Source organism: Oncorhynchus mykiss, chromosome 4, assembly GCF_013265735.2.
Source record: "Oncorhynchus mykiss isolate Arlee chromosome 4, USDA_OmykA_1.1, whole genome shotgun sequence".
Lineage (NCBI taxonomy): Eukaryota > Metazoa > Chordata > Actinopteri > Salmoniformes > Salmonidae > Oncorhynchus > Oncorhynchus mykiss.
The window spans coordinates 33,666,510-33,738,598 of record NC_048568.1 but is presented as its reverse complement, the minus strand read 5'-3'; the positions used below and the strand labels follow the sequence as shown (position 1 = coordinate 33,738,598).

Sequence of the window (72,089 nt, the reverse complement as noted above, 5' to 3'; positions counted from 1 at the left end):
GTGAACTTGCAAGAAGGTTCTCAAATGAGCATAGGGTGTTTAAAGTGTGTGTGTGTGTGTGTGTGTGTGTGTGTGTGTGTGTGTGTGTGTGTGTGTGTGTGTGTGTGTGTGTGTGTGTGTGTGTGTGTGTGTGTGTGTGTGTGTGTGTGTGTGTGTGTGTGTGTGTGTGTGTGTGTGTGTGTGTGTGTGTGTGTGAGCGGACAATTACTCAAACGAACATCTTTATTCAACATCGATTAATTATTGCAAGAATGAAACCGTCGACCGCACCCTCTAGGTTGTGTTTCCGAGAGCTTAACTGATAATGAAAAAACAGTCATCTTATATAGGCCTTAAATGCTCAGTCAGTCATTTCTACCATTCCCATAAGCCACCTTGATCCATCTCCTGGTTATCTGCACATGATGTCGTTTTACTTCCAACCCGGCTTAGTTTCCCAGTTGCCAGGAAGATGAGACAATGAGGCATTGTTCTAAATTCTTCCAGGCTCTCTCTATCTCGGGTCACACACAACACATCTTGTCTATAGAATGACAGCTTTTAGGTTTTTATCACCAAGTCATTGTCAGCTCAAGCAATCCCTAGCAAAAACCCATTTCCTTAACTAGATGACCAGACTAACTGCAGGAAGCTAGAGTGGACGCCATAAAAACTCAGCATTAGCAAGCCAGTCTAACTATTAGTTAAATATATAACTGTTTACTATTAATATCAAACAAATCAGGTAAGTATGTAATTTTTCCCTGACATTCCCCTCTCAAGAAGCTAAGCTTCTTCCACAAAAATGTAAGGGTACAAGCATTACACGATTGTTGGTAAACATACATTTAAACAAACAAAGTTTGTGCCTGATATTTCATCCATTATTAACAACCTTCTTTTGGGTTGCTGAGTTTTAGACCTTTCTTATTCAAACACAGTCAATCTGGAACAGAAAATGAAACACAAAATATTTTTTTTTAATCACACACATGCTTCAACAGCAAATAGGACATGCACAAAGGTAGGGGTCAGCATGGTTAAAAACGTCCATCCTTACCATTCATTGATTTCTAACACCAAGAACATCTACCTTCCTTGGGACATGTCTTACAAATTGAGTGGACCATAAGTTCAATACCCTTAGCCCTAAAATCAGAGTTGGGGTCCTCATCATCAGATATGTAATCAGGAAAGGGAAATAGGTCTGGAAAGTCAGGCATTCTATCATTTATAGATTCCCATCATCATCCTCAGAGTCAGCATGATCAACAAGCAATGGCATGGTAAGGGCAGTATCCAGCACTTTACAACAAAGCTTTTTAGCACAGACAATAAGAAATAGAACAGCAAAAAAGATTACTAGGCCATAAATGAGCCAATGAAATATTGTAGCTCCCATAACACCAAATAATGACTGAACCCATCCAAACGGATCCCAATTGCTATCTGGTAGGTGTTCTCTTGCGAGATCCCCGCTGAGCTCTTTCAGATGTTCCACTAGAATAGTCAAGTTACCCTCACCCTGGGGTATGATTGTACAGCAATGTTCACCTATCATTTGGTACACTCCCCCTTCCCGTGCTAGTAACATGTCATGTACTACTCTATTCTGTATCGCCGTAAGGCGAGCGGCTTGCAATTCCGGTCTCATTATTGAAAATCTTGAAGTGGTTAGTTTTACCAAAGATTCTAAATGATATCCCAATCGGTCTAACTCATGGGCATTTTCCGATGCCCATACCAAGGAATTAACCCACACCAAAACTTCTCAAGTTTTGAGGATCGTTGTGACTCAATTGGAACGCTATTCAATTGTGAAATGCTCCTTCTAAGACGTCCTAATCTACTTGGAATGGAGGAGTTTGTTTTATGCATTACTATAATGGAGATATTCAGTTTAACAAAAACACAGCAACCTGTCCAGTTTGTTGGTAAATAAAGGTATGCCTTATCACCACAGATCCAATAATGATCAGTAAACGTGGCTGAGCCATATTGATGGTGAGAGCACTTGTCTGTTTCCGCCTGAATGTGTGCCCCACATTCATTTTAACGGGCCACTCAGAATCACATGTTCCACTTGTCTGTTTCCGCCTGAATGTGTGCCCCACATTCATTTTAACGGGCCACTCAGAATCACATGTTCCACTTGTCTGTTTCCGCCTGAATGTGTGCCCCACATTCATTTTAACGGGCCAGTCAGAATCACATGTTCCACTTGTCTGTTTCCGCCTGAATGTGTGCCCCACATTCATTTTAACGGGCCACTCAGAATCACATGTTCCACTTGTCTGTTTCTGCCTGAATGTGTGCCCCACATTCATTTTAACGGGCCAGTCAAAATCACATGTTCCACTTGTCTGTTTCCGCCTGAATGTGTGCCTCACATTCATTTTAACGGGCCAGTCAGAATCACATGTTCCACTTGTCTGTTTCCGCCTGAATGTGTGCCCCACATTCATTTTAACGGGCCAGTCAGAATCACATGTTCCACTTGTCCAGCTACATCCTAGTGGGAAGACTGTAATTAACACATGTTGACATTCCCAAATAAGTTTCATTAGATCGTGGAATGGAGACATTGCTTGGGTTGTGACGACGACGGGTTCAGAATGGGGTTCGATTAGAATAGGTTCTGGTACACGATGTCTAGGTTCTAAAATAATTTTTGTACACCAATATTTACAATCAAATCCGCCTCTTATATCTTTTGTCGCTGACAAATCACCATTAATGCATTTTTCCTTCATAGTTTTACCCTGTGAAGGTTTACCCCATGAAGTTTAATTTGATAAGAGCACTTCCAGTGCACATAGAGTGTCATTAACGTCTTGGTGACAGAAGGGCAGTATTGAGTAGCTTGGATGAATAAGGTGCCTAGAGTAAACTGCCTGCTACTCTGTCCCAGATGCTAATATATGCATATTATTAGTAGTATTGGATAGAAAACACTCTGAAGTTTCTAAAACTGTTTGAATGATGTCTGTGAGTATAACATAACTCATATGGCAGGCAAAAAACTGAGACAAATCCAACCAGGAAGTGGGAAATCTGAGGTTTGTAGTTTCAGTTAAGTGATTGCCTATCCAATATTCTGTGTCTATGGGGCCAGATTGCACTTCCCAAGGCTTCCAGCAGATGTCAACAATCTTTAGAACCTTGATGCTTCGACTGTGAAGGAGGGGGTAATGGGAGCTGAATGAGTCAGAGGTCTTCCAGAGTGCCATGAGCTGACCGTTCACGTGAGAGTTAGCTTCCATTGCATTTTTACAGACAAGGGAATTCTCCGGTTGAAACATTATTGAAGATTTATGATAAAAACATCCTAAAGATTGATTCTATACATCGTTTGACATGTTTCTACGGACTGTAACGTAACTTTTTTACTTTTCGTCTGCTCGCGCCTCATGAATTTGGATTACTGGGCTAAACTAAATTTGCTATTGTAAATGTTAGCAACACCTCCACTTTTGCGGGATGCGCGGGGGATATAGTCACTAGTGTAACCAGGAGGTGAGGCCTCATTTAACACAGTAAATTCATCATACTTAAGCCATGTTTCTGTCAGGCAAATCACATCAAGATTATGATCAGTGATTAATTATTTGACTATAACTACCTTGGAAGTGAGGGATCTAACATTAAGTAGCCCTATTTTGAGATGTGAGGTATCACAATATCTTTCAATAATGGCAGGAATGGAGGAGGTCTTTATTCCAATGAGATTGCTAAGGTGAACACTGCCACGTTTAGTTTTGCCCAACCTAGGTTGAGGCTCAGACACGGTCTCAATAGGGATAGCTGAGCTGACTACAGTGACTGCTAGTGGCAGACTCCACTAAGCTGGCAGGCTGGCTAACAACCTGCTGCCTAGCCTGCACCCTATCTCATTGTGGAGCTCGGGGATTTAGAGCCCTTTCTATGTTCGTAGATAAGATGAGAGCACCCCTTCAGCTAGGATGGAGTCCGTCACTCCTCAACAGGCTAGGCTTGGTCCTGTTTGTGGGTGAGTCCCAGAAAGAGGGCCAATTATCTACAAATTATATATTTTGGGAGGGGCAGAAAACAGTTTTCAACCAGTGATTGAGTTGTGAGACTCTGCTGTAGAGCTCATCACTCCTCCTAACTGGGAGGGGCCAGAGACAATAACTCGATGCCGACACATCCTTCTAGCTGATCAACACGCTGAAGCTATGTTGCGTTTGGTGACCTCTGACTGTTTCATCCTAACATCGTTGATGCCGACGTGGATAACAATATCTCTATACTCTCTACACTCACCAGTTTTAGCTTTAGCCAGCACCATCTTCAGATTAGCCTTAACGTCGGTAGCCCTGCCCCCTGGTAAACAGTGTATGATCGCTGGATGATTCGTTTTAAGTCTAATACTGCGGGTAATGGAGTCGCTAATGACTAGGGTTTTCAATTTGTCAGAGCTAATGGTGGGAGGCTTCGGCATCTCAGACCCCGTAATGGGAGAGGTAAAGATCAGAAAAGGCTCGGCCTCTGACTCCGACTCGCTGCTTAATGGGGAGAACCAGTTGAAAGTTGAATGAGTGACACCGGTTGAGCATTTCCTTCCAGAAGCCATGAGAAAATTTCCGGCTGCGGGGACTGTGTGAGGGGATTTATACTACTATCTGTACTTACTGGTGGCACAGATGATATTTCATCCTTTCCTACACTGAAATGACCCTTGCCTAACACTTGCGTCTGAAGCTGGGCTTGCAGCACAGCTATCCTCGCCGTAAGGCGATCATTCTCCTGTACTATGCATAGATAATAAACAGAGAGTAGCAACAGTGTGCAAAACAAATAGTCCGGTGGCCATTTTATGAATTGTTCAGCAGTCTTATGGCTTTGGGGTTAAAGCTGTCTTAAAGAGCCTTGCCGTGCGGTAGCAGAGAAAATAGTCTATGAAATGGGTGACTGGAGTCTCTGACAATTTTATGGGCTTTCCTCTGACTCCACCTATTATATAGGTCTTGGATGGCAGGAAGCTTGCCCCCAGTGATGTACTGGGCCGTACGCACTACACTCTGTAGAGCCTTACGGTCAGATGCCAAGCAGTTGCCATACCAGGCGATGATGCAACCGGTCAGGATGCTCTCGATGGTGCAGTTGCAGAACTTTTTTAGGATCTGGGGACCCGTGCCAAATCTTTTCAGTCCCCTGAGGCAGAATAGGTTTTGTCGTGCCCTCTTCATGACTGTCTTGGTGTATTTAGACCATGACAGTTGTTTGGTGATGTAACGCTTCTCGTTGGTGGAAGGAGAGGAGGACCAAAATGCAGCATGTTAAGGGTTTGTCATGTTTTAATTGAACAAACTGAACACTACACAAAATAATAACGAAGAGAAAACAAAACAGTTCTGCCAGGTGAACAGACACTAAACAGAAATTACACACCCACAACCAAAATGGGGAAAACAGGCTACCTAAGTATGATTCTCATTCAGAGACAACGAACGACACCTGCCTCTGATTGAGAACCATACTAGGCCAAACACGTAGAAATATAACAACCTGGTCACAGGGACAATGCGGGTCTGCTTGAAACATGTAGGTATTACATAATCGGCCAGGGAGAGTTTGAAAATGTTAGTGAAAACAATTGCCAGTTGGTCTGCGCATTCTCTGAGTACACGGCCTGGTAATTCATCTGGCCCCACAGCCTTGTGAATTTGGATCTGTTTAAAGTTCTTGCGCACACCAGGGCCTTCCGAGTGGTGCAGCGTTCTAAGGCAATGCATCTCAGTGCTAGAGGCGTCACTACAGTCCCTGGTTCAATCCTGACCTGTATTACCACCGGTTGTGAGCGGGAGTCCCGTAGGGCGGCGCACAATTGGCCCAGCTTCTTCCGGGTTAGAGGAGTGTTAGGCCGGGGTAGGCCATCATTGTAAATAAGAATTTGTTCTTAACTGACTTGCCTAAAAAAAAAACATTGACTACGGAGAGTGTGATCACACAGTCTGCCTATGTTTGCCTATTTGATGGTTCGTCTGAGGTTATAGCAGGATTTCTTATAAGCATCCGGATTAGTGTCCTGCTCCTTGAATGCGGCCATTCTAGTCTTTAGCTCGGTGCGGATGTTGCCTGTAATCCATGGCTTCTGGTTGGGATATGTACGTATGGTCACGTACAGTTGTGGGGATGATGTCGTTGATGCGTTTATTGATGAAGTCGGTGACTGAGATGATATACTCATCAATACCATTGGATGAATTGCGAAACACATTCCGGTCTGTGCTAGCAAAACAGTCTTGTAGAGTAGCATTCGCGTCATCTGACCCCTTCCGTTTTGATCGAGTCACTGGTACTTCCTGCTTTAGTTTTTGTATGTAAGCAGGATTCAGGAAGATAGAAGCTCTTTTATTTATTTGTATTTTTTATTTCACCTTTATTTAACCAGGCAAGTCAGTTAAGAACACATTTTGGTCATAAGAGACGGTAGCAGCAACATTATAGTATGTACAAAATAATTTATAAACAATTTGAAAAAACTAACAAAATTGCACAGTTGGTTAGGAGCCAATGAAACGGCAGCCATCCCCTTCAGTGCCATTACTCCCAGGAACTGCAGGAACTGTATTCCAGCATCTTCACATTGCCAAGGTCATCGGTATGGAGACTAATTTGTATTCTCCCATTTTATCAGCCCTGCAGCACATTCCATCCTTGAGACAGAGAAAAAGAAGAAAAGATCAAAACGAAGGATAGAGAGTTGGGCCTTTGCACAATGTCAATCAAACAATGCTGCTTCTCTTCATTACAAATCCCCTCACTCCGCCACCGACACACTGCACAACAGAGTCAGCTTTCAGTCCAACTCCCCACTAGATGCTCAAGCTGAAATTACACTCTTTCTGCTCTTTCGGTGGGTTACCGTCAGTGTGTAGAACAGCACTATGTGGTTCCTGTCCGAATCAGACCTCCCTGTTGACCACAACAATATGTGTGTAGGGGGCAGCCACTGTCCAATAGTGCCCACTGAGGGGTTGGTGTGTGTGTGTGTGTGTGTGTGTGTGTGTGTGTGTGTGTGTGTGTGTGTGTGTGTGTGTGTGTGTGTGTGTGTGTGTGTGTGTGTGTGTGTGTGTGTGTGTGTGTGTGTGTGTGTGTGTGTGTGTGTGTGTGTGGACCCTGTGGGAGGAACGTGCATGTCAGGGATATTTAATGGGTGTGAGACACTCTGTGCCGGGTGAGAAAGACGGTGATGGTGGCTGGTGGGTGTCATGGTGGGTAGAGCAGAGGAGAGATAGTGCTGCTCAGTGTGGAGGACGCACAGCTTGCCTGGCAGTCCGCCCATTGCTCAGACCCTCCCTGCCTCATCCATCCATCCATAGGCCTCTACAGCAGCAGAGGATAGGATAGTAGGCTGTCAGTCTCAGCTATCTTCCCCTCCAGGAGCAGCCACACCAAATTACATTTTATTTGTCACATTTGTCACGAATACAACAGGTGAAATACAAGCCCTTAACCAACCATGCAGTTCAAGAAATAGAGTTAAGAACATATTTACTAAATAAACTAAAGTAAAATTTTTTATCAAAAGTAACACAATAAAATAACAATAATGAGGCTATATACAGGGGGTACCGATACTGAGTACATGTGCCATTTGATTGATTGTTCAGCAGTCTTATAGCTTGGGGGTAGAATCTGTTAAGGAGCCTTTTGGACCTAAACTTGGCACTCCAGTACCACTTGCCATGTGGTAGCAGAGTAAACAGTCTATGACTTGGGTGGCTGGAGTCTTTGACAATTTTCTATGACACCACCTAGTATATAGGTCCTGGATAGCAGGAAGCTTGGCCCCAGTGATGTACTGTGTCATATGTACTACACTCTGTAGTGCGTTATGGTCTGATGCCAAGCAGTTGCCATACCAGGCGGTGATGCAACCGGTCAGGATGCTCTCGATGGTGCAGCTGTAGAGCTTTATGAGGATCTGGGGACACGTGCCAAATCTTTTCAGTCTCCTGAGAGGGAAAATGTGCTGTCGTGCACTCTTCACGACTGTCTTGGTGTGTTTGGACCATGATAGTTTGTTAATGTTGTGGACACCAAGGAACTTGAAACTCTTGACTCGCTCCACTATAGCCCCGTCGATGTTAATTGGGGCCTATTCGGCCCTCCTTTTCCTTAGTCCACGATCAGACTGTTGTGTCGTCAGCAAACTTAATGATGGTGTTGGAGTCGTGCTTGGCCACGCAGTCATGGGTGAACAGGGTGTACAGATGGGGACTAAGTACACACCCCTGAGGGACCCCAGTGTTGAGGATCAGCGTGGCAGAAGGGTTGTTGCTCTACCACAAACCATGAACTCACAGCAGCATCCTAACCCGCAGGAGACAACAGTGGAAGAATCAAACAATGGTTTGCATTGAAATGAACACACCATGCAGATGCAGCAGCCACTCATGTTGTCTTTCAAAGCAACGATGCTTCCAGTAAACATACAATGGCTCCTGTTTGATGCTTAATTCACTTAGTGAACAGTTAAAATGAAACACTGCAATGACATGGTCGTTACCGTGTATCTGCATAAGGTAAACGATACTGGAGCCTGTTGTGGACCATCAGCTAACTGACCAATAGGCAATCTGTCTATTAAATCAAAAACAACAGTAATACAGTAATTAAAGGAACATCATTGATTGAATTGCTTTAATGCAATATAAACATTTAATGATTTACTCATTATATGGGTAACACATCAGAGACAAACTGAATTGGTTCACCCACACAGACAGCGCTGTGAAGAAGGTGCAGCAGCGCCTCTTCAACCTCAGGAGGCTGAAGAAATTAGGCTTGTCACCAAAAGCACTCACAAACTTCTACAGATGCACAATCGAGAGCATCCTGTCGGGCTGTATCACCGCCTGGTACGTCAACTTCTCCTCCCACAACCGTAAGGCTCTCCAGAGGATAGTGAGGTCTGCACAACGCATCACCGGGGGCAAACTACCTGCCCTCCAGGACACCTACACCACCCGATGTCACAGGAAGGCCATAAAGATCATCAAGGACAACAACCACCCGAGCCACTGCCTGTTCACCCCGCTATCATCCAGAAGGTGAGGTCAGTACAGGTGCATCAAAGCAGGGACCGAGAGACTGAAAAACAGCTTCTATCTCAAGGCCATCAGACTGTTAAACAGCCACCACTAACATTGAGTGGCTGCTGCCAACACACTGACTCAACTCCAGCCACTTTAATAATGGGGATTGATGGAAATTGATGTAAAATATATCACTAGCCACTTTAAACAATGCTACTTAATATAATGTTTACATACCCTACATTACTCATCTCATATGTATATGTATATACTGTACTCTATATCATCTACTGCATCTTTATTTAATACATGTATCACTAGCCACTGTAACCTATGCCACTTTGTTTACATACCCTACATTACTCATCTCATATGTATATGTATATACTGTACTCGATACCATCTACTGCATCTTGCCTATGCCGTTCTGTACCATCACTCATTCATATATCTTTATGTACATATTCTTTATCCCTTTACACTTGTGTGTATAAGGTAGTAGTTTTGAAATTGTTAGGTTATATTACTCGTTGGTTATTACTGCATTGTCGGAACTAGAAGCACAAGCATTTCGCTACACTCGCATTAACATCTGCTAACCATGTGTATGTGACAAATACATTTGATTTGATTTGATTTGATTTGGCACTGACACATTCCAGGCATTCCCTTGATTGGCAGACAGCAGAGGGACTGGCATGCTGGACCCCGACTAAACCAGAGCTAACTGATAAACATGCCCTAAAAACCACATAACAGAACATCAGAACACAGGCACATAACTGTCCAAGCAGGTCACTACATATTTCTGTCTTAGTCTTCAGGTCCTGGTCACTAAGGTTAAAGTGGGAACCTGGTGTTATTAGACTGATTCCAAGTGCACAAATAATGTTTGATGGGTCGCATGGATACACTTGTGTTGTGCCTATATGACCAGTGTTCTACAAAAACACCATTCTCTTCATCTTTAAAACTTTATGAAATAGAACATAGTCAACAAATATATTTTTATGCAATTGTGAATGCTGCAAAAACTTACCAACAATTTACTACCTCAAAACCAAACAAGTGCATGAGATGTTTGTTCCTGGAACCTTTCAGATGTGTGTCCTTACTGCACCAAAGAAATCAGGGTGTATTTTGGATAATTTACAATTACAATGAACTCAAGGAAAATACTGACGAGGTAAAAGTGAATAGGTGAGCTTTAAAGTACATTCAGTCATGCATAGATAGACCCCAATGTGTGCAAAAATGATCCACATAGTACAGTAGTGCCTCCCTGTGGTTATAAGTTAGCTGTACAGGCTGTTGAAATACAGTAGAATCTGAATCACCTTAAAGTACATTTGCACATACTCAGACTTTGACTTGGTGATAGACAACATTCATAGACAGAATACAGACAGAGGAATTTACATACATTATATACAAATATGTAGAGTGAACATAGAGAAATAAAGCCTTGTTCACACTGCAGGCCTTATTACTCAAATCAGTTTTGTTATTCAAATCCATTTTGGAATACTGACTGTCAAAACAGAAAGTTACAAGTGACCAAATCGGATTTGTGTGTTCAGACAGCAGTAATTTGCTGACATGGCTGGTTGTCATTGTAACGACAGGTTTGTGTGCCGTGGTTTAGGTTGTTTGGTGGTGGTTCTCCTGCTTCCTATCACTCAGAGGTTATGTAGCAAGCTAAGGTGACAACACTGCCTGCCATCAGTAGTGTAATGTACTTAAGAAAAAATACTTTAAAGTTCTACTTAAGTCGTTTTTGGGGGTATCTGTACTTAACTTTACTATTTATATTCTTGACAACTTTTTATTTTACTTTACTACATTCCTAAAGAAAACAATGTACGTTTTACTCAATACATTTTCCCGACACCCAAAAGTACTCGTTAGACTGAATGGCTAGCAGGATAGGAAAATTGTCAAATTTATGTACTTATCAAGAGAACATCCCTGTTTATCCCTATTGCCTCTGATCTGGCAGACTCACTAAACACTAATTATTTGTTTGTAAATGATGTCTGAGTGTTAGCGTGTGCCCCTGGCTATCTGTAAATAAAAAAAATACCTTTTTTCTAGACCTTTACTCAAGTAGTATTTTACTGGCTGACTGTTACGGTTTTCTTCTGTCGAAAGAAAGGAGGACCAAAATGCAGTGTGGTTATTCATAAACATCTTTAATGAAGATGATAAATGAACAGTTTACAAAAACAATAAACGTGAAAAACCGAAACAGCCCTATCTTGTGCAAACAAACACAGAGACAGGAACAATCACCCACGAAACACTCAAAGAATATGGCTGCCTAAATATGGTTCCCAATCAGAGACAATGATAAACACCTGCCTCTGATTGAGAGCCACTCTAGGCAACCATAGACTTTCCTAGACAACTCCACTAAACACAACCCCATTAATCTACAAAAAACCCTAGACAAGACAAACACATAATCACCCATGTCACACCCTGGCCTGACCAAAATAATAAAGAAAACACAAAATACTAAGGCCAGGGCGTGACAGTACCCCCTCCCAAAGGTGCGGACTCCCGGCCGCACACCTAAATCCATAGGGGAGGGCAGCTCCGGACTGAGGGACAGCTCGGGACTGAGGGAGCTCGGGACTGAGGGATAGCTCGGGACTGAGGGGTAGCTCGGGACTGAGGGGTAGCTCGGGACTGAGGGGTAGCTCGGGACTGAGGGGTAGCTTAAGCAGGTTGATGGCTCTGGCAGGTCCTGGCTGACTGGTGGATCCTGGCTGAATGGCGGATCCTGGCTGACTGGCGGATCCTGGCCGACTGGTGGCTCTGGAAGATCCATGCAGGCGGGAGACTCTGGCTGCTCCATGCAGGCGGGAGACTCTGGCTGCTCCATGCAGGCGGGAGACTCTGGCTGCTCCATGCAGGCGGGAGACTCTGGCTGCTCCATGCAGGCGGGAGACTCTGGCTGCTCCATGCAGGCGGGAGACTCTGGCTGCTCCATGCAGGCGGGAGACTCTGGCTGCTCCATGCAGGCGGGAGACTCTGGCGGCTCATGACAGGCGGGAGACTCTGGCGGCTCATGACAGGCGGGAGACTCTGGCGGGTCATGACAGGCGGGAGACTCCGGCGGCGCTGGACAGGCGGGAGACTCGCGGGAGACTCCGGCGGCGCTGGACAGGCGGGAGACTCCGGCGGCGCTGGACAGGCGGGAGACTCCGGCGGCGCTGGACAGGCGGGAGACTCCGGCGGCGCTGGACAGGCGGGAGACTCCGGCAGCGCTGGACAGGCGGGAGACTCCGGTGGCGCTGGACAGGCGAGGCGCACTGTAGGCCTGGTGTGTGGTGCTGGCACTGGTGGTACTAGGCCGAGGACACGCACAGGAAGCCTAGTGTGGGGAGCTGCCACCGGAGGGCTGGTGCGGGGAGGTGGTACTGGATAGACCGGACCGTGCAGGCACACTGGAGCTCTTGAGCACCGAGCCTGCCCAACCTTACCTGGTTGAATGCTCCCGGTCTCCCTGCCAGTGCGGCGAGGTGGAATAACCCGCACTGGGCTATGAAGGCGAACCGGGGACACCGTGCGCAAGGCTGGTGCCATGTAAGCCGGCCCAAGGAGACGCACTGGAGACCAGATGCGTAGAGCCAGCTTCATGACACTTGGCTCGATGCCTACTCTAGCCCGGCCGATACGAGGAGCTGGTATGTACCGCACCGGGCTATGCCCCCGCACTGGAGACACCGTGCGCTCCACAGCATAATACAGTGCCTGCCCGGTCTCTCTAGCCCCCCGGTAAGCACAGGAAGTTGGCGCAGGTCTCCTACCTGGCTTCGCCATACTCCCTGTGTGCCTCCCCCCAATACATTTTTGGGGCTGACTCTCGGGCTTCCATCCACACCACCGTGCTGCCTCCTCATACCAGCGCCTCTCCGCCTTCGCCGCCTCCAGCTCTTCTTTGGGGCGGCGATATTCTCCTGGCTGTGCCCAGGGTCCTTAACCGTCTAAGATTTCCTCCCATGTCCAGAAATCTGGATTTCGCTGCTCCTGCTGCCGCTGCCTGTCACCATGCCACTTCCTGTTGTGGTGGGTGATTCTGTTACGGTTTTCTTCTGTCGAAAGAGAGGAGGACCAAAATGCAGCGTGGTTATTCATAAACATCTTTAATGAAGATGATAAATGAACAGTTTACAAAAACAATAAACGTGAAAAACCGAAACAGCCCTATCTTTTTTTTTTTTTTATAAAAATAATTTATTATCATTAATACCATTCATTCTTTACAACTCATAATTTCCATACAAACTCAAATAGTGGTATTTTAATTTAAACAAAACAAAAACCCCAAACAAAACCTCAGGGGAGCATCTTCCCTCCCCGTCATCCTACAAACTACCTTTCCCTATCTCCCCGTCCCTAATCTAAATGACACCCAGCCCTAAACCCCCCTTCCACCTCTCCCGGGCAGCATGCTGCCCCCACTTCCTCTCCTCCCTCTTCATCCTCCCCCTCAAATCTCCTTCCACCCTCCTCACTATCCCTTCCACCCCCCAATCTCTCCCTGTCTTCACCATGTTCTGCCTGGCTTCCCACAGCCCCCGTTTAAAGAGACTCATGAGAAGCCAGAGCAGAAACCTGTCCCTATCCGTCCCTCTCGCTCTCCCTACACCTCTCTCTAACCTGGCCCACGTCAATACAAAATCCCCCCTTACCAAACCTAACAACACCCGTGCCCTAGCCCATACTACTCCGGCAAAGGCACAGTCCCAAAAGACATGGCGCACAGTCTCCTCCCTGCCACAAGAAGATCTTGGACAGGTGGGGGATTGCACCAAACTATACCGGTACATGATGGAACGTACCGGCAAGCACTTATGGAGGCTCAACCAATTCAGGTCCTTGAGCCTGTTGTCCAGACCCCGCGCCTGCACTCCCTCCCAGACCACTTCCGAGATGCCCACTACAGGCGCCGGACTCCCTGCCTTTCTGAACTCCTCGTACAGGTGCCTGTGATCTAAACCTACTCGGGCAACTTCAACCTCAGGGTGCTCACGCAGCCACTTGGCCGCATGACCAAAGTGCCACGGCAGCTGTTCCGCCCGAGGACCCGTGTTAGACCACACCATTACGCTTCTCGCCTGATACAAGAAGAACACCCGCAGGAGGTAACCGGACGGGTGTATCACTGGATGAGCAAGCTCCGTTAACAAGAAAGAAACAAAAATTGCGTCCAGCTTGAGGGGGAAATGTGGTACCCCCCTACCTCCCTCCCCGATGGGACAAAGCATGCGTGCCCTGGCGACCCACTCGCACCTGCCACTCCACATGAACTGAAACACAAGCCTCACTAGAGGCCTCCTCAGACTAGCCGGCAATGGGTAGATGTACGCCAAATACAAAAGAGACGGCAACACATCCACCTTTAGAACCAGGACTTTGCCCATAAAAGACAAATACCTAGCCTTCCACATTGCTAGCTTCCTCTGTACCACTGCGATACGCATGTTCCAGTTTAGCGTCGCTGAGCCGGAGGTCTCAAAATGGACCCCGAGAATCCTCAGGGCCCCCTCACAGAGAGATAACCCCCCGGGCACATCCATTCTACCGCGCCATCTTCCGAAAAACTTGACGGAAGACTTTGCATGGTTCAGAACTGCTCCCGACGCTCGGGTGAAATCCCCAAAGATGGCAAGGGACCTTGTCAGGCACGAGTCCTTGCACAGCAGCAAGGAAGTGTCGTCGGCGTACTGCGTCATCTTAACACGCAGCCCACCACTTCCAGGGATCAACAAGCCTTCCACCCCTGTGTCTGCCCTAATGGCAGCCCCCAGAGGCTCCATGTACAGAACGAAGAGGAGAGCCGAGAGTGGGCACCCCTGCCTGACCCCAGACGAGAGGTCAAAAACGTCACCCAAGTGACTATTTACACTAACTCGGCACCCCGCTCCGACATATAATGTACGAATCCATCCTATGAACTTCTCCCCAAATCCTAATCGACCTAACACTCTGAATAAAAATGATCTATTCACGCGATCAAAGGCTTTCGCCTGATCTAGCGCTGCTACCATTAAAGGCAGTCCTCTATCTTCAACCCAAGCGATGGAGTCCCTGATTAACTGTAGGTTCCATCTAATAGAGCGGCCCTCTACCCCGCACGTCTGATCCTCATGGACGACGTAGGGAAGGGCTGTGCGCAACCGGTCTGCTAAAACCTTTGCAAGTAGCTTGTAATCTACACACAGCATGGTCAACGGCCGCCAGTTGCCAAGGTCTGTTACTTCCCCCTTCTTATATAAAAGTGACAGCACACCAACAGCCATTGATCCCCCCGGGACCCCCGTCTCAAGGATGGCCTTCAAGACTTCGAGGACCACTGGTCCAAGTATACCCCAAAACTTGAGATAAAACTCAGCCGGCAGCCCATCTATCCCAGGCACCTTCCCTTTTCCCATCCTCCTAAGAGCGCTCTCAACCTCTTCTAGTGAGATCTGGGCCTCCATCACTTCTCTAATGTCCTCCGGCAACCGCCTGGACAAGTGTTCTAAAAACACATTTCCCTGCTCTACATCTATTTCCCTTTCCTTAAATAAACCTTGGAAATGATCAGTTGTCACCCTGACCATATCCTCTGGTTCTCTAACTATACTACCATTTTCTTCCCTAACGCCATGCATTACCTTCCTACTCTGTCTGGCCCTAACCGACTTAAAGAACATAGCAGAACAAGTCTCATTGTGTTCTAGAAAGCCACTATGCGCACGCTCCAGGAAAGCTCGAGCCTTCCGCTCCTGCAACTCCCTGAGCTGCGCCTTTAGGGTTGCGGATCTCACCCAGTCAAACGACCCGCCGAGGTTGCCTGCCTCATACTCGAGTTCAATTAACCTTTGGATACGATCCACCTCCCTCCTCTCCTCCCTTTTTTTCCTCTTGCAATACCCTATTATAAAAGCCCTAATCCTCACCTTAACTAATTCCCACCACTCTAACACCCCCTCGCACATGGACCGGAGACCCTCAAGCCTCCAAAAGAAACCATAAAACCCATCAACAAAAGCCTGCTCCTCCAGCACATCCCGATCTAGCTTCCAGTACCCCCTACCAAAGAGGCAGACTGGCGACCCCACCTGCAGGAGCACCCCGTCGTGATCCGAAAAGAAAACAGGCAACAGCCGCCCAGACAACTTACCCAAAGACCTGGGTACAAAAATATAGTCGAGCCTCCGCTCAACCCCCCTGGAGTTGCGCCATGTAGGACCGTCCATTTTCGGAGTAGTGTGCAGACCACCATCTACCAGACCATGGCAAGCCATTAGCCTGGCAATGGCGCCTGCACTGCTATCCCCCCCTCTTCCTAAATCTGTATTAAAATCCCCCCCTATCACTAATTTCCTATTTGTGACACACAGGGGCGTCAGACAGTCCACCATCTCCCTCCTGTCTGCCACCACCTGTGGTCCATACACCACCACTAATCTAAAATTACAATCCCTTATCGTGACATCCACCCCTATAACCCTCCCCTGCATTACCACAAAATAATCCTCCACTTTAACCTCCCTGTGCCCACACAAAATCCCTACCCCCGATGAGTGCACCCCCCCAACACCCCAAACCGACTCCCCCTTGTCCCACTCCCTCTTAAACCTATTAACATCCCCTCCATCCCTCAGGTGAACCTCCTGTAAAAAACAAAAATCAAACCCCACACCCTCCAAATAACTAAAAACCGCCCTCCTCTTAACACAATCCCTTAAACCCCTTACATTTAAACTAACAAAAGTTAAATCAGACCCCATGAAAGAATAAAATAAAAACATGTAATACACTCAAATTCTAAACCCAGACAGAAAAAAACAAAAACAGGAGACTCACCCGATGCTCCCCTGCTCCATATCTACCGGTGATGACACCATCTGTACTCCCAACATCCCCCCCTCTTCCTCCATCTCACCAACCCAGGATGCAGGAATAGTGTTTGGCTCCGGGGTGCCCTGCACCCTGGGTCTACCCCCACAATCCTCCCCCTCCCCAGTGCTGCAGCTGGATTGGAAAAAATTCGGGGAGGCTGAGTCCCCAAACAAAAAACTCCCCACCTCCTCCTGTACCCAGTCCTGAGTCCTGTTAGGTGTGTCCCCACCCAACAGATATTGAGAGCCTGTGGAAACCAGCAGCAACCCAGAGGTTTCTCCCACCCCCATCACTCTCTTGGCCATCCCCTCCCTCTCACTGTCGGCCAATCGCTCCCTCCTCTTCATTCTCTTCTTTGGTGATGACGGCAGTGGAGAGATACCAATCCCCCCCCCCCGCCAGCTCCTCCACCATACCCCTCATCTCTTCCACCAGGGCACATTCCCCCCAGTCCACTTGCTCTTCCACCGTCTCCTTCTCCACCACTCCTCCATCGCTTTCTTCTCTCTCATGCTCCTCCACTCGGTTGCCGTCTTCCGCCGCTTTTCCTGGTTCTCCTACTCCCGTGCCTTCCGTTTCCTTCTCTCTTCCTTCCGCTGCTTCTTGCTCCTCCTCCTTCCTTGTGGCCTTCCCCTCTGGACCTGTACTCTGATCATGAGGCGTGCTTCCTTCCCCTCCTCTTCTTCCCCCATCCCCCGCCCCTGCTCCCCCTCCCAGCCGCAGACGCATATGACCGCTGACGGGCCGGGCACCCCCGCCACAGGTGTGCTGACGAGCCACACCCATGGCACGTCTTAGGCTTGTCACAATCCCTCGCCTCATGATCCTCAGATGCACAAAATCTGCATTTTCTTGTACTGCATGAGGCGAATATGTGACCGTAGGCCATACAGCGTCTGCAAAATGGGGGCTGACGTGCATAAAACAACGTCCCCCTGTCAGCCCCTAGGGAGAACATAGCAGGAGGATGGAGGTAGCCACCATGTCCCTTTGGGTCCTCTCTGAGGAGGGCCTGGAAACCTCTCCTCCCATTCCAAAACCCAAGGGAGTCTTTGAGGTGCCTTGCTGAGGAGACGTTATCCATATATCTCCCCAGAAAAGCCCTCACCTCTTCGTCCTTAACGTAAGGGTTGTAAATGTTGACAGTTACAACCCTAAAATTATTCTTCGCCAGGCTTGTTATTTCGTAGTGGCACATCGGCCTCTCACCTCCCACTGCTCTTGCCCTTCTCAGGATATCATCGTGTTTTGCCTCTGTATATAGTGCCACGTCGTATGCTCCCTCCAACGAGTTGCCTTGGAAACAAAACACGTCCTTCACCGTCAGCTTTAGAATCCCCATCAATATTATCCTTCCAAAAGATTCCCGTCCTAAAGGCTCCATCTCCTTTTCCTTCCAAGCAAACCTAATCGTGTTAGCCAGCCCAATCCCAGGGACCGACCGTGTTGATGTATTTAGCACCATCTCCGCAAGGAGAATGGCGCTCGTTCTCTTCTCTTCCAAAACAAGTGAAAAGAAAAAAAACAAATGACTGAGCCTATTTTTTTTTTTTTTTAATAAAAATAATTTATTATCATCAATACCATTCATTCTTTACAACTCATAATTTCCATACAAACTCAAATAGTGGTATTTTAATTTAAACAAAACAAAAACCCCAAACAAAACCTCAGGGGAGCATCTTCCCTCCCCGTCATCCTACAAACTACCTTTCCCTATCTCCCCATCCCTAATCTATCCCCTTACAAATCTAAATGACACCCAGCCCTAAACCCCCCTTCCACCTCTCCCGGGCAGCATGCTGCCCCCACTTCCTCTCCTCCCTCTTCATCCTCCCCCTCAAATCTCCTTCCACCCTCCTCACTATCCCTTCCACCCCCCAATCTCTCCCTGTCTTCACCATGTTCTGCCTGGCTTCCCACAGCCCCCGTTTAAAGAGACTCATGAGAAGCCAGAGCAGAAACCTGTCCCTATCCGTCCCTCTCGCTCTCCCTACACCTCTCTCTAACCTGGCCCACGTCAATACAAAATCCCCCCTTACCAAACCTAACAACACCCGTGCCCTAGCCCATACTACTCCGGCAAAGGCACAGTCCCAAAAGACATGGCGCACAGTCTCCTCCCTGCCACAAGAAGATCTTGGACAGGTGGGGGATTGCACCAAACTATACCGGTACATGATGGAACGTACCGGCAAGCACTTATGGAGGCTCAACCAATTCAGGTCCTTGAGCCTGTTGTCCAGACCCCGCGCCTGCACTCCCTCCCAGACCACTGACGAGATGCCCGCTACAGGCGCCGGACTCCCTGCCTTTCTGACCTCCTCGTACAGGTGCCTGTGATCTAAACCTACTCGGGCAACTTCAACCTCAGGGTGCTCACGCAGCCACTTGGCCGCATGACCAAAGTGCCACGGCAGCTGTTCCGCCCGAGGACCCGTGTTAGACCACACCATTACGCTTCTCGCCTGATACGAGAAGAACACCCACAGGAGGTAACCGGACGGGTGTATCACTGGATGAGCAAGCTCCGTTAACAAGAAAGAAACAAAAATTGCGTCCAGCTTGAGGGGGAAATGTGGTACCCCCCTACCTCCCTCCCCGATGGGACAAAGCATGCGTGCCCTGGCGACCCACTCGCACCTGCCACTCCACATGAACTGAAACACAAGCCTCACTAGAGGCCTCCTCAGACTAGCCGGCAATGGGTAGATGTACGCCAAATACAAAAGAGACGGCAACACATCCACCTTTAGAACCAGGACTTTGCCCATAAAAGACAAATACCTAGCCTTCCACATTGCTAGCTTCCTCTGTACCACTGCGATACGCATGTTCCAGTTTAGCGTCGCTGAGCCGGAGGTCTCAAAATGGACCCCGAGAATCCTCAGGGCCCCCTCACAGAGAGATAACCCCCCGGGCACATCCATTCTACCGCGCCATCTTCCGAAAAACTTGACGGAAGACTTTGCATGGTTCAGAACTGCTCCCGACGCTCGGGTGAAATCCCCAAAGATGGCAAGGGACCTTGTCAGGCACGAGTCCTTGCACAGCAGCAAGGAAGTGTCGTCGGCGTACTGCGTCATCTTAACACGCAGCCCACCACTTCCAGGGATCAACAAGCCTTCCACCCCTGTGTCTGCCCTAATGGCAGCCCCCAGAGGCTCCATGTACAGAACGAAGAGGAGAGCCGAGAGTGGGCACCCCTGCCTGACCCCAGACGAGAGGTCAAAAACGTCACCCAAGTGACTATTTACACTAACTCGGCACCCCGCTCCGACATATAATGTACGAATCCATCCTATGAACTTCTCCCCAAATCCTAATCGACCTAACACTCTGAATAAAAATGATCTATTCACGCGATCAAAGGCTTTCGCCTGATCTAGCGCTGCTACCATTAAAGGCAGTCCTCTATCTTCAACCCAAGCGATGGAGTCCCTGATTAACTGTAGGTTCCATCTAATAGAGCGGCCCTCTACCCCGCACGTCTGATCCTCATGGACGACGTAGGGAAGGGCTGTGCGCAACCGGTCTGCTAAAACCTTTGCAAGTAGCTTGTAATCTACACACAGCATGGTCAACGGCCGCCAGTTGCCAAGGTCTGTTACTTCCCCCTTCTTATATAAAAGTGACAGCACACCAACAGCCATTGATCCCCCCGGGACCCCCGTCTCAAGGATGGCCTTCAAGACTTCGAGGACCACTGGTCCAAGTATACCCCAAAACTTGAGATAAAACTCAGCCGGCAGCCCATCTATCCCAGGCACCTTCCCTTTTCCCATCCTCCTAAGAGCGCTCTCAACCTCTTCTAGTGAGATCTGGGCCTCCATCACTTCTCTAATGTCCTCCGGCAACCGCCTGGACAAGTGTTCTAAAAACACATTTCCCTGCTCTACATCTATTTCCCTTTCCTTAAATAAACCTTGGAAATGATCAGTTGTCACCCTGACCATATCCTCTGGTTCTCTAACTATACTACCATTTTCTTCCCTAACGCCATGCATTACCTTCCTACTCTGTCTGGCCCTAACCGACTTAAAGAACATAGCAGAACAAGTCTCATTGTGTTCTAGAAAGCCACTATGCGCACGCTCCAGGAAAGCTCGAGCCTTCCGCTCCTGCAACTCCCTGAGCTGCGCCTTTAGGGTTGCGGATCTCACCCAGTCAAACGACCCGCCGAGGTTGCCTGCCTCGTACTCGAGTTCAATTAACCTTTGGATACGATCCACCTCCCTCCTCTCCTCCCTTTTTTTCCTCTTGCAATACCCTATTATAAAAGCCCTAATCCTCACCTTAACTAATTCCCACCACTCTAACACCCCCTCGCACATGGACCGGAGACCCTCAAGCCTCCAAAAGAAACCATAAAACCCATCAACAAAAGCCTGCTCCTCCAGCACATCCCGATCTAGCTTCCAGTACCCCCTACCAAAGAGGCAGACTGGCGACCCCACCTGCAGGAGCACCCCGTCGTGATCCGAAAAGAAAACAGGCAACAGCCGCCCAGACAACTTACCCAAAGACCTGGGTACAAAAATATAGTCGAGCCTCCGCTCAACCCCCCTGGAGTTGCGCCATGTAGGACCGTCCATTTTCGGAGTAGTGTGCAGACCACCATCTACCAGACCACGGCAAGCCATTAGCCTGGCAATGGCGCCTGCACTGCTATCCCCCCCTCTTCCTAAATCTGTATTAAAATCCCCCCCTATCACTAATTTCCTATTTGTGACACACAGGGGCGTCAGACAGTCCACCATCTCCCTCCTGTCTGCCACCACCTGTGGTCCATACACCACCACTAATCTAAAATTACAATCCCTTATCGTGACATCCACTCCTATAACCCTCCCCTGCATTACCACAAAAGAATCCTCCACTTTAACCTCCCTGTGCCCACACAAAATCCCTACCCCCGATGAGTGCACCCCCCCAACACCCCAAACCGACTCCCCCTTGTCCCACTCCCTCTTAAACCTATTAACATCCCCTCCATCCCTCAGGTGAACCACCTGTAAAAAACAAAAATCAAACCCCACACCCTCCAAATAACTAAAAACCGCCCTCCTCTTAACACAATCCCTTAAACCCCTTACATTTAAACTAACAAAAGTAAAATCAGACCCCATGAAAGAATAAAATAAAAACATGTAATACACTCAAATTCTAAACCCAGACAGAAAAAAACAAAAACAGGAGACTCACCCGATGCTCCCCTGCTCCATATCTACCGGTGATGACACCATCTGTACTCCCAACATCCCCCCCTCTTCCTCCATCTCACCAACCCAGGATGCAGGAATAGTGTTTGGCTCCGGGGTGCCCTGCACCCTGGGTCTAACACCACAATCCTCCCCCTCCCCAGTGCTGCAGCTGGATTGGAAAAAATTTGGGGAGGCCGAGTCCCCAAACAAAAAACTCCCCACCTCCTCCTGTACCCAGTCCTGAGTCCTGTTAGGTGTGTCCCCACCCAACAGATATTGAGAGCCTGTGGAAACCAGCAGCAACCCAGAGGTTTCTCCCACCCCCATCACTCTCTTGGCCATCCCCTCCCTCTCACTGTCGGCCAATCGCTCCCGCCTCTTCATTCTCTTCTTTGGTGATGACGGCAGTGGAGAGATACCAATCCCCCCCCCCCCGCCAGCTCCTCCACCATACCCCTCATCTCTTCCACCAGGGCACATTCCCCCCAGTCCACTTGCTCTTCCACCGTCTCCTTCTCCACCACTCCTCCATCGCTTTCTTCTCTTTCATGCTCCTCCACTCGGTTGCCGTCTTCCGCCGCTTTTCCTGGTTCTCCTACTCCCGTGCCTTCCGTTTCCTTCTCTCTTCCTTCCGTCGCTTCTTGCTCCTCCTCCTTCCTTGTGGCCTTCCCCTCTGGACCTGTACTCTGATCATGAGGCGTGCTTCCTTCCCCTCCTCTTCTTCCCCCATCCCCCGCCCCTGCTCCCCCCCCAGCCGCAGACGCATATGACCGCTGACGGGCCGGGCACCCCCGCCACAGGTGTGCTGACGAGCCACACCCATGGCACGTCTTAGGCTTGTCACAATCCCTCGCCTCATGATCCTCAGATGCACAAAATCTGCATTTTCTTGTACTGCATGAGGCGAATATGTGACCGTAGGCCATACAGCGTCTGCAAAATGGGGGCTGACGTGCATAAAACAACGTCCCCCTGTCAGCCCCTAGGGAGAACATAGCAGGAGGATGGAGGTAGCCACCATGTCCCTTTGGGTCCTCTCTGAGGAGGGCCTGGAAACCTCTCCTCCCATTCCAAAACCCAAGGGAGTCTTTGAGGTGCCTTGCTGAGGAGACGTTATCCATATATCTCCCCAGAAAAGCCCTCACCTCTTCGTCCTTAACGTAAGGGTTGTAAATGTTGACAGTTACAACCCTAAAATTATTCTTCGCCAGGCTTGTTATTTCGTAGTGGCACATCGGCCTCTCACCTCCCACTGCTCTTGCCCTTCTCAGGATATCATCGTGTTTTGCCTCTGTATATAGTGCCACGTCGTATGCTCCCTCCAACGAGTTGCCTTGGAAACAAAACACGTCCTTCACCGTCAGCTTTAGAATCCCCATCAATATTATCCTTCCAAAAGATTCCCGTCCTAAAGGCTCCATCTCCTTTTCCTTCCAAGCAAACCTAATCGTGTTAGCCAGCCCAATCCCAGGGACCGACCGTGTTGATGTATTTAGCACCATCTCCGCAAGGAGAATGGCGCTCGTTCTCTTCTCTTCCAAAACAAGTGAAAAGAAAAAAAACAAATGACTGAGCCTATTTTTTTTTTTTTTTAATAAAAATAATTTATTATCATCAATACCATTCATTCTTTACAACTCATAATTTCCATACAAACTCAAATAGTGGTATTTTAATTTAAACAAAACAAAAACCCCAAACAAAACCTCAGGGGAGCATCTTCCCTCCCCGTCATCCTACAAACTACCTTTCCCTATCTCCCCATCCCTAATCTATCCCCTTACAAATCTAAATGACACCCAGCCCTAAACCCCCCTTCCACCTCTCCCGGGCAGCATGCTGCCCCCACTTCCTCTCCTCCCTCTTCATCCTCCCCCTCAAATCTCCTTCCACCCTCCTCACTATCCCTTCCACCCCCCAATCTCTCCCTGTCTTCACCATGTTCTGCCTGGCTTCCCACAGCCCCCGTTTAAAGAGACTCATGAGAAGCCAGAGCAGAAACCTGTCCCTATCCGTCCCTCTCGCTCTCCCTACACCTCTCTCTAACCTGGCCCACGTCAATACAAAATCCCCCCTTACCAAACCTAACAACACCCGTGCCCTAGCCCATACTACTCCGGCAAAGGCACAGTCCCAAAAGACATGGCGCACAGTCTCCTCCCTGCCACAAGAAGATCTTGGACAGGTGGGGGATTGCACCAAACTATACCGGTACATGATGGAACGTACCGGCAAGCACTTATGGAGGCTCAACCAATTCAGGTCCTTGAGCCTGTTGTCCAGACCCCGCGCCTGCACTCCCTCCCAGACCACTGACGAGATGCCCGCTACAGGCGCCGGACTCCCTGCCTTTCTGACCTCCTCGTACAGGTGCCTGTGATCTAAACCTACTCGGGCAACTTCAACCTCAGGGTGCTCACGCAGCCACTTGGCCGCATGACCAAAGTGCCACGGCAGCTGTTCCGCCCGAGGACCCGTGTTAGACCACACCATTACGCTTCTCGCCTGATACGAGAAGAACACCCACAGGAGGTAACCGGACGGGTGTATCACTGGATGAGCAAGCTCCGTTAACAAGAAAGAAACAAAAATTGCGTCCAGCTTGAGGGGGAAATGTGGTACCCCCCTACCTCCCTCCCCGATGGGACAAAGCATGCGTGCCCTGGCGACCCACTCGCACCTGCCACTCCACATGAACTGAAACACAAGCCTCACTAGAGGCCTCCTCAGACTAGCCGGCAATGGGTAGATGTACGCCAAATACAAAAGAGACGGCAACACATCCACCTTTAGAACCAGGACTTTGCCCATAAAAGACAAATACCTAGCCTTCCACATTGCTAGCTTCCTCTGTACCACTGCGATACGCATGTTCCAGTTTAGCGTCGCTGAGCCGGAGGTCTCAAAATGGACCCCGAGAATCCTCAGGGCCCCCTCACAGAGAGATAACCCCCCGGGCACATCCATTCTACCGCGCCATCTTCCGAAAAACTTGACGGAAGACTTTGCATGGTTCAGAACTGCTCCCGACGCTCGGGTGAAATCCCCAAAGATGGCAAGGGACCTTGTCAGGCACGAGTCCTTGCACAGCAGCAAGGAAGTGTCGTCGGCGTACTGCGTCATCTTAACACGCAGCCCACCACTTCCAGGGATCAACAAGCCTTCCACCCCTGTGTCTGCCCTAATGGCAGCCCCCAGAGGCTCCATGTACAGAACGAAGAGGAGAGCCGAGAGTGGGCACCCCTGCCTGACCCCAGACGAGAGGTCAAAAACGTCACCCAAGTGACTATTTACACTAACTCGGCACCCCGCTCCGACATATAATGTACGAATCCATCCTATGAACTTCTCCCCAAATCCTAATCGACCTAACACTCTGAATAAAAATGATCTATTCACGCGATCAAAGGCTTTCGCCTGATCTAGCGCTGCTACCATTAAAGGCAGTCCTCTATCTTCAACCCAAGCGATGGAGTCCCTGATTAACTGTAGGTTCCATCTAATAGAGCGGCCCTCTACCCCGCACGTCTGATCCTCATGGACGACGTAGGGAAGGGCTGTGCGCAACCGGTCTGCTAAAACCTTTGCAAGTAGCTTGTAATCTACACACAGCATGGTCAACGGCCGCCAGTTGCCAAGGTCTGTTACTTCCCCCTTCTTATATAAAAGTGACAGCACACCAACAGCCATTGATCCCCCCGGGACCCCCGTCTCAAGGATGGCCTTCAAGACTTCGAGGACCACTGGTCCAAGTATACCCCAAAACTTGAGATAAAACTCAGCCGGCAGCCCATCTATCCCAGGCACCTTCCCTTTTCCCATCCTCCTAAGAGCGCTCTCAACCTCTTCTAGTGAGATCTGGGCCTCCATCACTTCTCTAATGTCCTCCGGCAACCGCCTGGACAAGTGTTCTAAAAACACATTTCCCTGCTCTACATCTATTTCCCTTTCCTTAAATAAACCTTGGAAATGATCAGTTGTCACCCTGACCATATCCTCTGGTTCTCTAACTATACTACCATTTTCTTCCCTAACGCCATGCATTACCTTCCTACTCTGTCTGGCCCTAACCGACTTAAAGAACATAGCAGAACAAGTCTCATTGTGTTCTAGAAAGCCACTATGCGCACGCTCCAGGAAAGCTCGAGCCTTCCGCTCCTGCAACTCCCTGAGCTGCGCCTTTAGGGTTGCGGATCTCACCCAGTCAAACGACCCGCCGAGGTTGCCTGCCTCGTACTCGAGTTCAATTAACCTTTGGATACGATCCACCTCCCTCCTCTCCTCCCTTTTTTTCCTCTTGCAATACCCTATTATAAAAGCCCTAATCCTCACCTTAACTAATTCCCACCACTCTAACACCCCCTCGCACATGGACCGGAGACCCTCAAGCCTCCAAAAGAAACCATAAAACCCATCAACAAAAGCCTGCTCCTCCAGCACATCCCGATCTAGCTTCCAGTACCCCCTACCAAAGAGGCAGACTGGCGACCCCACCTGCAGGAGCACCCCGTCGTGATCCGAAAAGAAAACAGGCAACAGCCGCCCAGACAACTTACCCAAAGACCTGGGTACAAAAATATAGTCGAGCCTCCGCTCAACCCCCCTGGAGTTGCGCCATGTAGGACCGTCCATTTTCGGAGTAGTGTGCAGACCACCATCTACCAGACCACGGCAAGCCATTAGCCTGGCAATGGCGCCTGCACTGCTATCCCCCCCTCTTCCTAAATCTGTATTAAAATCCCCCCCTATCACTAATTTCCTATTTGTGACACACAGGGGCGTCAGACAGTCCACCATCTCCCTCCTGTCTGCCACCACCTGTGGTCCATACACCACCACTAATCTAAAATTACAATCCCTTATCGTGACATCCACTCCTATAACCCTCCCCTGCATTACCACAAAAGAATCCTCCACTTTAACCTCCCTGTGCCCACACAAAATCCCTACCCCCGATGAGTGCACCCCCCCAACACCCCAAACCGACTCCCCCTTGTCCCACTCCCTCTTAAACCTATTAACATCCCCTCCATCCCTCAGGTGAACCACCTGTAAAAAACAAAAATCAAACCCCACACCCTCCAAATAACTAAAAACCGCCCTCCTCTTAACACAATCCCTTAAACCCCTTACATTTAAACTAACAAAAGTAAAATCAGACCCCATGAAAGAATAAAATAAAAACATGTAATACACTCAAATTCTAAACCCAGACAGAAAAAAACAAAAACAGGAGACTCACCCGATGCTCCCCTGCTCCATATCTACCGGTGATGACACCATCTGTACTCCCAACATCCCCCCCTCTTCCTCCATCTCACCAACCCAGGATGCAGGAATAGTGTTTGGCTCCGGGGTGCCCTGCACCCTGGGTCTAACACCACAATCCTCCCCCTCCCCAGTGCTGCAGCTGGATTGGAAAAAATTTGGGGAGGCCGAGTCCCCAAACAAAAAACTCCCCACCTCCTCCTGTACCCAGTCCTGAGTCCTGTTAGGTGTGTCCCCACCCAACAGATATTGAGAGCCTGTGGAAACCAGCAGCAACCCAGAGGTTTCTCCCACCCCCATCACTCTCTTGGCCATCCCCTCCCTCTCACTGTCGGCCAATCGCTCCCGCCTCTTCATTCTCTTCTTTGGTGATGACGGCAGTGGAGAGATACCAATCCCCCCCCCCCGCCAGCTCCTCCACCATACCCCTCATCTCTTCCACCAGGGCACATTCCCCCCAGTCCACTTGCTCTTCCACCGTCTCCTTCTCCACCACTCCTCCATCGCTTTCTTCTCTTTCATGCTCCTCCACTCGGTTGCCGTCTTCCGCCGCTTTTCCTGGTTCTCCTACTCCCGTGCCTTCCGTTTCCTTCTCTCTTCCTTCCGTCGCTTCTTGCTCCTCCTCCTTCCTTGTGGCCTTCCCCTCTGGACCTGTACTCTGATCATGAGGCGTGCTTCCTTCCCCTCCTCTTCTTCCCCCATCCCCCGCCCCTGCTCCCCCCCCAGCCGCAGACGCATATGACCGCTGACGGGCCGGGCACCCCCGCCACAGGTGTGCTGACGAGCCACACCCATGGCACGTCTTAGGCTTGTCACAATCCCTCGCCTCATGATCCTCAGATGCACAAAATCTGCATTTTCTTGTACTGCATGAGGCGAATATGTGACCGTAGGCCATACAGCGTCTGCAAAATGGGGGCTGACGTGCATAAAACAACGTCCCCCTGTCAGCCCCTAGGGAGAACATAGCAGGAGGATGGAGGTAGCCACCATGTCCCTTTGGGTCCTCTCTGAGGAGGGCCTGGAAACCTCTCCTCCCATTCCAAAACCCAAGGGAGTCTTTGAGGTGCCTTGCTGAGGAGACGTTATCCATATATCTCCCCAGAAAAGCCCTCACCTCTTCGTCCTTAACGTAAGGGTTGTAAATGTTGACAGTTACAACCCTAAAATTATTCTTCGCCAGGCTTGTTATTTCGTAGTGGCACATCGGCCTCTCACCTCCCACTGCTCTTGCCCTTCTCAGGATATCATCGTGTTTTGCCTCTGTATATAGTGCCACGTCGTATGCTCCCTCCAACGAGTTGCCTTGGAAACAAAACACGTCCTTCACCGTCAGCTTTAGAATCCCCATCAATATTATCCTTCCAAAAGATTCCCGTCCTAAAGGCTCCATCTCCTTTTCCTTCCAAGCAAACCTAATCGTGTTAGCCAGCCCAATCCCAGGGACCGACCGTGTTGATGTATTTAGCACCATCTCCGCAAGGAGAATGGCGCTCGTTCTCTTCTCTTCCAAAACAAGTGAAAAGAAAAAAACAAATGACTGAGCCTATCTGGTGCAACAAACACAGCGACAGGAACAATCACCCACAAAACACTCAAAGAATATGGCTTCCTAAATATGGTTCCCAATCAGAGACAACGATAAACACCTGCCTCTGATTGAGAACCACTCTAGGCAACCATAGACTTTCCTAGACAACTCCACTAAACACAACCCCATTAATCTACAAAACCTCTAGACAAGACAAACACATAATCACCCATGTCACACCCTGGCCTGACCAAAATAATAAAGAAAACACAAAATACTAAGGCCAGGGTGTGACACTGACTTTTTCTTGAGTAATTTTCTATTAAAGTATCTCTACTTTTACTCAAGTATGACATGTGGGTACTTTTTCCACCACTGCCTGCCATGGACATTTCCCAGTTTCATTGAATGTTCAAAATCAAAGTGTAAGAACTTTGAACTTTACAAATGTGTCATTTTTGGCTAACCACAACAATCAAGATACCTAGGTAGCTGTTCAGCTTTCTGGCACATACACTAATTTGTTGGTAAAAAATTAACAAGCTAGTTAGCTACCACATGATCTTGTCCAATTCTCAACAATATAGCTTACTTGCAACAAGATATGTAAATGAACAGTCTAAAAACCACTTGAGGGCGAATAAATCAGATTTGACCATTCAGACACAAGTCACATGATCAGGAGTCAAATTTATATCTGATTTTAAACCACTTACGAAGATGATTTGAAATGTGGCTAGTAGTATCCGATTCCATGTGCTTTTGGCTGTTCAGACTGCAGGAAAAAGAACAGATTCGAATCGGATATGCAAAACAAAATTTGGGGGAGTCACTTCAAACTGTCAAATGAACAAGGCTTTAGAGAATGTGCAGTGGCTAGGGCTGTGGTGGTCATGCAATTTTGTCAGCTGGTGATTGTCAAGAAAATAACTATCAGTCTCATGGTAATTGACGTTAATTAACATAAACACATTTAGCATCTCCTGGCTTCCACACAAGCCACTGATGCTGACCTTTGGAATATATACATTTTAAAAAGTGTAATAAATCCATGTAATATAGCCTACACTTTCACAATAAATACATTATTTATTTTAGACAGGTCTAAAGAAGCATGATATGAAGAAAATTTAGTATTTTTCAGAAGAACAGAATAGCATGCTTTGAGTTGTCTTAATGTTAGGTCCTGATCTGGCTATGCCTAATGACAGTGGGCGACACTAGTTCATTTAGCAGACAAGATTTGTTTAGAATTCCGTTACATTATTTTATAGTATGAAGAATACAATTAAATAAATCTGGAAAAAAATGAAAGGACATTTTCTCCAAACAATGAGGGAGTGCGCACATGCGGCTATTCTGTGTTGAGCGGTTAACAAAGTAATAGGTACTTCAGTATGTGCTTAATTTTGAGTTATTAATGTAACTTCAGTTGTTCTACAAACGTTGAGCTATACGTTTTGATTTTTAATAAATTGTAAGGCTGCATGATGTGACTCTAATGATGATTTGGAAAAAAGTCGCTTGAAAGCCATGTGCTGTACACACTTTATTAAAGGGAAAGGGGAGGGGGGATACCTAGTCAAGTGTACAACTGAATGCATTCAACTGAAATGTGAATCAGACATCCACGACCAATGCCTCGAATTTCACGGCGACATCCTCTTTGTGTGGCCATAATGCACCCTTCAAAAAACGCACCCCACAACTGTCCGCATCCATATCCAATTCCGAGGTGCTTATTTAAGATATTGGAAGAACTGTCCACATTTACTTTTCGTCACCCATCAAGATGAGCATGCCTAACGAACAGCAAAAGCACTAGCCCATGGCAATCTACTAGCCCCCATAGTACAAAAGTTGACCTATTCTATTTTGTGCTAGAAAAAAATATTTGAAACATAGTCTGGGATAGTTGTGGGATGTGATAGATCCCAAATTAATACAATGACTAGCATCAAAAAAAAATATTTACGCAATGTGGCTGACGCAGCAGATCAGAACGTTAAGCTTTAAATTTTGATAAACTATTAGGCTATTTCTTCACATTATAAGAGCAGACATGCCACATAAGCTTGAATGTACCATTAGCGGAAAACACCATTATCAAAACTGACCGCAAATGTGATTATACAGTGCCTTGCGAAAGTATTCGGCCCCCTTGAACTTTGCGACCTTTTGCCACATTTCAGGCTTCAAACATAAAGATATAAAACTGTATTTTTTTGTGAAGAATCAACAACAAGTGGGACACAATCATGAAGTGGAACGACATTTATTGGATATTTCAAACTTTTTTAACAAATCAAAAACTGAAAAATTGGGCGTGCAAAATTACAGTCTAATTATAGAGGCCTAACTGTGATCCAAATGTCTAACATAAATTAAATATCCTACTTGTGACAATATAACTCATGTATTTATCTATATGCTACTATAATGTGTCCCATGTTATAGCCTACCATTTGTCTTGTCTGTAATATTATTGAAAAAAATACCAAGTGCATTTGACTGCTTGGCATATTGCTTGGCATATTGTTTACTCAATAACTTATGTGAACTGACGTACATGTACAGTCTAATCCTTTTCTGTACAGTGAGTGTTTTGTCCTTCATGTGATTGAATAAAATTATATTCCTTATATGCTTATTGACAAAAGCAACATAAAGGTTGAGAATTAAAGAGATCCACTCCGGGCTGTAGTGATGCTGACATTAATATCCAGTAAGAATCTTTGTGGACTTAATCTGTTACAATTCCATGTTGCACAATCACAAATAATAATGAGAAATGTATAAGTGTATGATGCAATGGCAAACAACAGAGCATATTCCATATGCTGCAAAAACACCTATATGTTCTCATTCTAATAGCTTATGCACTCACTCACTACCTGGTAATATTTTAAGAAAACCGTTACAAAAATACAAAACAATTTGTGTGATTGTTACATGCTGACCACACCACTCGCGTCGCATTCGCAAAATAAATTTACACATACATGTTATTCAATCATTGCACCCACACTTCTCGCGCTTCACCAAGCATCTGCGTAGCCAGGTGCTAAAACAGAACTTGGTTCTATTTGTGATGCTTAACGCGTTGCAAGCCCCACTTCTCCCATCTCCTCATTGGTTTTTAGGAGCATATACCCAAGTGGGTGATTGAAAGATGAACTGAGGTCCACACTCCAGTCCAGTTGGTAATGGTAATGCACCTTAAAGTTGGTTGCCAACCGCCATATAAAGTTGAATATGCCCGGTGTCAGTAAATGTCAACAAAAAAATGTAATTAAATTGTTGCCAGCAGCACAGTTACGGTCACTAAGGCGCTGGATAACATGAAAACAGCCTAACCAGCTCTGCTGTGGTGAGAAACATGGTTAGTTATACAAATATTTGTTTTCTCTGCTGGTGGTTGCGTGTTCTCTGTTGTCTAGTTAGCTACCTAGCAGGCTAACGTTCGTAGCCAGCCAGGAGTAGGCAAGCCCATGGGCAAGCCACTACTATACCAGCAGAAAGGAGCCTTTAAATCTACAGCTAACTGTGGCTGCTAGCTAGCAACCCAAACCACATTTCTCTAATCCACTTATTTAGCACAGGGCTCCTGTCTTTTGACCCAGTGTATCAGTATTCACAGTATTTCATACATAGCTAGCTATATGTTTAGTTCATTGACTAGTTCATTGACTCCTGTTGTCCTTCATTTACATTCATGTGTGGTTGGTCGACAGTATTGCACCACTTGGCTTTAGCCATTCGATTGTTGCATTTTCTTATCAGACAGTTTTATGTTGCTGGAGAGAATTTGAGGAGTGAGAGAGTCCTTCAAGTCAACTAACACTAATGCTAGGTAATGTGCTTGTTATTACCCACAGAATAAAACAAATAGAATAAGCTACATCATGACATGCTTACTGTCCTGTTTTATTTTGAGGGAAGAACTAGATAGTTAAACCAGGAAATGAACACACGAAATGGAGAAAACAGGCAGTGGTGTAAGTTACATCATTCTGTTTTATCTCTCATTCCCTTCCTCATGTCTTATGTTCCCTTTTTTTTGCTCAGCAACGTGTGGTACACTACCGTTTAAAAGTTCGGGGTCACTTAGAAATGTCCTTGTTTTTTAAAGAAAGCACATTTTTTGTACATTAAAATAACATCAAGATGATCAGTCGCCTATTCACTGTTGATATTGAGACTGGTGTTTTGCAGGTACTATTTAATGAAGCTTCCAGTTGAGGACTTGTGAGGCGTTTGTTTCTCAAACTAGGCACTCTAATGTACTTGTCCTCTTGCTCAGTTGTGCACCAGGGCCTCCCACTCCTCTTTCTATTCTGGTTAGAGCCAGTTTGCGATCTTCTGTGAAGGGAGTAGCACACAGCGTTGTATGAGATCTTCAGTTTCTTGGCAATTTCTCGCATGGAATAACCTTCATTTCTCAGAACAAGAATAGACTGACAAGTTTCAGAAGAAAGGTCTTTGTTTCTAGCCATTTTGAGCCTGTAATCAAACCCACAAATGCTGATGCTCCAGATACTCATCTAGTCTAAAGAAGGCCAGTTTCATTGCTTCTTTAATCAGAACAACAGTTTTCAGCTGTGCTAACATAATTGCAAAAGGGTTTCCTAATGATCAATTAGCCTTTTAAAATGATAAACTTGGATCAGCTAACACAACGTGCCATTGGAACACAGGATTGATGGTTGCTGATAATGGGCCTCTGTACGCCTATGTAGATATTTCATAAAAAAATCTGTCGTTTCCAGCTACAATAGTCATTTACAACATTAACAATGTCTACACGGTATTTATGATCAATTTGATGTTATTTAAAGGACAAGAAAACAGCTTTTCTTTCAAAAACAAGGACATTTCTAAGTGACCACAAACTTTTGAACGGTAGTTTGAATAGTATTCAACTGATAATAGCATTGACTATGTTCAAATGGGTTGGGTAAGCTACAGTGGCGATCTTTGCATGTAAATCTTGGTGGGGCATGCATGCCAGCAAGCCATTACACAACACTAAACAATACATTCATTTCACTATAAAGATGACAAACAGTGCCCCCAAACTGTTAGGGTCTATATAAAGCTACCCCAAAAGCAGCTTACTTTTCAGCACAATAGAGTGCATCCTTACCACTGCTATCGCTGGCTATCAGCGGAGCCTACTCTAGCAGCAAAACAATTCATTCAGCCTCATTTACTTCCTTTAAAAAAACATAGCTGATATGGCTGACTTCCTTTAACAAATGTGGTTTCTACTGACAATTGAGATGTACAAATTATGGCGTGAGGGGACGACAAGAGGATAAGAGACAATCTGTAATTTTGATTAAGACATTTTTGAGCGAGCTAGGATGGACGCCTTCGGCACACACACACACACACGCACACACACACACACACACACACACACACACACACACACACACACACACACACACACACACCACAGACTTTGGACTGATCAGAATTTTAAATCGGCTAATTAACTTGTGAAGCTTATTATGTGAGCTTACTCAGAAACACTTCAATAAACTAGTATAGGCCTACTATTTATTTGTTTATTTTATCTCATACTTTTATAGCCTACTGGACTCATAGAGAGGTACTCTCTCAAGTTATCTTGTTGGGGCAAGTGACTCTTTGAACTTACAATGGCTGGCCCTAAGTTGTTATATTTTTTATTGTGTTTTATGTTATTTGCCTCATGACTCCTGCATGCTTTGTTGACTATGAAGTTGCTTGTTTACCCAACCATGGGACAGACTACGTTTGTTCCTACATTCGGGACTCTGACTCTCTGTTGGTTACACGGACTCTTGGCCTCCCATCCTATTCTAACCACCTCTTGCCGACTTTGTATTCATGTTACCTGATGAATTGCTCTACAATATCATCTTAATGTCATAAAAAAATTAACACCGCAGAGCAGTCCCTGTCCATGCCCTGATAGTATTACTGCTGATGATATCTGGAAATGTGCATGTACAGACTGGGCAATCTACTGTTGCTAGACCCAATTCTGACTTCTGCTCTCGCAAAAGCCTACGTTTTCTGCATGTTAACACTAGAAGCTTATTACCTAAAATGTATCAATTGAAAGTGTGGGTTCACAGCTCCAATCCAGATGTGTTGGTCATTACTGAGACTTGGTTAAGAAATAGTGTTTTGAACACTGATGTTAACTTTTGTGGTTCTAACCTTTTTCAGCAAAACAGATCTTCCAAAGGTGGTGTAGTGGCAATCTTGACCAAGAAACACCTTCAGTGCTCGATTGTCAGCAAGTCTGTTGCTGGGTGTTATCGTCCACCATCTGCACTGGCCTCTACCCTACCTTCCCTAAACTCTCTCCTGAGCCCTTACACTAAGTCTGAATTTGTCCTACTAGGTGACCAAAACTGGGACATTCTTAAACCCCCTGACCAAGTCCTAAAGCAATGGGACTCCCTAAATCTTTCTCAGATTATTATCAATCACACAAAGTATGATTACAAACACCCAGAAAAGACTACTCTCCTTGATGTTATCCTCACAAATAATCCTGATAGGTATCAGTGTTGTGTTTTCTGTAATGACATTAGTGATGACTGTTTTACAGCCTGTGTTCGTGATGGCTGCTCAGTGAAACGACCTGCCCTGATTTGTCATAGACACTTTAATGAGCAAGCCTTCCTTCATGACCTGGCTTCTATAAATTGGTATAGAATCAGTTTGATCCCCTCTGTCGAAGACACTTGGACCTTCGTTTTTTATATTTTCAGTGGTATTGTTAACAAACATGCCCCCATAAAGAAAATTATAATTAAAAACAGTTTCATCCCTTGGTTTGACCGTGATCTGTCAGAGTTACTCCACATCAAGAATTCCATTTGGTGAAAGGCTTGGCCCACGCATACTCTTGGCTGACTGGCTCTCGTTCAGGCAAATTAGAAATAAGTGCACTCAGGCTATCCGGAAGGCCAAAGTCAGTTACTCAAAGGAGCAGTTCTCTCTCTCTGTGGGTCTAACCCCAATCATTTCTGGAAAACAGTTAAAGACCTGGAGAATAAACCCTCCTCATCACAGCTGCCCATGTCCCTTAATGTTGATGATGTGGTTGTTACTGACAAGGAGCACATGGCTGAGCTCTTTAATCACCACTTCATTAAGTCAGGATTCCTATTTGACTCAGCCATGCCTCATTACCCGTCCAACATTTCCTCATCTCCGACCCCTTCTAATGCAACTAGCCCCGATGCTCCTCCCTCTTTTTCCCCTGCCCTGCTACAAAGTTTCTCTCTGCAGGCAGTCACTGAGTCTGAGGTGCTAAAGGAGCTCCTAAAACTTGACCCCAAAAAACCATCTGGTTTGGATCCGGTCTTCTTTAAGGTTGCATCCCCTATCATCACCAAGCCTATCTCTGACATTTTTAACCTGTCTCTCCTCTCTGGGGAGGTTGCCATTGCTTGGAAGGCAGTCACGATGCATCCTTTATTTAAAGGGGTAGATAGAGCTGATCTTAACTGTTATAGACCAATTTCTATTTTGCCCTGACCATCGAAAGTGTTAGAAAAACATGGCAATAATCAACCGACTGGCTTTCTTGATGTCTATAGTATTCTCTCTGGTATGCAATCTGGTTGTCGCTCAGGTTATGGATGTGCTGTCTCAGCCATCTCCTGTCACCAAGGGAGTACCCCCAAGGCTCGATCCTAGGCCACATGCTCTTCTCAATTTACATCAACAACATAGCTCAGGTAGTAGGAAGCGCTCTCATCCATTTATATGCAGATGATACAGTCTTATACTCAGCTGGCCCCTCCCTGGATTTTGTGTTAAACACTCTACAACAACACTTTCTTAGTGTCCTACAAGCTTTCTGTGCCCTTAACCTTGTTCTGAACACCTCCAAAACAAAGGTCATGTGGTTTGGTAAGAAGAAGCCCCTCTCCCCACCAGTGTGATTACTACCTCTGATGGTTTAGAGCTTGAGGTAGTCACCTCATAAAAGTACTTGGGAGTATGGCTAGACGGTACACAGTCCTTCTCTCAGCACATATCAAAGCTGCAGGCTAAGGTTAAATCGATACTTGGTTTCCTCTATTGTAATCGCTCCTCTTTCACCCCAGCTGCCAAAATAACCCTGATTCAGATTACCATCCTACCCATGCTAGATTTACCATTCGGTCATAGGCCAGATTTGCCAACAATTCTCCTTATAGTGCACTCTATACTCCTCTGCAAACTGGTCATCTCTGTATACCCGTTGCAAGACCCTCTGGTTGATGCTTATTTATAAAACCCTCTTAGGGTGAGTGGGGCCTATCTGAGATACCTACTGCAGCCCTCATCCTCTACACTCAACACCCGTTCTGCCTGTCACATTCTGTTAAAGGTCCCCAAAGCACATACATCCCTGGGTCGTTCCTCTTTTCAGTTCGCTGCAGCTAGCGACTGGAATGATCTGCAAAAAACACTCAAACTGGACAGTTTTATCTCCATCTCTTCATTCAAAGACTCAATCATGGACACTCTTACTGACAGTTGTGGCTGCTTCACGTGATGTATTGTTGTCTCTACCTTCTTGCCTTTGTGCTGTTGTCTGTGCCCAATTATTTTTGGACCATATTTTGTGTTGCTACCATGTTGTGCTGCTGCCATGTTGTGTTGCTACCATGTTGTTGTCAAGTGGTGTTGCTACCATGCTGTGTTGTCATGTGTTGCTGCCATACGATGTTGTTGTCTTAGGTCTCTTTTTATGTAGCGTTGTGGTGTCTCTGGCCGTGATGTGTGTTTTATCCTATATTTATATTTTTAATCCCAGCCCCCCTCACCCCAGGAGGCCTTTTGCCTTTTGGTAGGCCGTCATTGTAAATAAGAATTTGTTCTTAACTGAATTGCCTAGTTAAATAAAGGTTCAATAAAATAAATACAAATTTAAAAAACACAGAAAGCACTGAGCTAGGCTGAAACACCTGTATTTTGGAGCTGCCTTGTTCAAAAAAGCAAAAAAGAGACCGTGTTTGCATGCGGCTTTATTAACTCAATTATTTTTTACATTGTTTGCAAATTGATTTGTAACACGTATTAATACCAAAGTAACATGCAAAACATTATTATTATTTATGTATTTTTTGCTAAACAGGCTCTGCCCCACCTATCCTGAATGATAAGTTGCCACTGGTAAGTTTTGACATGAACTTGTGATATGTACTTTCTTGTTTCAGATATGTCTATGCATCATGAGGTGATATTCTTTTGCTGGCTTTGAAGTGGAGGAAAGGATCAGGATCATGTGGGATTTTCCTCTTTTCACATTACTGCTTCATATCAAGAAGTCTATGCATTTTCTACCATGTTGTTTTATTCCCTATCCACACTTACTCTGCAGCAAGTTAAAACCAAGTTTCTTCAACTCTGGTCCTGGAGAGCTACTGTGTGCAGACTTTTGGTCCGGCCCATCACTAACACATATTAGAAGAATCATGGTCTTAAGTCTGGAGGGCTGGAAAGGAAACCTACACATCGAGTTGAGGGTCGACCGATTATGATTTTTAAACGCAGATACCGATACCGATTTATTGGAGGACCCTAAAAAAAAACGATACCGTTTAATCGGACGATTTTAAAAATATATATATTTGTAATGATGACAATTACAACAATACTGAATGAACACTTATTTTAACTTAATGTAATACATCAATAAAATCGATTTAGCCTCAAATAAAATGAAACGTGTTGGAGAAGAAACTAAAAGTGCAATATGTAAAAAAGCTAACGTTTAAGTTCCTTGCTCTGAACATGAGAACATATGAAAGCTGGTGGTTCCTTTTAACAGGAGTCTTCAATATTCCCAGGTAAGAAGTTTTAGGTTGTAGTTATTATAGGAATTATAGGACAATTTCTCTCTATACGATTTGTGTTTCATATACCTTTGACTATTGGATGTTCTTATAGGCACTTTAGTATTGCCAGTGTAACAGTATAGCTTCCGTCCCTCTCCTCGCCCCTACCTGGGCTCGAACCAGGAACACATCGACAACAGCCAACCTCTAGCAAGGGGAACAACCACTCCAAGTCTCAGAGCGAGTGACGTTTGAAATACTATTAGCGTGCACCCCGCTAACTAGCTAACCATTTCACATCGGTTACACCAGCCTAATCTAGGGAGTTGATAGGCTTGAAGTCATAAACAGCGCAATGCTTGAAGCACAGCGGCGAGCTGCTGGCAAAACACACTAAAGTGCTGTTTAAATTAATGCTTACGAGCCTGCTGGTGCCTACCATAGCTCAGTTAGACTTCTTTATCAAATCATAGACTTAATTATAACATAATAACACAGAAATACGAGCCTTAGGTCATTAATATGGTCGAATCTGGAAACTATCATCTTTCAGTGTAATACGGAACCGTTCCGTATTTTATCTAACGGGTGGCATCCATAAGTCTAAATATTCCTGTTACATTGCACAACCTTCAATGATATGTCATAATTACGTAAAATTCTGGCAAATTAGGCGGCCCAAACTGTTGCATATACACTGACTCTGCGTGAAATGAACGCAAGAGAAGTGACACAATTTCACCTGGTTAATATTGCCTGCTAACCTGGATTTATTTTAGCAAAATATGCAGGTTTAAAAATCTATACTTCTGTGCATTGATTTTAAGAAAGGCATTGATGTTTACGGTTAGGTACAGTCGTGCAACGATTGGTATTTTTTCGCAAATGCGCTTTTGTTAAATCATCCCCCGTTTGGCGAAGTTGACTGTCTTTGTTAGGAAGAAATAGTCTTCACAGAGTTCGCAAAGAGCCAGGCTGGCAGGCAATATTAACTAAATATGCAGATTTAAAAATATATACTTGTGTATTGATTTTAAGAAAGGCATTGATGTTTATGGTTAGGTACACATTGGAGCGAGACAGTCCTTTTTCGAGAATATGCACCGCATCGATTGTATGCAACACAGGACAAGCTAGATAAACTAGTAATATCATCCACCATGTGTAGTTAACTAGTGATTATGATTGATTGATTGTTTTTTATAAGATAAGTTTAATGCTAGCTAGCAACGTACCTTGGCTTCTTACTGCATTCGCGTAACAGGCAGCCTCCTCGTGGAGTGCAATGTAGGTGGTTAGAGCATTGGACTAGCTAACTGTAAGGTTGCAAGTTTGAATCCCCGAGCTGACAAGCTAAAAATCTGTTGTTCTGCCCCTGAACAAGGCAGTTAACCCACCGTTCCTAAACCATCATTCAAAAATAAAAATGTGTTCTTTATTGACTTGCCTAGTTAAATAAAGGATAAATAAAGGTGTACAAAAAAAATCGGCCAAATCGGAGTCTAAAATACAGATTTTCGATTGTTATGAAAACTTGAAATCGGCCCTAAAAAATCGATCATTCCGATTAATCGGTTGACCTCTTCTACACACTGTTAACCTCTACAGGATTGGTGAGTCTGGTGGGTCCCCCCAGGGCAATTGAACTTATCCCTGGATCTCCTTCCAGAGAGACATCAGGAACTGTAACATACTCTGTTTCACGGAATCATGGATCTCTATGGATATACTGTCCCCGTCCATACAGCCAGCTGGGTTCTCAGTACATCGCGCAGACAGGAATAAAGAACCAATGTCTAGGATAACTAGGCCATAACTAAAGTCCTTATAGTGTGTGGTCAAAAAGGGTTTACTTAAGCAGTGCATTCGGAAAGTGTTCAGACCCTTTCATTTATCCACATGTTCATATGTTACAGCCTTATTCTAAAATGGATGAATTATTATATTTTCTCATCAATCTACACACAATACCCCATAATTACAAAGTGAGAACAAGTATTTAGAAATACCTTATTTACATAAGTATTCAGACCCTTTGCTGTGAGACTCGAAATTGAGCCCAGGTGCATCCTGTTTCCATTGATCATCCTTGAGATGTTTCTACAACTTGATTGGAGTCCACCTGTGGTAAATTCAATTGATTGGACATGATTTGGAAAGGCACACACCTGTCTATATAAGGTCCCACAGTTTGTCAAAGCAAATACCAAGCCATGAGATTGAAGGAATTGTCCTTAGAGCGCCAAGACAGGATTGTGTCAAGGCACATATCTGGGGAAGCGTACAAAAAAAAATATGCAGCATTGAAGGTCCCCAAGAACACAGTGGCCTCCAACATTATTAAATGGAAGAAGTTAGGAAACACCAAGACTCTTTCTAGAGCTGGCTGCCCGGCCAAACTGAGCAATCAGGTGAGAACGGCCTTGGTTAGGGAGGTGACCAAGAAGCCAATGGTCACTCTGACAGAGCTCCAGAGGTCCTCTGTGGAGATGGAAGAACCTTCCAGAAGGACAACCATATCTGCAGCACTCCATTAATCAGGCCATTATGGTAGAGTGGCCAGACAGAAGCCACTCCTCAGTAAAAGGCACGACAGCCCGCTTGGAGTTTGCCAAAATGCATCTAAAGGACACTCAGACCATGAGAAAACAGATTATTTGGTCTGATGAAACCAAGATTGAACTCTTTGGCCTGAATACCAAGCATCACATCTGGAGGAAACCGGTGAAGCATGGTGGTAGCATCATTATGCTATTGGTGTGAGGGTGTTGCTGAATGGGAAAAAGCGGAGTCAGGCGCAGGGCACAGATATGAGTAATAATCTGAAAATGTACTCAAAAATAGAAGTAATGTTGCAATCAGGAAAAACATAACATTCCCGAGTACAAAACACAAACCCACATAACAAACAATAACACACAAAACAGAGAGGGAAGCAAGGGGTTATATAAGGAACATAATAAATGGAATCTAAACCAGGTGTGTAATAATTAAGACGAAACAAAACGAAAATGAAAAATGGATCGGTAGTGACTAGAAAGCCGGTGACGTCGATCGCCGAACGCCAACCGAACAAGGAGAGGGACCAACTTTGGCCGAAGTCGTGACAATTTGGATGTTTTTTAGGGGCAGGGACTGGGAGACCAGTCAGGAGCGAGGCAAAAATGAACCGACCAAAGTACAGAGAGATCCTTGATTAAAAACCTGCTCCAGAGCACTCAGTACTTCAGACTGGGGAAAAGGTTCATATTCCAACAGGACAACAATCCTAAGCACACAGCCAAAACAAAGCAGGAGTGGCTTCAGGACAAGTCTCTGAATATCCTTGAGTGGCCCAGATGAACCCGATCTAACTCTGGAAAGACCTGAAAATAACTGTGCAGCGATGCTCCCCATCCAACATGACAGAGCTTGACAGGATCTGCAGAAAAGAATGGGAGAAACTCCCCAAATACAGGTGTGCCAAGCTTGTAGCGTCATACCCAAGAAGACTTGAGGCTGTAATCGCTGCCAAAGGTGCTGCAGCAAAGTACTGAATGAAGGGTCTGAATAAATGTATAAATTTGTCTAAAAACCTGTTTTGTTTGGTCCTTATTGGGTATTGTGTGTAGATTGATGAGGAGATTGATGTGTAGATGTGTAGATTGATGAGGAGATTGATGTGTAGATGTGTAGATTGATGAGGAGATTGATGTGTAGATTGATGAGGAGATTGATGTGTAGATGTGTAGATTGATGAGGAGATTGATGTGTAGATGTGTAGATTGATGAGGAGATTGATGTGTAGATTGATGAGGAGATTGATGTGTAGATGTGTAGATTGATGAGGAGATTGATGTGTAGATGTGTAGATTGATGAGGAGATTGATGTGTAGATGTGTAGATTGATGAGGAGATTGATGTGTAGATGTGTAGATTGATGAGGAGATTGGTGTGTAGATGTGTAGATTGATGAGGAGATTGATGTGTAGATGTGTAGATTGATGAGGAGATGGATGTGTAGATGTGTAGATTGATGAGGAGATTGATGTGTCGATGTGTAGATTGATGAGGAGATTGATGTGTAGATGTGTAGATTGATGAGGAGATTGATGTGTAGATGTGTAGATTGATGAGGAGATTGATGTGTCGATGTGTAGATTGATGAGGAGATTGATGTGTAGATTGATGAGGAGATTGATGTGTAGATGTGTAGATTGATGAGGAGATTGATGTGTCGATGTGTAGATTGATGAGGAGATGGATGTGTAGATGTGTAGATTGATGAGGAGATGGATGTGTCGATGTGTAGATTGATGAGGAGATTGATGTGTAGATGTGTAGATTGATGAGGAGATTGGTGTGTCGATGTGTAGATTGATGAGGAGATTGATGTGTAGATGTGTAGATTGATGAGGAGATTGATGTGTCGATGTGTAGATTGATGAGGAGATTGATGTGTAGATGTGTAGATTGATGTAACAAAATATGAGAAAAGTGAAAGGATCTGAATACACTCTAAAAAATGAGGAGTTCAACAACATCCTCTCAGATCCTCAAAGTTCATCGAAGAACCTTAGGGTTCATGGCACTGAACATTTCCCCCAAAAGGTTCTTCCAAGAACCCCATAGAAGGTGGGGCTCATCGAGGAACCTCCTTAGTTGGTGGGGGTTCTTGCAGGAGCCTAACTACCAACTACCAAACTACCAAACTACCAAACAGAAACATTTAGATTTTAATTTGAAAGGACAGCAGGTGCAGGCACTTAACTGAAAAATGTGAAGATCTCAGTTTAAGTTGTGTTTTTTCCCCTGTGTGATCTAAATTGATATTGTTTTAATGATAATACTTTATATCTTTTCATATTTCTAAAAACAGAAACTGGACACAATTCAATGGATATCAATCAACAGAGGTAAGAAGATGTAGACTAGCTGTATTGGGTGCAGATGACTGAACTGCTTACTTTTGTGTCTGTGTCTGCAAATATACAGACGAGGAGGCATACAAAGGTATGTCAATTGGTATTGGTATGTTATGCAGAGCACATTTACCATCCTCCTCCTTTACCTCTTCAATGAATATCCCATAGGCCTTTACATTATGGACAAGGTATGTGTATGAAAAGCATTATCAAAACAGTTTTTTTCATTCACATTTACCTCAAAAACCAAGGTATGAATACTGTCGTGTGCATGTTTTGTTAATCATCTGTTACTATTTTTCGTATTCACAGACTTCACCCTCCTTACACCTCTGATGAATATAACAGGAAACCTGTTCGATCACCATGCACTGCAAAATCATTCTGACTATGGATATGGAGAATGTCAACACACAAGAGGATATACCTGTCACGACTTCCGGCGAAGTCGCCTTCCCTCCTTGTTCGGGAGGCGTTCGGCGGTCGACGTCGCCGGCCTTCTAGCCATCGCCGCTCCATGTTTCATTGTTCCGTTTGTTTTGTCTTGTTCCCCGCACACCTGGTTTTCATTCCCCAATTACACTGTGTATAGATATTCCTCTGTTCCCCCCCATGTCTTTGTGTGGGATTGTTTTGTGTTGGGTTTATGTTTATCGCACCAGTCTGGGTTTTCTCCCTGGGCATTGCCTGTACCCATTGGGGAATTATTTTGGTGACTTTATAGTTGTATTGATGGGATTTTGCTCCCGTCTGTTTGTTGCTCTTGGCAAATAAAGACGCCTGATCACCTACTCTCTGCTCTCCTGCACTTGACTCAAATGACCAGCAGCGAAAACCTTGACAATACCCATTATACTTGGGGCTCTGCAGGGAGTTTACCTCATATTTAGATTTTTTTACTCTGCTTTGCCACTAAAATCAAAACACAATATTTTTGTTGTCAGTGTTTATTATTGTTGGTATGCGTATTATTAATAATAATAGGGGGGGTCGTTAAAAAAATTCACCCCCAAAGGTTTTTGAGGAACCATTAAAAGGGGGTCTTTGAAAAACCATTGGCCCAGCATCGTCCAGGTTTCGGCTGGGGTAGGCCGTCCTTGTAAATAAGAATGTGTTCTTAACTAACATGCCTAGTTAAATAAAATAAAAAAATTAAAAAATATATGTTTATACACCTTTATAGAGTATGACATACACAGACTATTTGTGAAGCATAACCATTTATGTAGTGCTTATGAAGCATTTATCTAATGCTTATGAAGCCTTTATTCAGTGCTTATGAAGTCTTTAATGTAGCGCTTATGAAGCATTTATGTAGTGCTTGTGAAGTATTTGTGTAGTGCTTATGATGCCTTTATGTAGTGCTTATGAAGCATTTGTGTAGCCTATAAAGCCTTTATAAGGTGGGAACCACATTTGTTATTTGTTGTATTCCTTGGCATATTTCAAGACTTTGTCAATGATCAGCATGGCCATTTGTTTTAATTTGTGGAATTGTCGGCCACTGCCTCCTGGAGAGCTATAGCTAAGCAAAACCAAAGTAGACAAATTGGTTGAATGGTTAAATGATTTACATGCCTAAATAAATACATACTTTGTAATAATGGAGATGTTTGGACTGAATGGGTCAGTTCTGTAAGTTTTTCAATTAGACCTATTGTTTAAGAAAATCCAAACTACAAACTTTTGTTAAGATTTCTGGAGTGATGATGTCATTGGTCTATAACAAAACTGTAGACCTGATGTTTCGATGTTTTTATTGTTTATAAAAAGAAAAGGTTCCTGTAGTAACCTTTAGGGGTTCTTTAAATTGAAACTGTGGGGGAACCCCTATAAGTTCTTCGAGGAACCATTTAAAAGGGTTTGTTAAAGAACCCGTTTTAATGCTTCCTCGAAGAACCTTTTGAATAACCTTTTGGGGTTAATCATAAAAATAAAAAAATACCCCCTCCCTATATATTTTTTTATATTATTATTATTAATAATAATAATACACATAAAAATAACCCAATATTTGAGTTCTCAGTGTTTATTATGATTTTAGTGGCAAAGCATAATTAAAAAAATCTAAATATGAGGTCAACTTCCTGCAGAGCCTCAAGTCCTCTGGTGTGTTGATGTTCTCCGTATCCATAGCCAGAATGATTTTGCAGGGCATTGTGAGCGAACAGGTTTCCTGTTATATTCATCAGAGGTGTAGAGAGGGTGAAGTCTGTGAATCCAAAAAATAGTAATTATACAGATGATCAACAAAACATGCACACAACAGTATTCATACCTTGGTATTTGTGGTGAATGTGAATGAAAAAAAACTGTTTTGATCATGGTTTTCATACCCTGTTCATAAGGTATGGGATATTCAGTGAAGAGGTCATGGAGGAGGGTGGTAAATATGATCTGCATAACATACCAATACCAATTGACATAACTTTGTTTGCCTTCAACATATTTTTATTGCCTACATATTCTTTCCTCTTTACGATTTAATTCAGAGAACATTTGGTTAAAATATTAGATCCAGGCGCCTGCGTAGTAGCACTGTACTGCGGAGGGAAATCCCACTCCCAGTTCAGATGTGTGTTGGGGGCGGTTGCTGTGAAATGGGGGTCCTGTAGCCGATGTGTGTGCATGTAGGCTAATCCTGCGTGTGTGCTTGAACGTGTATATTATAATAGTTCGAAGTATTAGAATAGTCCGGCCTACATACAAACAATATAAGTATTTTAACCTAGTAGACTACCATGGACAGTATGTGCGATTTTAATTTTTATAAATAGCACATGCATGAACTGCGGTCTCATTGAAGGACACGAACGAGGGGCATTAGTAAAGCAATCGGACCTCAGATCATCATGTCTACTTCGGCTACGAACAATGGTAGACTCCATACGGACGAGAAATGCAAACAGCGAAAATACCAATCTTTTCTCTTCTACCAGGCCGTGCGGGATCTAAAGCCTGTTTGGATGTTGGAGGACATGCGGACAATGGAGACTTTTTACTGGGAGGAAGACGCCAGCCAGAGATCCTACACTCCCTCGGAGGCATTACTGTACGCTATCGTACATGACCACCAAGCCTACGCTCAATACTTGCTCAGTCATTACACCGATGAAGCACTGGCCATGCCCGGCGAGCGCTTTTGCTGCTGTCCATCATCGGCCCCGCATTTGGCGATGGCTGTCAGATATGACAGACGGGACATACTAGGTCTCATATTGCAAGAAGCGCATCGACTACCTAGTCTGCGGTCATATATGAACCGAGGCGGATGTTTTCACATGGAGGACGGTAAAACTCCACTGCATCTGGCCTGTGAGCTCCTGCGCTCAGAGTCCGTTATTCTGTTGTTGGGCAACGGCGCCTCGCCACAGGCAGAAGATCAAAACGGTATGACGCCATTGGATGTCATTTTGGAACAGCTGTGGGACTCCAAAGTGAACATTGGGCCCAAAAAGCTGTGTCTTGACAACTTGTTAATGTTTATGCCAGAGATTCGTTTCAAAATGAAGAGTGCGCTCGAAGGAGACCCAGTTTGTTGGTCCAAAGTCCTAGGTGAGGACAAATTCAAATACCTCGTTGGACAGAAGCCAGCTCCACTGTTTCTCATGGCTATGCAAACAATTCTGAGGCAGCTTCCACCAGAGCAGTTCCCTGACAGCCTAGATGAGCTTCCCATACCCTCCTCATTGAAACCACTACCCTGCAAACAGCTTGGACAGCTGAAAGTGTTTTAAACGTGTTTTGACAAGTTTTAAAAACTGTCTACATGATGTATTTATATGAATGTTTTAGCATGATTAAGATATCTGTGTGATGAGCATGTAGGCCCTATGTATTGTTGTGTCAATACAAACCCCTTGTATGAAATTAAGAGGCTATAAGAATGGGTGCTAATTATGATAATATCTGTGATTCAAGTTTCATATGAAATGAAGAGGTAATTGTGTAAATTATTTTTATTTGATTTTTAAACCTTTTTATATAAGTTGTATGCAAATGTCTACAGTACTACAGACTACAGTATAACAATATATTTTCATTGCTGTGCTGAATTTGACGCTTTTATAGCCTACAGAACAAAGACCATGTGTGATTGGTTATCTGTATAGAATGATTACCTCAAATATGTTTAATAACTTAATAGGAATTATGATCTAGGAACTTTTAAACATATTTAAAATGCCACTATCAATTCCATTATGCTTCTCCAGTGAGCGCTTTCCTCATTATCAACATAATACTCAAGAGAAAAGAGAACTTGAGAAACAAATAAATCGAAACTCGCTTCATTGTTGTTTCTTCTCTTCAGTCTTTTATAATTTGAATAGAAGTGACAAGCTTATTGATTAGTATCTTTCCTATTGCCTTAACTGATAGTTAGATCATTTGTAGTCAGCAGCAGCTCCGCTCTCTGCCGGCATACTGTGGCCTAGATGTGTCATAGTGCTGTCAGTGTTTTGTTTTAAAGCTCTACCATGCCACCGAACACATTCAAATTCCCTTTATAAGCTTCATAAGGACTGTTTAAATGCCCTGTATAAGCTTCATAAGGACTGTTTAAATGCCCTGTATAAGCTTCATAAGGACTGTTTAAATGCCCTGTATAAGCTTCATAAGGACTGTTTAAATGCTCTTTATAAGCTTCATAAGGACTGTTTAAATGCCCTGTATAAGCTTTATAAGGACTGTTTAAATGCCCTGTATAAGCTTCATAAGGACTGTTTAAATGCCCTGTATAAGCTTCATAAGGACTGTTTAAATCCCCTTTATAAGCTTAATAAGGACGGTTTAAATGCCCTGTATAAGCTTAATAAGGACTGTTTAAATGCCCTGTATAAGCTTAATAAGGACTGTTTAAATGCCCTGTATAAGCTTCATAAGGACTGTTTAAATGCCCTGTATAAGCTTCATAAGGACTGTTTAAATGCCCTGTATAAGCTTCATAAGGATGGTTTAAATGCCCTGTATAAGCTTCATAAGGACTGTTTAAATCCCCTTTATAAGCTTAATAAGGACTGTTTAAATGCCCTGTATAAGCTTCATAAGGACTGTTTAAATGCCCTGTATAAGCTTCATAAGGACTGTTTAAATGCCCTGTATAAGCTTCATAAGGATGGTTTAAATGCCCTGTATAAGCTTCATAAGGACTGTTTAAATCCCCTTTATAAGCTTCATAAGGACTGTTTAAATGCCCTGTATAAGCTTCATAAGGACTGTTTAAATCCCCTTTATAAGCTTAATAAGGACGGTTTAAATGCCCTGTATAAGCTTAATAAGGACTGTTTAAATGCCCTGTATAAGCTTAATAAGGACTGTTTAAATGCCCTGTATAAGCTTCATAAGGACTGTTTAAATGCCCTGTATAAGCTTCATAAGGACTGTTTAAATGCCCTGTATAAGCTTCATAAGGATGGTTTAAATGCCCTGTATAAGCTTCATAAGGACTGTTTAAATCCCCTTTATAAGCTTAATAAGGACTGTTTAAATGCCCTGTATAAGCTTCATAAGGACTGTTTAAATGCCCTGTATAAGCTTCATAAGGACTGTTTAAATGCCCTGTATAAGCTTCATAAGGATGGTTTAAATGCCCTGTATAAGCTTCATAAGGACTGTTTAAATCCCCTTTATAAGCTTCATAAGGACTGTTTAAATGCCCTGTATAAGCTTCATAAGGACTGTTTAAATGCCCTGTATAAGCTTAATAAGGATGGTTTAAATGCCCTGTATAAGCTTCATAAGGACTGTTTAAATCCCCTTTATAAGCTTAATAAGGACTGTTTAAATGCCCTGTATAAGCTTCATAAGGACTGTTTAAATGCCCTGTATAAGCTTCATAAGGACTGTTTAAATGCCCTGTATAAGCTTCATAAGGACTGTTTAAATGCCCTGTATAAGCTTCATAAGGACTGTTTAAATGCCCTGTATAAGCTTCATAAGGACTGTTTAAATGCCCTGTATAAGCTTCATAAGGACTGTTTAAATGCCCTGTATACGCTTCATAAGGACTGTTTAAATGCCCTGTATAAGCTTTATAAGTCCTATTTAATTAAACATATATTATTACAAGTCATATTGGCGTGTGTTACAATTGGCTAAGAGACTAATAAAAGCCTGGTATAATACCCTTATATACCCTTATATAGTCAATCAAATGTATTTATAAAGCCCTTTTTACATCAGCCAATGTCACAAAGTGCTATATTGAAACCCAGCATAAAACCCCAAACAGCAAGCAATGCAGATGTACAAGCACAGTGACTTGGAAAAACTTCCTAGAAAGGCAGGAACCTAGGAAGAAACCTAGAGAGGAACCAGGCTCCGAGAGGTGGCCAGTCCTCTTCTGGCTGTGCCAGATAAAGATTATAACAGTACATGGCCAAGATGGTCAAACGTTCATAGATGACCAGCAGGGTCAAATAATAATAATCAGTGGTTGTAGAAGGTGCAACAGGTCAGCACCTCAGGAGTAAATGTCAGTTGGTTTTTCATAGCCGAGCATTCAGAGTTAGAGACAACAGGTGCGGTAGAGAGAGAGTCCAAAACAGCAGGTCCGGGACATGGTAGCACGTCAGGTGAACAAATCGGGTTTCCATAGCCGCAGGCAGAACAGTTGAAACTGGAGCAGCAGCACGAGCAGTTGCACTGGGGACAGCAAGGAGTCATCAGGCCAGGTAGTTCTGAGGCATGGTCCAAGGGCTCAGGTCCTCCAGGAGGGGAGGAAGGAGAGAGAATTAGAGGGAGCATACTTCAATTCACACAGGACACCAGATAAGACAGGAAACTCCAGATATAACAGACTGACCCTAGCTCCCCAACACGTAAACTATTGCAGCATAAATACTGGAGGCTGAGACAGGAGGGGTCAGGAGACACTGTGGCCCCGTCTGACGATACCACCGGACAGGGCCAATCAGGCAGGATATAACCCCACCCCCACCCACAGCCCCCACACCACTAGAGGGATATCTTCAAACCACCAACATACTACCCTGAGACAAGGCTGAGTATAGCCCACAAAGATCTCCCCCACAGCACAAACCCAAGGGGGGTGCCAACACCGACAGGAAGATCACATCAGTGACTCAACCCACTCAAATGACGCCAAAGGGACGGTATGGAAGAGCACCAATAAGCCAGTGACTCAGCCCCTGTAATAAGGTTAGAGGCAGAGAATCCCAGTGGAGAGAGGGGAACCGGCCAGTCAGAGATAGCAAGGGCGGTTAGTTGCTCCAGTGCCTTTCTGTTCACCTTCACACCCCTGGGCCAGACTACACAATCATAGGACCTACTGAAGAGATGAGTCTTCAATAAAGACTTAAAGGTCGAGACCGATTCTCCGTCTGACACATGGATAGGCAGACTATTCCATAAAAATGTAGCTCTATAGGAGGAAGCCCTGCCTCCAGCTGTTTGCTTAGAAATTTTAGGGACAATAAGGAGGCCTGTGTCTTGTGACCGTAGCGTACGTGTAGGTATGCAGGACCAAATCGGAAAGATAGGTAGGAGCAAGCCCATGTAATGCTTTGTAGGTTAGCAGTAAAACCTTGAAATCAGCCCTAGCCTTAACAGGAAGCCAGTGTAGAGAGGCTAGCACTGGAGTAATATGATCAATTATTATTATTACTTTTATTTTTTTGGTTCTAGTCAATACAGTGTGACATTTTCTTAAACATGATTTGTGGGTTTGAATAGGCCTCATCAATATCACACACATATTAGGCCAACATTACAATGATGATAGTTTCTCCTGGCAGTAGTTGGCCAGAGGCCAGCGCTCACACAATATTTGTTTCTGGATTGCTGATGTTAAAATAATGATAATGATTCTGATAATAAGCACTGACAGTACACTCATTATGGTCAGAAAATACAGTCTCTCATACAGACTTGCGGGGACATGGGAAATGTAGGCTGAGTGCTGTTCGTCTATCCAAATATCCACCAGGAAAGGTACTGTATGGTAGTCCTCTGTATTTGTGGGCCCCTATTGTTTTTTCTATTGGCGATGGGACCTGAAAAACCTACCCAGATCACTTTGTTGAATCATTTTGAGGCCTGATCAATACACGTGTTATTATCCTCCAAATCAGCATCATCCATATTTGAATTATAATCTGATCTGTGTTTACTTATCAGTGAGACCACTGTAACAACTTCCAACGAGTGTTTGTTTACGTGAAATGAGTGTTTATCATATCTAATTGGTCAGTGATTAATCACCTACACATCAAATCTTTTTCTTTGTTTTATCTGAAGAAACATGGAGGAAAAAGTGCCACAAGGGTTACTGTGGAACACTAGATGCGTAACTGGCTTGACTGGGGTACATACTACAGTCAGTGTGCTTCCTCTGTTAGAAGGAAAGGTTGCCCAACAGATCCATTCAACCTTCAGTTATTTATTAATCATGGATGTGTTGTACAGTAAGCATGTGTTCTCTGAAATGTAAAGAGAGAATTACAGAATGATGAATACAAGGAATATACGTAGTAGCCATGAAATAGTTAACAGTAATACAGCTCTGCCGCTAGATGTCAGTATCTACTTCTAAAAAGGCCACTAAGCACAACTCCCTCAAAGAAACGGAAATACACCTTGCTGTCCAGTAATTGGTCACCGCCATTTTAGACATAAACAGGCCACATGAAGGTATACCAATAAAGCGCCAATAAGTGGCATAAAGCTCTGTAATATACACAAATAAAGGAACATAATAATAAGGCTGTAATAACCTAATACCTTGACAAGGTTACATACAGAGATAATACGGAACAGCTGTATAGGAATTAGTGGAGTGCTCGCATATTAAATATAAACCAGAGGAGGCAGAAATGCAGACAATACAGGTAACATATCAGAATAAACAAACCAAGGGCAGGAATATGCATACTGCGAGTGGCATTTCTGCAAAACTTTAAGTACAAAACTCTAAACGGATAACACTTCTTGTAATGTCATAACCTTTAATTGTGCATTCATTGGAGTCGAACACACCCCACCTTTTAAGTTTATCGTTAGAACGTTTAGTTTAGTCAGTAATATATTAGATAATGATATGTAAAATGACTCAACGGGGAGCCTAACGTTTAATCCACTAGCAAGAAATACATTATAAACTGGGTGGTGCGAATGCTGATTGGCTGAAGCCGTGGTATACCGCGGGTATGACAAAACATTTTTACTGCTCTAATTATGTTGGTAACCAGTTTATAATAACAATAGGAAACCTCAGGGGTTTGTTATACTGTATATGGCCAATATACCATGGCTAAGGGTTATATTGGCCATATACCACACCCCTCAGGTGATATTGCTCATTTATACAATTTTCTAAACTGTTCTTTTTGAAGTGCTAATCATTTGTTTGTATCACATGTAAGTTTGGGGAATGTGGTAAAAAATGTCAGTCGTACAGTTGTGGTATCCTCTATACAGAGCATATGTAGATTAAATTGTCAGATATAGGGGTAGAATGTATTGTAAAGCAGTAGACTACAGTAAAAAGGTATTGTTATATCCTTCCTGTTTGGCCCTGTCCGGGGGTATCATCGGATGGGGCAACAGTGTCTCCTGACCCCTCCTGTCTCAACCTCCAGTATTTATGCTGAAGTAGTTTATGTGTCGGGGGGCTAGGGTCAGTTTGTTATATCTGGAGTACTTCTCCTGTCTTATCCGGTGTCCTGTGTGAATTTAAGTATGCTCTCTCTAATTCTCTCTTTCTCTCTTTCTCTCTGAGGACCTGAGGCCTAGGACCATGCCTCAGGTCTACCTGGCATGATGACTCCTTGCTGTCCCCAGTCCACCTGGCCGTGCTGCTGCTCCAGTTTCAACTGTTCTGCCTGCGGCTATGGAATCCTGACCTGTTCACCGGACGTGCTACCTGTCCCAGACCTGCTGTTTTCAACTCTCTAGAGACAGCAGGAGTGGTAGAGATACTCTTAATGATCCGCTATGAAAAGCCAACTGACATTTACTCCTGAGGTGCTGACTTGCTGCACCCTCGACAACTACAGTGATTATTATTATTGGACCATGCTGGTCATTTTTGAACATTTGAACATCTTGGCCATGTTCTGTTATAATCTCCACCCGACTGGCCACCCCTTATAGCCTGGTTCCTCTCTAGGTTTCTTCCTAGGTTTTGGCAATTTCTAGGGAGTTTTTCCTAGCCACCGTGCTTCTACACCTGCATTGCTTCCTGTTTGGGGTTTTAGGCTGGGTTTCTGTACAGCACTTTGAGATATCAACTGATGTACGAAGGGCTATATGAATACATTTGATTTGATTTGTAAAGCAGTAGACTACAGTAAAAAGGTATTGTAAAGCAGTAGACTATTGTAAAAAGATATTGTTGCAGCATGGTGTAGAGTTAAATCGGAAAGTATTCAGACCCCTTGACTTTTTCCACATTTTGTTACATTACAGCTATATTCTAAACTGTATTATATTATTCTTTTTTTTCTTCATCACTCTACACACAATACCCCATAATGACAAAGCAAAAACAGGTATGTAGAATTTTTTGTAAATGAATAAATCCCCCAGCCCCCTGAAATATCACATTCACATAAGTATTCAGACCATTTACTCAGGACTTTGTTGATCCATCTTTGGAAGCAATTACAGCCTCAAGTCCTCTTGGGTATGACGCGACAAGCTTGGCACAGCTGTATTTGGGGAGTTTATCTCATTCTTCTCCGCAAATCCCCTCAAGCTCTGTCAGGTTGAATGGGGAGCGTTGCTGCACAGCTATTTTCAGGTCTCTCCAGAGATGTTCGATCGGGTTCAAGTCCGGGCTCAGGCTGGGCCACTCAAGGACATTGAGACTTGTCCAGAAGCCAATGCTGCATTTTCTTGGTGGTGTGCTCAGGGTCATTGTCCTGTTGGAAGGTGAACCTTCACACCAGTCTGAGGTCCTGAGTGTTCTGGAGCAGGTTTTCATCAACGATCTCTAAGTACTTTGCTCCGTTCATCTTTCCCTCGATCCGGACCAGTCTCCCAGTACCTGCTGCTGAAAAACATCCCCACAGCATGATGCTGCCACTACCATGCTTCACTGTACGGATGGTGCCAGGTTTCTTCCAGACGTGACGCTTGGCATTCAGGTCAAAGAGTTCAATCTTGGTTTCATCAGACCAGAGAGTCTCGTTTCTCATGGTCTGAGAGTCTTTTAGATTCCTTTTGGCAAACTCCAAGTGGGCTGTCTGTTAGGCGGAGCGGCACAGGGGAACCCAAGAGCAGACTCAGACGAGGAAACAGGGATGAATGAACCAAGGTATTTATTGTGACACAGGGAGATATGGAGTGCAGATCCGGGGAAGCTCGGACGAGTTGTAAGAAACTAGATATGGAGGCTGAGGTTGGAACAGGGTAAACAGGTCAGGAGGGGAATTCAATTGAGTGGTGGTGTGGTGAATCCAGAAAAGGGTAGCAGGGTGGTGAGATGTGGAACAGGAGACAGGATCCAGAGTCAGAGCGGCAAAACTGCAGTGAGAGGATAAACAGCATCAGGCAGGGAAACAGACACAGCAGGGTAACAGGATCTTGAATAATCATACATAGCTAGAATCATAAACTGACTGAGCAGAGATTACGTTCTGGCCTAGTGGAAGTGGCAGGTTTGAGTATTTGTAGAGGTCTTGATTATGGAATGGGTTGCAGCTGGTGGGGATCTGCTCTGACTCCAGCACACCTGTCTCCAACCACACAAGCACACACAGAGAGGGAGAGGGAGAGAGAGAGTGTACTGGGGGAGTGGCTGACGGACTCTTGGCTTCCCATCCTATTCTAACCACCTCTCGCCGGCTTTGTATTCATGTTATCTGATGAAATTGCTGTACAATATGATCTTGATGCACATTCCAATGTTATCAAATCAAAATCAAATCAAACTTTATTTGCCACATGCGCCGAATACAACAAGTGTAGACCTTACCATGAAATGCTTACTTACAAGCCCATAACCAACAGTGAAGTTCAAGAAGAAGAAAATATTTACCAAGATATTTACCAAGATAAAATATTTACCCTCTATAAAGGGTTCTAGCAAGAACCATTTTATCATCTAAAGGTTCTTACTAGAACCGTCTATGAAGCATTCTACCGAGAACCCTTTCATCTTTGGGGGGTTCTTCCTAGAACGGGTAGAACCCACCAGCTATATTAGCCTTTAAAATGTAATTATTTACATTACATATATCATATGGCCTTTCTTTGAGGGCCTAGTTATACCCTACCCTAATACCCTAACACAGTGGTGAGAAAACTCCTGGGCAAGTCACATTATGCTGGCATGCAAAGTGATATGCAATTTCCATTGGAATCCAGCCAGAGTTAGGATATCCAACAATCAAGGCATTAATTTTGTTAAAAGCTTATTGCAATAAGGAAGCTGGTCACACAACGCACAGTGAATGAAGTGAGAGCCCGCACACAAAGAGTACGAAAGCCTTATATAGTCAAGCTATCTTATGCAAGCATCTGCCAAACACGTGATCTTATGTTTATGTATGTGTGTGGGGAGAGACGAAACTGGGTTACGGGGTACAGGCTATAATGAAAAGGTTGTCGCATTCAGGCGCAACTGAGTGAGGATGACAGGTGCCAATGTGACAGGAAGTCACTCCAGACATATTTCCTCTAACAGTAGCTCAATGGTTCCCCCAAGTTGGGCATGCAAGCGCCTTTGACTGTCGGCCCAGATGATGTACATCCTACCCCTACACACACACACACACACACACACACACACACACACACACACACACACACACACACACACACACACACACACACACACACACACACATATGTGAACCTTTCGGCCAGAAACAGGGTCCAAACAGGACCACAGCTTTATCATTGGTGTGCAGGATATAACACCTCGCTCTGTCTCCAGTTAAGCTAAGAGGAACCAGTTAATTTCTGTCAGGTCTTGGCTGAGCTGCCAGGCATCATGGGGTCATACTACCCACAAAGAACAGTTAGAACAGGCCTCTACTAATACATACACACTTTTCTATCTTATATGATTTAATATCTTTAACTATCTCAAGCCCAATGTACATGCAAAACACAGATATTACAGTGAAACAAACAATTCGTATAATCCCAGAATTTTTCCATACGCACAAAATAATAATTATTTTTCTCAAATTATCTCAAATTTGTTTACATCCCTGTTAGTTAACATTTTTAATTTGCCAAGATAGTCCATCCACCAGACAGGTGTGGCATATCAGAAGCTGATTAAACAGCATGATCATTACACAGGTGCACCTTGTGCTGGGGACAACACAATACCACAGATGTCTCAAGTTTTGAGGGAACGTGCAAATGGCATGCTTACTGCTGGAATGTCCACCGGACACTGTTGCAGGAGAATTGAATGTTAATTTCTCTACCATAAGCCGCGTTCTTTTAGAGAATTTAGCAGTATGTCCAACCAGCTTCTCAACCGCAGACCACGTGTAACCACGCCAGACCAGGACCTCCTCATCTGGCATTTCACCTGTGGGATCATCTGAGACCAGTCACCCGGACACCTGATGAAACTGAGGAGTATTTATGTCTACAATAAAGCCATTTTGTGGGGGAAATTTCATTTTGATTGGCTGGGCCTGGCTCCCAAGTGGGTGGCCCATGCCCTCCCAGGCGCACCCATGGCTGTTCCCCGTCATGTGAAATCTAGATTAGGGCCCATGTTATTGAACCCCTGACTGAGACTGGTTGCCAGTCGATGACAAATGACAGGAAGAAACGACAGGAAGAACTAGACGCAGCACCTGATCAAGCATCTCTTGATTCTGCCTCTTTCCTCTCTCCTCATCCTTTCTCTCCTCTCCCTCCAGACAGAATTCTGCATCTAGTGACTTCGGATTGGCCAACAATCTGCCCACTCATCCCATCCCCTCCTCCATCTCCTTACATCATCTACAGCTACTGTTATTGTCATGTTGTCAATATCTGCTAATAAAGTTTGCTAGCCATATCATACTGGGCATATAATATGTGAGATACACAGATGAACTAAAAACACTAGCACTGCAAACACTCAGAACAAAGAGAGTAGCAGTGCCTGGACTTCGCAGTCTCCCTCTTCAAGTCCCCCTTCCGAGACTGTCTGTTGAGAACAAGTGACAGGCAGAACCTCCCAACCACACTGCACCCACCTCTTTATTCCACACACCAGAATTAAGTATTTCAGTATGATTGCCATGTGAGTGCACAAAAAATCATCTGTAAAAATAAATGAATGACAGAACTGTACCAAAAAACGATCAAAGGGTATGTACTCATCTTAAATATTGATCGGTTGGTTTTTACAGCTGTTTAACAAGGTGTTCATTATTGTAAGTTGTAAGGTATCCTTTGATGGTATTCATTTGTTCCACATTATTAATTGTTGTATCCGAGGACCAACAATAGATACAAAAATATTCAACCACAAGGGTGTACCAATGAGCTATGCGAGATAGAAAAAATGAGGACTACTGAAATTATATTATTTAAGTGTAGACAAGGGAAGAGCAGGTTAAAACAAAAACATCAAAGCCAGACAAACCAGTGTATGAATCAAACGGATTTATGAATGGAGTGGAAATTAGATGACTTCGTGATATGTACTTTAATGTGTCAAGCAGATTCCATGTTTTTTTTTGCCATTTCCGAAATTTAGCAACGTTTAAGACATTAATTTAATGTTGCAATGTTAACAAGGGACAAAAAAGTAGTGAGAATTATCGTTTTAATTTTATTAGCTAAACAAAACTTGTTTAAACAGAAGAATTGTTGCAGAAATCAGCCTTGTTCGCATAGCGATGATGAAAATAACGTCATTTAAACTGTAATGATATCCAAAATTATAATGCTAATTATTACACGCAGAAATCCGAAATAACTTCCTCGTTCGCCACTAGTCTCTGTCTTTCGCCCGCTCTGTGTGAGTAGCCATAGCAACTGCTCGGCTTGGCTGCTCTTCTGTTGCCTGCTCTGCGCACAAGGCTGATAATAACAACATTACCAGATGTTGGCATTCAAGGCAGCCCTGCTTACCCGGAGTCGGATGATCTCAATTCCTCTCCTGAAGGTTTCAAAATTGGCATCTGAAGTAAAGTAGTGACTGCGGGGTCGACGGAAGGGTGAGAGGGGGAATTAGCATTTATTTTTTTAATAGATTTTTATTAAGTAAACTATTATTATTTTTTAATGAAACGCTTCACACATACTCTCCCCACCGGGACTCTCGATCCTGTACCGTCCTGACCAGAACTTGACTCCCATTCCTACTTTCCAGGGGAGTTCTGTTCCCATGTCAACCTCTAGTGTGTGTGTGTGTGTGTGTGTGTGTGTGTGTGTACAGTTAGTTGTACATTGGTCTTCATAGTTCAACGCTATATCCACCAATTTGTCACATTTGTGTATTTTCATCATAAATGATTGCTTATAGGTACCTTCATGTGTGTGTAAAATATTTCACAGATGTTTCATTCATAGATTTTAGGTTTGTATGAAAGTGTTTTTTTGCTAAACGCCTATCCATTGTTTATCTTGAATGGAATGTTTGTATCCTGTATATTTGACTGTGATATGTAGTTGTCTCACCTAGCAATGTTAAGATGAATGCACTAACTGTAAGTCACTCTGGATAAGTGCATCAGCCAAATGACAAAAATGTCAAATATACATGTTTTACATACAGATCTCATCAGGGGCACAACTTTCACTTTCACATGTCACCCCCAAATTCAGAAATTGCATTTTTGTCCCCCCAGTTTTATCATTGGAACTTGATACAAAATATTGCAACTGTGTGGTTTTGGGCCATGTGGATGCCTCGGAGTAGTTGGGTAGACTGTTTAGAGTGTTTATCTGACTGGGGAGAAAAACCTAATTTAGGCACTGGATCTGATATTACTTAACTGAATTATTATTTTTAAACATAAATATTGATGTCACATATGTATAATTTGTACAGTTCTTTATTAAAAATGCAGTTATTTGTTATATTTGACTGTAAAACCTAGCAGTAGTGCTTATTTCTCTGAGAGTGAGGCGGATATACAGTGCCTTGCAAAAGTATTCATCCCCCTTGGCATTTTATCTATTTTGTTGCATTACAACCTGTAATTTAAATGGATTTTTATTTGGATTTCATGTAATGGACATACACAAAATAGTCCAAACTGGTAAAGTGAAATGAAAAAAAATCACTTGTTTAAAAAAAGAATTAAAAACTGAAAAGTGGTGCATGCTATGTATTCACCCCCCTTTGCTATGAAGCTCCTAAATAAGATCTGGTGCAACCAATTACCTTCAGAAGTCACATAATTAGTTAAATGAAGTCCACTTGTGTGCAATCTAAGTGTCACATGATCTGTCACATGATCTCAGTTCCTGTTCTGAAAGGCCCCAGAGTCTGCAACACCACTAAGCTCTCCAAACAAGTCAAGGACAAAGTTGTGGAGAAGTACAGATCCGGGTTGGGTTATAAAAAAATATCCAAAACTTTGAACATCCCACAGAGCACCATTAAATCCATTATTACATTTTTTAAAGAATATGGCACCACAACAAACCTGCTGCTGTCACACCCTGACCATAGTTTGCTTTGTATGTTTCTATGTTTTGTTTGGTCAGGGTGTGATCTGAGTGGGCATTCTATGTTGTGTGTCTAGTTTGTCTGTTTCTGTGTTTGGCCTGATATGGTTCTCAATCAGAGGCAGGTGTTAGTCATTGTCTCTGATTGGGAATCATATTTAGGTAGCCTTTTTGGTGTTGGGGTTTGTGGGTGATTGTTCCTGTCTTTGTTACACCAGACAGGGCTGTTTTTGTTTTTTTTGTTCTATTTTCATCTTTATTAAATATGTATCACAATAACCACGCTGCGTTTTGGTCCGCCTCTCCTTCAACAGAAGAATCCCGTTACAGCTGCACACCAAAACTCACAGACCAGGCAAGGAGGGCATTAATCAGAGGCAACAAAGAGACCAAAGATAATCCTGAAGGAGCTGCAAAGCTCCACAGCGGAGTTGTCAAGATCATCATCAGGGTGGAAATGACCAGACCAAGGTGCAGCGTGGTGAGTGTACATTATCCTTTATTAAGAACAAAAACAAGAAACAACAAAATGAATGTGAAGTTTACTAGGGCTATACAGGCCACTAACAAAGTCAACAACCCACAACTAAGGTGGAAAAACAGGCTGCCTAAGTATGATTCCCAATCAGAGACAACGATAGACAGCTGCCTCTGATTGGGAACCACACTTGGCCAACCACACAGAAATACAAAATATAGAATGCCCACCCCACATCACACCCTGACCTATCCAAATAGAGAAAAAAACATCTCTCTAAGGTCAGGGCGTGACAGGAGATTGGAGTATCTATCCATAGGACCACTTTATGCCGTACACTCCACAGAGCTGGGCTTTATGGAAGAGTAGCCAGAAAAAAATCCATTGCTTAAAGAAAGAAATAAGCAAACACGTTCCTGTACAGTTGTTTCCAAAAGTTTTGAGAATGACTCAAATATTAATTTTCACAAAGTCTGCTGCCTCAGTTTGAATGGTGGCAATTTGCATATACTCCAGAATGTTATGAAGAGTGATCAGATGAATTGCAATTAATTGCAAAGTCCCTCTTTGCCATGCAAATGGCCTGAATCCCCGAAAAACACTTCCACCTTATTTTAGCCCTGCCACAAAAGGACCAGCTGACATCATGTCAGTGATTCTCTCATTAGAGGTGTGAGTGTTGACAAGGACAAGACTGGAGATCACTCTGTCATGCTGATTGAGATTGAATAAGACTGGAAGCTTCAAAAGGAGGGTGGTGCTTGGATTCATTGTTCTTCCTCTGTTGACCATTGTTACCTGCAAAGAAACAAGTACCGTCAGCATTGCTTTGCACAAAAAGGGCTTCACAGGCAAGGATATTGCTGCCAGTAAGATTGCCCCTAAATCAACCATTTATCAGATAATCAAGAACTTCAAGGAGAGCAGTTCAATTGTTGTGAAGAAGGCATCAGGGTGCCCAAGAAAGTCCAGCAAGTGCCAGGACTGTCTCCTGAAGTTGATTCAGCTGCAGGATCGGGGCCCCACCAGTACAGAGCTTGCTCAGGAATGGCAGCAGGCAGGTGTGAGTGCATCTGCATGCACAGTGAGGCAAAGACTTTTGGAGGATGGCCTGGTGTCAAGAAGGGCAGCAAAGAAGCCTCTTCTCTCCAGGAAAAACATCAGGGACAGACTGATATTCTGCAAAAGGTACAGGGATTGGACTGCTGAGGACTGGGGTAAAGTCATTTTCTCTGATGAATCCCTTTCCGATTGTTTGGGGCATCTGGAAAAAAGCTTGTCCAGAGAAGACAAGGTGAGCGCTACCATCAGTCCTGTGTCATGCCAGCAGTAAAGCATCCTGAGACCATTCATGTGTGGGGTTGCTTCTCAGCCAAGGGAGTGGGCTCACTCAAAATTTTGCCTAAGAACACAGCCATGAATAAAGAATGGTTACAACACATCCTCCGAGAGCATCTTCTCCCAACCATCCAGGGACAGTTCTTGTGGTCAATCTTCAAGAGGTGGGGGAACAAATAAAAACCCACAGATTATGACAAACTCCAAGCATTGATTATGCAAGAATGGGCTGCCATCAGTCAGGATGTGGCCCAGAAGTTAATTGACAGTTTGCCAGGTCGGATTGCAGAGGTCTTGAAAAAGAAGGGTCAACACTGCAAATATTGACTCTTTGCATCAACTTCATGTAATTGTCAATTAAAACCTTTGACACTTATGAAATGCTTGTAATTATAATTCAGTATTCCATAGTAACATCTGACAAAAATATATAAAGACACTGAAGCAGCAAACTTTGTGGAAATGTAATATTTGTATTTGTACATCAGCGGAACCCATCCAACTTGAAGGAGCTGGAGCAGTTTTGCCTTGAAGAATGGGCAACAATCCCAGTGGATAGATGTGCCAAGCTTATAGAGACATACCCCAAGAGACTTGCAGTGTCACACCCTGACCATAGTTTGCTTTGTATGTTCCTATGTTTTGTTTGGTCAGGGTGTGATCTGAGTGGGCATTGTATGTTACATGTCTAGTTTGTCTATTTCTATGTTTGGCCTGATATGGTTCTCAATCAAAGGCAGGTGTTAGTCATTGTCTCTGATTGGGAACCATATTTAGGTAGCCTGTTTGGTGTTGGATTTTGTGGGTGATTGTTCCTGTCTCTGTGTTTGCACCAGATAGGGCTGTTTTAGGTTTTCAAGTTATTTGTTTTGTTAGTCTGTTGATGTATAGTTGTCTTTATTAAAGAACCATGAATAGAAACCACGCTGCGTTTTGGTCCGCCTCTCCTTCACCTCAAGAAAACCGTTACATGCAGCTGTAATTGCTGCAAAAGGTGTCTCTACAAAGTATTGACTTTGGTGGGTGAATAGTTGTACACTCAAGTTCTGTTTTATTTGTCTTATTTCTTGTTTGTTTCACAATAAAAATATTGTGCATCTTCAAAGTGGTAGGCATGTTGTGTAAATCAAATGATACAACCTGGAATTATTTGTAAGGCAACAAAATAGGAAAAATGCCAAGTGGGGGTGAAGACTTTCGCAAGCCACTGTAAAGCATTTTGCAACAAAAGTAACATGATTATTTGTCTCTCTGAAATGAAACCATCAAGTAGATTTTAAACAAATACATGTCTGTCATTGAACAACCCCATGCCATGATTAGACAGTGAACAATAACACCAATCTCTTTCATAATTTCTTTGAACAATACAAGCAGATTCACCATCATTTCTAAAAATGGATATATACTGTTTTGGAATGAAACTATTGCCTATTCATATTGTATACTGCTTCTGTTTGTACCTGTGTTATATGCACAGGTAGCATGTACAGTTATACACTCTTATCTTAATGTTAGTTCTGCTCTTGTATGTACCATGTATTCATTACCTGTTTCCGCTGTTTCAAAACCACTACCATTCTACCACCTTTCATGCCCATTTCATTCCTGTGTGTGTCCATAAAGTATCCTTGCATGAAACCCCCCTTTATGTTAGAGTGGCCAGGCGGAAGCCACTCCTCAATAAAAGGCACATGACGGCCCACTTGGAGTTTGCCAAAAGGCACCTAAAGGACTCTCAGACCATGAGAAACAAGATTCTCTGGTCCGATGATACCAATATTGAACTCTTTGGCCTGAATGCCAAGTGTAACGTCTGGAGGAAACCTGGCACCATCCGTGAGGTGAAGCATGGTGGTGGCAGCATCATGCTGTGGGGATGTTTGTCAGCAGCAGGGAAAGGGAGACTAGTCAGGATCGAGGGAAAGATGAACAGAGCAAAGTAGAGACAGATCCATGATGAAAACCTGCTCCAGAGAGCTCAGACTGGGGCAAAGGTTCATGTTCCAACAGGACAATGACCCTAAGCACACAGCCAAGACAATGCTGGTGTGACTTTGGGACAAGTCTCTGAATGTCCTTTAGTGGCCCAGCCAGAGCCTGGACTTGAACCCGATCGAACATCTCTGGAGAGACCTGAAAATAGCTGTGCAGCGACGCTCCCCATCCAACCTGACAGAGCTTGAGAGGCTCTGCAGAGAAGAATGGGAGAAACTACCAAAATACAGGTGTGCCAAGCTTGTAGCATCCTACCCAAAAATAATCGAGACTGTAATCCCTACCTAAGGTGCTTCAACAAAGTACAAAGGGTCTACATATTTAGTAGATGTTTTAATTTCTTTATTTTTTTTATGCATTTGCAAACATTTCTTCAAACCTGTTTTTTCTTTTGTCATTATTGGGTATTGTGTGTAGATTGATGAAGAAAACAAACGTATTTAATCGATTTTAGAATTAGGCTGTAACAAAACAAAATGTGAGAAAAGTCAAGGAGTATGAATACTTTCACAATGCACTGTGTGTATTGATGTTTTTTTATTTATTCACGTTAATTGAACCTTTTATTTAACTAGACAAGTCCGTTAAGAACAAATTAATATTTTACAATTTACCTACCCGGCCAAACCCTCCCCTAACCCGGACGACGCTGGGCCAATTGTGTGCCGCCCTATTTGGACTTTGATAGCGACCAGTTGTGATCGGGAGATTAAATTGTAAAACAATGTGAAGGCTATGAGTTCCGTTTTTAAATGTATGTATTTCTGTCCTTGAGCTGACCTTGTCTATTAAAGTTCTGTCATGTTTTGTGTTTTGTGTGGACCCCAGGAAGAGTAGCTGCTGCTTTCGCAACAGCCAATAATAAAATACAAAATAAAATAAAGAATAATTCCTCTCTCCACGCGCCATATGCTGAAGCTGCATATTGTACCCTACACATAGAGAGATGATGGATAATCATAGCTGTCTCGACTTTAAGGAGACATGGAAGTTATCAGAAAAGGGAACATTCACGCATTCGCATATTTTATAACACGATATAGAGCCTCATTTTACTCATTTTAGGTCCATCGAAAAAATTGAACTAATATCGATATACAGTCGATTTTATATATCGGTACTCATTACTAATTAGCGTACAATATAATATAAACCAGGAACTCTTTGTTTACATGTCGAATGAGGTCAGGAAAGTTATTTGTAAACATTGGCATTTTCACTGAACTATGAAGAGCAGGATTAGCAAACAAATCCACAATGCTTTCAGGTTCTACTCACTGGGCACACCACGTCATTTCCACCTGGATAATTGGGTAATATTTGGTTGAGAGTGATGTTGATCAATGAGATTACAAGATTTATTCACCCACTCAAAAAGACAACCATTTAAAAGTTTAAATGGAAAAACAATGCCAGATAATGTGTTGATTTATAAAACAGATGTATGCGTTATTACTCTATAATGTATAGTTCCGGGAAACCTCAATGTGACTATGGATGTCTTCCTCACTGTAAGGTTGAATGTTACATTAGTTTGTAAAACAGCCTTAACTTTAGGCTATTTACTGGATTACAAAAGTAATATAGCATTTTGTTTACTTGACAACGTAAACAAAAATCAACATTTTAAAGGAGATGTACAGTATCTACTGCTTGGATAGATCCATCTGAGCCACTGGCTTAATCCCATTCTTTAACTTTTATTTTTGGTTCAATTGGAGACGTTAATCCAACACATGGTCAAGTTAATAGGCTATTTATGTATTTCAAAAATTATATTGAATTGTGATTGGTTGTCAATGCAACCAAATATAAACAATTGAAGAGGAAAATCAAGTTCAATAATATAACTAAATCAAATCCAACTTGAAATAAAGTATATTTGATTTATCCCTAGTCTTTCATTTTTCGTTGAGATGTAGTCGTGAATCCAACATATCAAATGTTAATTTGAAGACATTTAAAGCCAGACTAAGTCCGAGGCACAGATGCAACTATACAAGCAGAATATAAACCTCTTTAAATGTTGATATTTGGTGCAAAACCCTTGATTCCTGATTCATCAGACACCTACCTCCCTTCTCTATTTTCCCTCTTGCCTCTCACTCAAACCTACACACATAATGCATTTGAAGAGGAAGAGATGTACCAATCACATCCATCTCTAACAATGTTGGTGCAGGAATGATTTGACACATGTATGACGTCTGAGAAATATAATATTTTACTGTCTCTTTACACATACCGCAATGTTTTCATTTGTGTATTTATAAATTTAAAAAAATGGTGAATTTCAAAAGTGTAAATAATGATATTGATGATGGTGAGAGCGTAGTAACCGACGGACTCCATCGCTTTCATAATTTGTGTCTATAAAATCACAATGTTTCCATTTCTATTATCATGTGAGTATATATTTTTTATTTGAAACGAAAAAAATGTTGGCCTTTTGCCAGGTCCGAATATTTCCATAGGAACGGTTTATTTTCACAAACTCGTTAGCCTGTAATACAACATAGAAGCCTTCAAATCTGCCCTTCTAAACGAATTTATTTTAGACCAAAGCCTAAGTAACAGCCATACGATTGAATGAAAAGCAAGAAATAGACAGCTTTGTTTTCAATTTACTTAAAAAAAGACTAATGAACAGAAACAGGCAATAGGCTACAGCTGGATTCACTGTTTCCCCGCTAAATAGACCTACAACGAAACTCAATGTATCGCAATGAGGCTGAATGCACTTGGGTCTGTACAGCAGAGTAGTACAATCCACAAATAGATTTCCTCAAGAAAAAGAGCATACAGACAATATGATGATAATCAGTGGCCTACCGCAGTTTCTCAAAAACATGTGAAGTTTAATAGGTGATCTCGTGCTAGAGAATTGTACATTTTTCAAGCACATTTTGTGCTTTTTTACACACTTTGCCATAAGGCTGAGTGAGAACTTTGCAGTTTTACAGCTAATTTCCTGTAATTCTAAACATTGTTAGTCATGGTTTATGACCTGTTCATATTCATATCTGGGGGGGGGGGGGACTACACCAGTGATGGTAATAGCTCATCAGAAGGGACTAATTAAACCAAATACCATTTGTAAAGATCGTGAACAACCCTGTACTCCTTATGTTTGCCTATATGGTCACAGGCATAACAAATAGATTGGATGAACTCTTGACTCAGTTGAATTAGATGTTGCTGAGCAAATAAGTTTCTACGCCACTGAAAGTAGCGCAGATATGCCTCATCATCCTTGTCCAACTTCAGGAGGAATTCAGCCAGGGCTTTTGCATTGGGAAAGTCATTAACATGGATGAAGGAATCTCCCGGGACAAAGTCCTCATAGTTCTGTCTCGGTGGGCCCAAAACTACTGGCACAGTTCCTGCTGCAAGTGGTCCGTTAAGCTTCTCAGTGATGTAGTCTCTGTGGACTGAGTTCTCAAAGGAGAGGTAGAACTTACAGCTGGAGAGTGTTGAGTAGTAGTCCTCATATCTCAAGAATCTTGCAAAGGCTTTTCCAAAGACATCCACCTTAATATGTTTGACAAGTTCTCTGTAATAGTTATCCCTTACTGCTGTTCCAGTTGCAGGGTTATTGTTACTCACAATCCAGCAAACTAATTTATCCTTCTTGGGCAGCACAAAGTCCTCACCCTGGCCTTTCCTTGCAGTTAAGCGCCAACGTACAGGGATGTCTGCATCTTCCCTATAACTCAAGGTCAAGTTGAAAAGGTTCTCTAGACCAGGTATTCTAATTGTGTTTGTAGGTGATTCCACATGATACCAGATCCACTTCTGGAATGGTGGTCGAGGTGATGGAGGCAAGTTGGATAAATCATGTTTGATGGATTTGTGAAAGATGAGCACCCCATCTGCCTTGTTGTACAGAGACCGGTCATCTGTCAGTTGGCAGCCATCAATGTTGAAGAAAGTGGTGCAATCTCTAAAATCAAACCTGCGGTTTTCAGGCCAGAACCACAACAGCATGATGGGCTTGTCTGGCTCTGGCTGCTTCTTAGACAAGGAGCTGTTCTCAGGTGGCTTTGAGTAATGACGTGGCAAAGCAGGTTGGGGAGGGCAGATCTGAGATGGAGTTGATTGATAGTACATTACAAACAGCGTCAGAAATCCTCCTATACCAAGGATCGAGAAAAGGACAACGCGTACAACTCCAGAAACCATTTTGGGCATTCTGCAAAAAAAATATAACTTTTTGAATGATTTTAAGTCAATTGAATCTTCCTGTACACAAAACGGGTTGTTTTACCTCTTAACAGTCTGTTTGACTTCTTAATTAACAGCTTGTTTTACTTGTTAACTGCTTGTTGTACTTACTAACAGTTTGTTTTACTTGTTAACTGCTTGTTTTACTTCTTAACAGCTTGTTTTGTGTACAGGAAGAAAGTATGAGAAAATAGCAAATGCAACAACTACACAAAGTATATGTCAGCCCAGAACTGTAAACCAAATCCTGTTACAACAAAGGGGAAGCGGACGATACAGGGTCAAGCAACATGGTAAGAGATGTCAGTTAACTTATTCAAGAGGGACAAGTCTGCTTTTATCTATAAAATAGACTTTTATTTGTTAATTTGCTTTTACCCTGTAGCTGAAAGACAACTATCACGTCTCTCTCGTTCATGCCATACACACCCACCTCAGGTCTATGTCTGTCAATAGTTCACTTTTGGTCTCAGTACAACACAATTTTATGGACATTTTACAATGGTTGGTGAGGTGTATTTTAAACAAGTAACTTCAAATCTCTACCCTTTACTAATACAGTTCCAACCTGCTCTTCCGCTTTGTTCTGCAATGTGATCTGGTTTAGGTAATGACAATCTCTTCTAAAATTGTTTCAAATGTATTTGTCATGTGTAAAAACACTTAATCAGACTTAACCTTTGATTATTTCACTTGACCTTTCAAAATGACCCTAAGGATCCTCTCCCTTCATATTTACAAGCAGGTCTATAAAACAAACTATGTTCACTTAGCTACCATATTCTTAGATAAGTGAAGTCTGTAGTTTAATGAGGTCTATAATCAAAGATAAAAAGATCGACTCACGAGTCAACAGGTTGTTCTTGTTCAGAGATGTTCAGTGATCTGCTCTGTGATCGGTTTTGTAATTCCTACACACACCCAGTCAGAAATGTTGAACTGTGTGATTTGTTTCTCAGTCACATACTCATCTGTTCAAGTATATAAACGTGAAACAGTGAGACGCTGTTTCAAATTATCTTCAAAATATACACCTATTGTTTACATTTGAAAAGGAAGAAGCATCAGACAGCGGCAGAAATACGCTTCAGGGGAAAATTTCAGGAGTGGCAAAGCAGATTGTGGTACTTCCTCCTTAGCCACAGCCAATGGGCAGCAAGGGCAGAAATTGAGAAAAACGACCGTAAACTCTGCCAGAGAGAATTATTCTGAATCGATACTTCATTAACCCTACAGCGATTATGATTTATTTAGGATTTTGATATGAGGGTAATGTTTTAAATTCCTGTTGTCAGCATCTTAGCTTCAAACATATCCCCTCCTCCCAGGTATTAGTGTGTCCTGTATCCATGACGCCACTGTTGTGTCCTGATACTACCCGGACAGGTTACCATAACCTTTACCTGTATCTATTTGTTTTTTGAAAGATCCTGGTTCTACATAGCTATCTATCATAGCGCACTGCACTTTATTATGGGCGACAGTTTTGGTATTCATCATTGCATTATCTACCAGAAAGTTGGATGGCCCTCTGATGTCACGTACTGTAGGTTGATACATTGCTATGTTTTCATTTATAAAGCATTTTTACAAAAAGTCCCGCTCTACCTAACATCATTACTAAACTTTAGACACACAAGTTACCACACCCGGTCTCGGGGATGGCTAACTTTGAAAATGATTTTGGTAAAATCAGAATTTAGTTCTTGCACTGTATTTGTGGAACAATCTTCAAAATGTACTCAAATGTAATGTTCTGGCCCCGCTAGTGTAATTCAGAAAGCTGAATGAGGACCTCATTACCATGAATGTGTGTTTTTTTTATGACCGTGTTTTTCTTTCTGCTTGCATTATACATGTATATTTTGATGTGTGTATTTTCTGTCATTTATGTAATTCAGGGCTCATCTGTAAAATAGACCTTGTTCTCAGTTTGACTCCCTGATCAAATAAAGGTAAATAAAAATAATTTAAAAAACACATGTATATATTGTATTGTATATGTTTTCAATTTCTTTATTTTTGTGTGCCGTTTTTTGGCTGTATTGCTCTGTTTCTGAGAGTATGGGTTCCATATACTAACACCTAAGTTTTTATTTGTACATGTGTTTTGTACTAGTAGAAACCTATTATAGATGTGTTATGTTCTATCTAGCATTTGTAGTTCTATTTGATATTATGACATCTTTAGCCGTTTCTGTCCCACTATTGTTTGTGGAGACATGCATTCTCAGAGGATCCATGTGAACAGTAGATCTGTGCCAGAAAAGAGGGATAGACCAATGAGTGATATATGGTTGGCTTCTTAGCAATGGTGATCAACTTTACCGCAGAGATGGATTGTAAATCTCAGTGTGCCCATCCTCTCGTGTCGTTGGCCTGGGGTAGGATCAGATAGGGTTAAAGTAGTGGAATAAGCTGGTGAGTTTTAATGAGTGGGTTCATCTATGCCGAAAGAATCCATTGAAGGGATACCGTACGTTGATTTTGGCTTCTTTTAGAGACGGCTCGCTGAAGCATATTGACATGTAGTGTCCCAAAGGCTGCCGTAGAACCCAACTCCTTTTTGTCTGTGACTTTGCGATTGTCTGGGGAACATCGCAAATGAGCTATTTTCTGGTAAATGACTGCTGGCTGGTGGCAGAATATTATAGGCCTATGTAAATTCGGTCATATTGGCAGAATATTATATAAATAAATAAACATGTGCTGCATTCTTTACCTTTCTTTTAGACATAATAAATTAAATTGGGTTAGGCGAATAACTTGAAATGTGATCCCTAAACCTACTAATACATTCATTAAAAACACCCCTTTATGGGCCATCAGTGGGACTGTATTATTGAGTATGTGAGATGGTGCACTATTAACGGCTAATAGAGCTACTTGTTCGATGTGCATTTGTTATCGAGCTATTTAGTTAGGCATCGTAATATTGTCGACCATCATCAACTTATCTAGGGGGGAAAGTCTAAATGACAGTCAAGTGACAAACAACTGTTGTGATAGGCCTATATCATGGATGCAAAAGCAGCCAGTGCGGGAAGAATATCCAGAATATGTTGGTTTCTAGTGCTTTCCGCCAGTGAAGTTGTGATCCACGTTGGATCCAATCCAATACCCCTACATTTATGTTGAGTATCTGCTATTGTTAGAAGATTTAACAGAGAAAGCATCAGAGTATAGAAGATTTTACAGAGAAAGAGTAAAGGTAATGAGTTAATGGTTTCATATTTTTCTGTGCGTCTCATTGGACACCGTAAGCTGTGCACAAATTGTGTTGGATAGCCTGGGCTGTTATGCTTACACCCAACTGTATTTCACTTTGTATTATTCAGGACATTTAATGACACATTGTAGCCTAGTGGGCTTATATACACTGGGATACGGTCCAAACACTTAAAAGACACACCCTATCCCCTCAGCCCTCAAAATAAGTGAACATTTCTGATGACATATCATGACGTCTGACGAGTATACACTTGCAGGGCAAGGGGCGAGGGAGGAAGTAATGATTTTTAAATGGACCACCCTTGGCCGGAAATTCGTCACTCGTTCATCCCGCTATGATTGTGTTTGCACCCACCGGTAGCTTGTTGGTGCTTTATATGCGCTACAGTTAATTATGAGTGCATGTTAACTTATTTTAAATATATAATTATTAATATACGCCTACTGTATGATAGCAAATTAATTATCTAACTAACGTTAGCCTGTCTCGCTGGAACTTCTGAAGAAGGAAAATGTTTTACTTCTACAA

The 72,089-nt window shown here is 43.6% G+C and overlaps 2 protein-coding genes across 2 annotated transcripts; one reads left to right on the top strand and one right to left on the bottom strand.

Annotated features, from left to right (window-relative positions):
- The first annotated feature begins 46,240 nt into the window (after positions 1 to 46,240).
- zgc:112001 (uncharacterized protein LOC550384 homolog) lies at positions 46,241 to 47,981 on the top strand. The gene has a single exon (XM_021600974.2). The coding sequence runs from the start codon at positions 46,542 to 46,544 to the stop codon at positions 47,424 to 47,426; it is 885 nt and encodes a 294-aa protein (XP_021456649.1). The 5' UTR covers positions 46,241 to 46,541; the 3' UTR covers positions 47,427 to 47,981.
- A 16,706-nt stretch (positions 47,982 to 64,687) lies between these two features.
- On the bottom strand, positions 64,688 to 69,427 carry LOC110522527 (4-galactosyl-N-acetylglucosaminide 3-alpha-L-fucosyltransferase 9-like). The gene is made up of 2 exons (XM_021600973.2): positions 69,176 to 69,427; positions 64,688 to 68,297 (listed from the first exon to the last, which is right to left on the bottom strand). Exon 2 carries the CDS (start codon positions 68,294 to 68,296, stop codon positions 67,184 to 67,186), a length of 1,113 nt encoding a protein of 370 aa, XP_021456648.2. The 5' UTR covers position 68,297; positions 69,176 to 69,427; the 3' UTR covers positions 64,688 to 67,183.
- Between the last annotated feature and the right edge of the window lie 2,662 nt (positions 69,428 to 72,089).

Bases quoted from the DNA above. Each gene is read 5' to 3' on its own strand.
- LOC110522527 (XM_021600973.2), bottom strand. From the start codon at position 68,296: ATGCCCAAAATGGTTTCTGGAGTTGTACGCGTTGTCCTTTTCTCGATC.
- zgc:112001 (XM_021600974.2), top strand. From the start codon at position 46,542: ATGTCTACTTCGGCTACGAACAATGGTAGACTCCATACGGACGAGAAA.